This window comes from Lynx rufus, unplaced genomic scaffold (assembly GCF_022079265.1).
Source record: "Lynx rufus isolate CCGP_SWC_20201006 ecotype Redwood Valley unplaced genomic scaffold, mLynRuf1.p SCAF_6, whole genome shotgun sequence".
Taxonomy (NCBI): domain Eukaryota; kingdom Metazoa; phylum Chordata; class Mammalia; order Carnivora; family Felidae; genus Lynx; species Lynx rufus.
In genome coordinates this window covers 99,361,890-99,433,978 of record NW_025814878.1, presented here as the reverse complement: position 1 = coordinate 99,433,978, position 72,089 = coordinate 99,361,890, and positions in this window count along the sequence as shown.

Genomic DNA, 72,089 nt, shown 5'->3' with positions numbered 1-72,089 from the left:
CATACCCACTGTATTTCCACCCCTCTTCTCAGACACCATGATTAGCGTTTTCATCTTTACCCTTCTCTGGAAATATACTGCCTTCTCTCTGGGAATAAATATGCCTGTAGGTATACATATATAATTATAAAAAATGAATTCACAAAGTGACTATAATGTCCTGTGATCTGCTTTTCCCACTTAACAGGGGAACTACTTTTGAGGTAAATGTCACAATTACGTTAAACTCATTGGAAGTCATGTGACAGTGTGGCTAGGACCAGTTAGGACGGATCTACCACCTTTTTGCCCTGTAACCAACCTCCCGCCTCCTGATTTGTGTCTGTTGGGGCAAATTCACTGTAGATTTCCAAGCACTGCTTTTGCCAGATTTCAAGCCCTGCCACTGCTCTCCACAGCCGCTGACTGACAAATTTTCTTCCTAAAATGCTGAATATGACTCTTGACATCTGCTCTGCTGCTGTGTCCCTGCCAGAAGAGTAAAATGAAGGGCAAATGCTCTTTTTTTTTTCTTTTTCTTTCTTTGTCTTTTCCACTGCAGCACTTAAACATGGGCGAAAAAAGACAATGTGATCTCCTTCGGTACGGGAAAAAATTCCACTAATCTTCTCCTACTAAGTCTGAAATCATGCAGACAGAGATACTCCGATTTTTTTAACCTTTTAAAGTCTGTGAATAAAAAGGGTTTAGAGGGAAAGTCACCAACGCAAACAGGACTATAAAAGGCCAGTTTTATTCCCTTATAAAGAAAATAGTTTTAGATTCTTTACATATTTCATTTATACAAAATTAATATTCTAATTATAATCTGTCATGTAATTTTATAAAATCAGGTATCTACTTGATGCCACTTTTTAACATGAACCAATGGCTTAAAAATCTGAGTTCAGACTTCAACTCCTCCCTCATTTCCATACACACACATGCGCGCTCGCGCTGAAACAAGTCGCTTACATTCTTTGAGCCTTAACTTCTCCATTAAGAGAAAAAATAATTTTAACTGAACAAGATATTGGATATATTAAATTATAATATATTTAATAATGTTTTAAAATTTTCTTGTATTAGTTTAATTAAGTTCCAGTAGAAATCTCTGAAATTGTGACAACAAAACGTGCTCAGATATTTATATTTATAGGCAAATACTCCCTGTTTGAGGTCCACTCTACTAACCCATGCACAGGACCTGCATGAGAAGCCATACTTAAGCTTTCTGGGATCAGAGATACCAGGAAAATGGTACCTCCGTGAAGACCTCATAGATTAAGCAATCATACATTTCTGCAGCCCACTCTGAATCAGAAACCACTGAAAGCAAATATAGAGAGCCATTGTAAAGTTTGGCCTTCATTCTGCCTCTTCCTCGATTAATCAGCTGCCCTGGAACTATTCCTGCCTTAATTTGTCTATGATACATTCAGGAAAGTAGAGCTGTTTCATGTTGAGAAAGATACTTATTAAGAAGAAATACTAGAGAAACACATATAACTGTATTGCCAAAAATAAATATAACTTTACTCATTCTTTCTAATGGCAAAATTCCTCCTAAATGGAGAGTACAACTAGTTGTACACTTAAGATTAACACAATATTGTATGTCAATCATTCTTAAAAAAAAAAAAAAGGAAGGTACATCTGAATTGCATAAAACTATAAGTCAGCTATAGTATACCATGTTTGTGTCGATTAACTAGTTAAGAACACTAGTAAGGACTTCCACTTGTATAAAGCTTCACAAGTTTAGATAAATAAGCCTTACTAGACAAATATCATATACTTTACTGTCTTTACAGAACTTTCACTTTCCTGTTTGTTGTTTCCCATAATCAAGAACGTAGCTGACCTCTTACTATCATACCTTCTAGGTTTGATTCAGCTGGTGCTTATTTTACATGTTCACTTACAATTTAGAGAGAAACTGGATAGGCTTGTATAATGTTAGAGTTACGGTCAGGAAAGAGTCTTGCTAGTATTAAAAGATGAGTACTGACTAACCAAAATTATATTCCAAACACTATTGTTCTGTCCTCTTCCATATTCTTTTATCTCCTACTAATTTTATAAAGCTGCCTACAAAATACTCTTCCTGAGCCAAAGCATAAGAGACTCTTAAAAACTGAGAATAAACTGAGGGTTGATGGGGGGTGGGAGGGAGAGGAGGGTGGGTGATGGGTATTGAGGAGGGCACCTTTTGGGATAAGCACTGGGTGTTGTATGGAAACCAATTTGACAATAAACTTCATATATAAAAAAAATACTCTTCCTGACCACAATGTTTACATTCAAATTCTATTATTTGCATTGTCAAATACAATTTTTCATTAATTATGTGAGCATGGCACCTAGTGAGGGATCCTGCTTCCTCCATTTCTATCCACTCTGTTTTGGAATTCAGTTATTTGCTATCATCTGGCTGATAAAGGATTGTTCCAGATTATCAGGTTTTTGACTTAGAAGGTTTATTTGAATCTTGATCTGGCTGTTTGACTCCTTTCCCAATTCCCTCCTTTATGCAAAAAAATCTACAAATATAAATATATAATTATATTACAATTCTTAAAGATATTCTATTTCAGGGGTTAGGTGACCTCCTAACCAAAACTGGCCATCTAAGGGAATATTTTATAGTAGTACCATTTAGGTAGGTTTGAGAGTCAGAAATGTCTTAAAAAGAAAAATTTCTGAAGCCTCTTCAACTTCTCTTCAGAAGACTGAGAATCTAAGTTACCTCAAATTTCACACTGAGATGTTCTGCAAGATTTTTCTCTTACAGCTGGCTACAAAATGAACCTTGTCCATGTTTAGCCACACTTTATCCCTGTTAACATTTGTCTCCATTTTAGATATTTCCATTTGATTATTCAGCATTTGACAATCCAGAACAGAAGCTTCTATTGACTTATACTGTCCACATATGGCAGTGACTTGAGCCTGAAGTTTGATCAAAGTCAGTAGGAGTAGAAATGCTCTTATTTGTTTCCTTAAAAATATATTTATAGCAGATATTGAACAGTAAATTACAAAATATCACTGAAACACCTTGTAAAGTAAATATCTAGCTAGAATAATTCTGAAAACATTAGATTTTAGTTTTGCCATGATCCTATCAGCAGAATGGGAGAAACCTTTTTTATTACATGCTAAATATTAACTTAAAGTCCAATTTCCTTCAGAGTATTTGTGTCAAAAACTCTTCCTAGCCTTTTAGTTTGAGTCCCAATTTGCTTGACAGGTATAGGAATTTTAAAGAAACTTTGTCAGTCCTTATCCTAAAGCATTTCTTAACGGCATTCAACACTGGTGATCACTTATTTTTTTGAAAGGCCCTTTTTTTCCCCCTTAACTTCTATAAGGTGACACTCTCATGATTTTCCTTCTACTTCACTATTTGTTCCTTTTCTCTCTTTGCTTCAGATTCTTCCTTATTTTCTCCAGTGTTAACTACAAGTTACTCAAGGCTGAGTCCTAGGTGCTCTTCTCTTCCCAGGGTATCCTCCCCATACATTCTCATCCACACCCATAACACTGAATATTTCTCTACGCATAGGTCCTATAATAGGTATTTCTCCCTTACAGCCCCCATTTCAGCTCCAAACCCAGATTGATGTTTTCTCCTATACAGCTCAAAGACACCTCCATTCATGTGTTCCAAAGAAGACCCACAATTGATTATTCACAATCTTACCATCCTCTCTTTTGCTATCACAATAAACAGCCAACCCATTAATCTAGTTCCACCAGCCTCAAAAATAGAATAGTCAAGTGATTTTATTCTATCCTTGCTTCCATGTCAGATTCATCAAATCTGTCTTGTCAGTTTTACCTCTTGTCTCTTGAATCCGTTTACTTGTCATCTCCATCACCACTTCCAAACTCCAAGCTAGCATAACCTGAACCACTGAACTAGCCCTAGGAAGGCAAGGAGTGAGTCTCAGGCAGAAGCACACCTTTTCCTTCCCAATGACATACACGACAATTTTTGTTGTATGGCTCCCTCTCAGCACCATACTCCTTCAATTCCATCTTTCCATAGTAACTGGTCCACTTCAACAGTTTTTCATCTCTTGTAGTCTTTGTGTAACTGTCTAGAATTTTGTGTTTGTACATGCTATTATGTTTGCCTAGAACTTTTTTGCCTCTTTTAGAAAAATTCTACTTTTCCAAAAGATCTCAGTTGATATCACATTTCTTCTGGAAGCATTCCTTAACCTCTGCAGCTGGGTTAAAATCCACTATTAGGATTTGTCACAGAATCAAGAACCTCTCCATCTAGCTTACTCACAATAATTAATTTGCATAGTTGTTTGATTGACTCTGTCTCTCTCACCTTACTGGCATTAGGAGGGCAAGGTCTGTGTCCAGAATTTACCTGGCACACAATATATGCTCAGGAAATATTTGTTGAATAAATGAATGAAACCATGAGCCACTATTAGCATTTAATCTTTTTTGACACATTATCTTTTATCTCACCAAATTGAAATGTAGGTATAGTAAAAAATTAAAGTAATTAAAATTTAGAGTAATTAAAATTATGATGAAGAGCACAAATATATGCTTATTCTATAAAAGTTGAAATTCATGGTAATAATTACCCATAATCATCCCATCTCTCATATTCAGTAATTAACATCTGTCGAATTTAATTTCGTATGTTACTTAATAGTGGTGATTTTACATAACACACTGATTTTATATGTAGCTGACAAAGGAAAACCTACACTTACTCAATGATGCATGTATTTCCATTTAGTTAATAATTTTGTATTCAATTATAATTAACATACAGTGTTATATTAGTTTTAGGTGTACAATTTGATGATTCAACATTTCTCAGTGTTCATCAAGATAAATGTAATCTTAATCTCTTTTATCTGTTTTACCCATTTCCCCCACCCCTCCCCCCTCTGGCAACCACCAGTTTGTTCTCTGTATTCAGGAGTCTGGTTTTTTTGTCTCTTTATTTGTTCATTTGTTTCTTAAATTCCACATATGAGTGAAGTTATGGAACATTATGCATTAGGTCCATCCATGTTGCTGCAAATGGCAATATTTCATTATTTTTTTATGCCTAATATTCCAGTGCATGCATGTATGTGTATACATCACAGCTTTATCCATTCATATATTAATGGATGCTTGGGTTGCTTCCTTATCTTGGGTATTATAAATAATGCTGGAGCAAACATAAGGGTATGTATATCTCTTTGAATTAATGTTTTTGTATTTTGGGAATTAAATGCCCAGTACTGTGATTCTTGGATGGTAGGATAGTTCTATGTTTAATTTTCTGAGAAATCTCCATACTGTTTTTCCACAGTGGCTGTACCAACTTGCATTCCACCAACAAGGGCTCCTTTTTTCTCCACATCCTCACCAACACTTGTTATTTCTTGTGTTTTTGATCTTAGTCATTCTGACAGGTGTAAAGTGATATCTCATGATGGTTTTAATTTGCATTTTCTTGATGATTAGTGATGTTGATCATCTTTTCATGAGTCTTTCTTTTCTAATGTGTATGGCATAGATTGTTGTGTCAGTCATTGGAAAGGAAACATGTATATTTCTTGCTTGTGCTAAGTTATACATTTATAATATTTCAAGAAACCTGGAAATCACTGTTAGATATAATAAATTATTTTTCCTTTCTTGTTTTCATACCTTAGCACTTAAAACAGAAGACACTAATACAATTAAATGAGACAACTTAGTCAACATATAAAAAGAAAGATTTTAATAGATGGTAATAACTTATTTCAACAGTTATACTTAATTCAAAATTGCAAAACATTATTTTTTATATTATTAGTGCTACAACATTTTTTCAAGATTCTATTTGCTAATACCTACTCTATGAAGGCATGTACACAAAATATGTTAATTGTGATGTTTCATAAGTGAATTTACCTGCCTCCCCATTTATCTTCAAAAGAAGAAATGTGTTAATTTATAAGATCAGTCTATATCTCACACTTAATCTCACAATTAATTGCTATTTAGGATTGATCCGATACATAAAGAAGTAGATTTATTAATAAATCTTTATTTAATAAAGTAGTAGATTTATTAATCTGAATCAATGTTTTCCAAATGATTATTTGTGGAAGATCAATTATATGTATCAAAAGCACTCTGAGTGAACTTAAATAAACATTTGAAAAAAATAAATAAATAAAAGCATTCTGAGCTTACCAATTGTTGAGAAAGACTGGTGATGTGCTTCTTCCTATGAGACACAGAGCCAATCATGAGAACAAATGTTCTGAGTAGTCCTGCAATGAAACAGTCTGTTAAACTTTGTCAAAACCAGTGTTTTCCAGAAGTATTACTTCTTCTGACCCCATTTAATGTACCATAATGGATATTACACTACCTGACATATTGCATATAATTTTATATAACATATCAATGGTTGGGAAATTACAACTTTGCTTTGGAACTGAAGCTCTTTGGTCTGTAAACAGTTGAATTATGTATAACTTTCCTCACACCTTGATGAACCTGGTTGTTTCAACAAGTCTAACCTGTGTCTGTAGGGCTGAGTGTAAGCAGTTTCACAGCATGGCCATCTGTTCCAAATTCCTGATATAAAAATATCCATTAATCTAACTCAGAAGCATTTTCCGTACAGCAAATTAACAGACTGGAAACTCATGCTGAGTGAATTCAGGGTCATTGTGTTCCACAGAACAGCTTTCTTTCCAGGGACACAGAGAGGGCTGTATTCCATTGTCCCCTGGTCATCACTACCTGAACTCCTGAACAGAGATGTCTGGAGGTCAATTGTTAGTAGTGTTGCTAGCAGTTACAAACAGTCCTAAAAACTGTTTTTTGATCCCCAAAAATCTTCTTCTGCACAGTTCACAAACTAGCACTGAAACAAAAAACTTGAGAAAAATATAACTTATCCTTTTATGTTTCATAGAACTAGTAATAATTCTTCAACCTTAGCTGCGTATTTGGTCTATAACCTGTATTTTAACATACTTCAAAAAATTAAAAATGTAACAGTATTTTCATCTAAAATTCATTTGAATTTTTCTGTACCTGCAAATACTCAATAAAATATTTTAGTTATTTAAAGTGTAATGTTAAAAGTAAAGCATTTAATTTTTTTTAATGTTTATTCATTTTTTGAGAAAGAGAGATGGAGTTAGAGCGTGATTGGCGGAGGGGCAGACAGAGAAGGAGACACAGAATCTGAAGCAGGCTCCAGGCTCTGAGCTATCAGCACAGAGCTAGATGGGGAGCTCGAACCCACAAACTGCGAGATCATGACCTGAGCCAAAGTCGGGTGCTTAACCTACTGAGCCACCGAGGCAACCCAAAAGTAAAACATTTAAAATCAGCGCTACTAATTTATCCTAAGGTATTTTACCATCCAAAACTGTAATTGCACATTTTGTTTTTCAAAAGACAGTACCAACCTTCTGAATTTCGTGACAGTCTCTTGTTAATTTTCCTTCCAGTGTATTTCTGGCCCATGACCATCCCCTTATAAATAAACATAGTCAATTTTCCATGGCCTCCACATATTGGCTTTTCCTTAATCTCCATATCAGATTATTTTATTTGAAGTTTGATTTAATATGCATACACTAAGCTAACAGTTGCTGAAAACCTCTTGATAAGCCTTTTGGCAGCAAATTTTGCTAAGGTGTCCTCATAGAAGTAGGGTGGTAACTTCTTTCATACAGGAGAAAATGTCAGAAAAGATGGTGAGAATATTCCTTTTCTAATAATTAAGGAAGCCAGAATTAAAATGTTGAGAGAATTAGATTATAAATTTCTCTGCTAGATTATGACCTACCCAAAGGCCTCATTATATACCCAATTGTGTATCACAATGTCTAACATTTTCTAAGTGGTCAATTAATGTGTGTCAAATGAATGAATGAAGTACATTATGTGGAAAGATCCATCACCCTTTGGAATTGTAGGAAATACCTTCAAGATAATTAAGCACAAAGAGGTACCTTGGAGCCCAGGACTAAGAATTAGGAACAGATAGCATAGTCCAAGCCTAAATGTAAAAGCCTAAAGTCCAAGCCTCTGAGTTAGAAACTCAAAGCTGTTGTAAAACCTCAAAAAAGTACAGTTAGGGTCAGAATTAGTATATGTGGATGCCAGCTTCTATTTCTTCCATCATGCCTCTTCCACTAATGCCACCCAAGAAAGAAAATCAGCCTCCTTTCTATGGACTAATGCAATTTTTCCACTTTGTTTTCTTCCAAAAGTTTTTATTTAAATTCCAGTTAGTTAACATACAGTATAATTTTAGTTTCACAAGTAAGATTTAGTGATTCATCACTTACAGACAAGAGCTACTGCTCATCACAAGTGCCCTCTATATCAGGATCACTCATATTATCTCTCAAATATATTAGTTTTGTAATCTTAATAACTATAATCATGTATCATTCTCTAATTTATATGGGCTAACCTCTTCCAGTGAATCTAGCAGCCAAAGATCATGATTTTTAAGGTTTCCTGACCCATAAACACTTCAAACAATCCTTGGATGATATACTCTCTCAGTACATGTATTTTTTTAATATAATTTATTAATAAATTGGTTTACATACAACACCCAGTGCTCATCCCAACAAATGCCCTCCTCCATGCCCATCACCCACTTTCCTCCCTCCCCAACCCCCATCAACCCTTAGTTTGTTCTCAGTATCCAAGAGTCTCTTATGGTTTGCCTTCCCCCCTTCTCTGTAACTTTTTTTCCCCTTCCCCTCCCCCACGGTCTTCTGTTAAATTTCTTAAGATCCACCTATGAATGAAAACATATGGTATCTGTCTTTCTCTGACTGACTTATTTCACTCAGGATAATACCTTCCAGTTCCATCCAGAATCAGATTGTAAACTGAGAAAAAGTCATATGGAAAAATATTCACAGTAGTCCTCAAATGCTTGATATTATCATCAACAATCAGTAACCAGTTTCTTCAAGAAAATATTGTCAGTAGGTAATAATTTTTCTTATAAAGTATTTAAAAAGGAAAAAAATAGAGGACTCCTCAAATATTAAAAGGAGCAATGTAAATCAAAACATAGGGACACTGGCCAATGTTGAGTAGCAAGGGTCCTCCAGCTGTTTCTTCCTTGGTAGGAGAGCTGTCCCCTGGGAATTGGTGACATTCACTTGGGAGCAGTGGGAGTTAAGCATAGTATTCTACCCTCAGAGACTCAAGTGTCCATACCTGCCAGTGTTCTACTGGCGTATTTTAATTGGTATGCAAATTAATATTAGGACAAATTATACTATTTTCCTGAAATGGTAAATCAAACAAAAATAAAGAGTAATAAGTTAGCTGTAAGAGTTAAACTCTGTCAAATTATGCACGAAACCATACTCAAATCTAGAAAAACATAATTAAAAGGATTAAAAGTAAAGTACATAAAAGACAAAGTAAAATCTTGAAATAAATAGCAGTTACAGAGAGGAAACTGAAAGAACAAGTCAGAAGAGTTTGCGCTGAGGAAGACGACAACTTTTGGAATTAAATTGAATTAGGGTTTAGTAAATAAGATATTAGACTAGATTGAGACCCATAACTATAGTTTGAAGTGGTTCTTCACTGTTCTTTCCTCCTAGGGAGTAAAAATACATAAGATATGGTAACTCCAAGTGGCCTAAATGATTTTTTTAATGTAAAACTTATATTAACTGAAAAACCTTCATCAGAGAGATAAATGAATAAATTAGTAAAGGCATATGCATATGTTCTTGTGGGGAAGAAGGATAAGAAAGAAGTTAAAGTTCCTACTCAGGCATGATGGTGGGGTGCAATTTTTCCACTGCACTGTGTTTGGCTGGAATGGGTGGATATTGCCAAAAAGACTTTTTGGTTTTGGGCCATTATTCTCCTGATTCTTTGACTGAGGGGACAGGTTTTTCTTGGGGTCTCTGAGACTTTTTTTCTAGTGTCTATTGGCAATTTCAAGCTGGAGGTTCTACATTGACTTGTCTAGGTTATATGGGAGCAATAAGAAAACCAGTGAACTTTCTACCATCTCAGGCTTCAAGTCTTAAGGTCCTGAACTGTCTGACTTTCTACCTTTTCAAATCATCCAATACTTGTTAATGTGTGATGTCCATGGTTACTTGTTGTAAGAGGTATTTGTCTATTTGTCTATTTCTCCTTAGTAGATTTAGATACTATTAGAAATAGTATTTTTCTATTTGTCTATTTCTTCTTAGTAGATTTAGATACTATTAGAAATCTTTTAAAATTTTATCAGAGAACCCTTAAAATGAGAAGTATGTTTATGGCACAAAATATAGACTCAAAACTTATAGGGCAAATTTGTTTTTATTTTTATGTTTCAAATAAAACATAAAAATGTTTTATTTGAAAACATCAAATAGTTAACGTGCAGCATATTAGTTTCAGGAGTAGAATTTAGTATTTCATCACTTCCATGTAACACCCAGTGCTCATCACAAGTACCCTCCCTAATGCCCATCACCCATCACCCATCTTCCCTCCAGCAACCCTCAGTTTGTGTTTTATATTTAAGAGTCTCTTATAGTGTGCCTCCCTCTTCTTTTTTCCTTCCCCTCTGTTCATCTGTTTCTTAAATTCCACATATGAGTGAAGTCATATGGTATTTGTCTTTCTGTAACTTATTTCACTTAGCATAATACACTCTAGCTCCATCCATGTCCTTGCAAATGCAAAGATTTCGTTCTTTTTTGATGGCTAATATTCCATTGTGTATATATTCCACATCATTTTTATCCATTCACAAGTCAATGGACATTTGGGATCTTTGCATAATTTGTCCATTGTTGATAATGTGGCTATAAACATCAGGGTGAACATACCCCTTCAAATAAGTATTTTTGTACCTTTTGGGTAAATACCTGGTAGGGCAATTGTTGGGTCATAGGGTATTTCTACTTTTAGTTTTTTGAGGAAACTCAATACTGTTTTCCAGAGTAGCTATACCTGTTTGCATTCCCATCAACAGTGTAAAAGTGCTCCCCTTTATCCACATCCTTGCCAACACTCGTTTCTTGTGTTGTTAATTTTAGCCTATCTGACAGATATGAAGTGGTATCTCATTGTGATTTTGATTTGTATTTCTCTGGGACTTTTAGGCATCTACATGTCTTGTTTGGAAAAGTGTCTATTCATGTCCTCTTCCCACTTCTTAAATGGATTATGTATTTTTGGGGTGTTGCGTTTGATAAGTTCTTTATAGATTTTAGATAGTAACCTTTTATAAGATATGTCATTTGAAAATATATTTCCCCATTCCAAAGGTTGTCTTCAAGTTTTGTTGACTGTTTCCTTTGTTGTGCAGAAGATTTTATCTTGAAATCCCAATAGTTCATGTCTACTTTTGTTTCCCTTGCCTCCAGAGACACATCTAGTAAGAAGTTGCTACAGCTGAGGTTAAAGAGGCTGCTGCCTGTGTTCTCTTCTAGGATTTTGATGGTTTCCTAAATCACATTTAGGTCTTTCATCCATTTTGAATTTATTTTTGTGTTTGGTGTAAGAAAGTGGTTCAGTTCCACTCTTCTGCATGTTGCTGTCAAGTTTTCCCAACACCATTTGTTGCAGAGACTTTCTTCCATTGGTTATTCTCTCATTCTTTGTTGAAGATCATATAGTTGTGAGACAATTTCTGGGTTTTGTATTCTGTTCCATTGATCTATGGGACTGTGTTTGTGCCAGCACCATACTGTCTTGATGACTACAGCTTTGTAATATAGCTTGAAGTCCAGAATTGTGATGCTTCCAGCTTTTTCCTCAAGATTGTTTTGACTATTCTGTGTCTTTTGTTGTTCCATATAAATTTTAGGATTGTTTGTTCTAGCTTTTTGAAAAATGCTGGTGTTATTTTGGTACGGATTGCACTGAATGTTTGGATTGCTTTGGGTAGGGTAGTGTAGACATTTTAACCGCATTTGCTGTTCCAATTAGCATGGAATGCTTCCATTTCTTTGTGTCCTCTTCAATCTCTTTCATAAATGTTCTATAGTTTTCAGCATAAATATCTTTTATCTCTTTGGTTAAGTTTATTCCTAGGTATCTTGGTTTTTGGTGCAAATGTAAATGGTATCGATTCCTTGATTTCTCTTTCTGCTGCTTCATTATTGGTGTATAGAAATTCAACTCATTTCTGTACATTGATTTTTTTTATCCTGTGACTTTGCTGAATTCATGTATCAGTTCTAGCAGTTTTGGGGTGGAGTCTTTCAGGTTTTTCACACAGAAAGCCTACTTTGTTGAGGGTTTTTGTCAAGAATGGATGCTGTACTTTGTCAAATGCTTTTTGTGCATCTATTGACAGGAACATATTCTTATCATTTCCTTTATTCAAGAGGCATATCACATTTTTATTTATTTTTGAATATCAAATTACCCTTGTAACTCATGAATAAATCCCACTTGATTGTGGTGAATTAACCTTTTAATGTACTGTTGGATATGATCTGCTAGTATTTCGTTGAGAATTTTTGTGTCCATGTTCATCAGGGATATTGGCCTGTAATTTTCCTTTTTAGTGATGTCTTTTTTCTGGTTTTGGAATCAAGGTGATGCTGGCCTCAGAATAAGTATGGATGTTTTCCTTCCATTTCTATTTTTGGAACAGTTTGAGAAGAATAGGTATTAACTCTTCCTTCAATGTTTTGTAGAATTCTTATAGCGGCAAATTTGAAAAAATGTTCAATCCAAGACACAAGAAAATAAGAAGTAGTAAAGTCTGTGACAAACTAAAGAACGCGTAGGATGTCTCAGGGAATTTAGATTCAAACTTTGTAAAATCACCAGGCTGGTCAGACAAAATTTAACCTGGCCTGAGAACCCTAAGTTTTAATTTTAAAGGAAGGTGAAGTTCTTGAGTCAAGTTTCTATTTTCTTCCCCCTCCCTCAATTATACTTTGATTCTAAAGAGACGTAAAGAGACATAGAAAATAATTCACTTACTAAAGGTGTAAGTTATTTCATCATGATATCAGTCAGGGTCAGGATAACAGAAAAAATATCGGACAAAAAGTATCATATGGTTTCTATTTTCATGGATAATATGTTTGTTTCAGTATTTAGAAAGGAAAAGACATTTTTCTTCTTCAAATAAACTAGACCCCAGCCTCTTTTCGGATCTCTTCTAATTTTTAATTATTTTCCTCAGAAAAGAAAAAAAATGATTAGGTAGTACAGATTTAAACTTTGCAGATATTTCATTATGTAAGTTAAGCATTAATGTTTGCCTTATGAGTGGAATAAATTCATAAATTTGAGTTTTGTCCTAAATTTACAGAACATTTAAAAGAAAACATTCTTCCTGCAAAAATATTCTCCTGGACTGAAAAATTTCTCCTCAGTCCTTTCTAAACCCACTAAGGGTAGTAAGTAGTGATAGGGAAGAGCACAGTTGTGAGCCTGATGAAGAAACCTGGCCTAATTACAAATTACAATGAAAACTCTTTCTGAACTTCAGCGAATGTTTAGATTCTTGTTGCATCTAATATGTGTCCATCTTGGTCTCTACTCAAGAAGCTGATAAGTATGGACTACATTATAGTCTGCTGCTTTGCCTTCTGATTCCTTTTAGCTTCAGCCATTGAGAGGCTTCTGGCAGAAATCAAAGGTGAAGAGAAGAGTAGGGTCAGAGTATTAATTCCTCAAGCTCCTCTCTTAGTAGGACATGGGTTGATAGTGGTTATACTCCCTTATCAAAAGTCAGAACTCCCGTTAGATGATTTTCTTATAGAATTCTCTCTGGAATATGGTCCCTTTACCTAGTTGGTCATGGAGGTGTTAACTCCTCCTCTACTATATCAGAGGTGCTTCTTCATCCCTTAAAAAAAATGTTTAAGTCTACTAAAACCTTTATTTATAATTAGATACTCCATTTGAGTGTGTCATCTTTCCTGAAAGACCCTTTTCTGATACGCTTTTATTCCCTAAATGCATATCTTCTATGTCAGGACATTTCCACATCTCACAAAATTAAGACTGTCCAAATTTAGCTATTAACAAGCACTGTAGACTAACAGCATTTTCTTAGAACTGGAGTCAAGTAAACCCCAAAGTTATAAAGTAAGCAGAGTTGGACAGGAGTGCCATCTGGGGTGTCAGCACCAGCTTTGAGTCAGAAAACTGTTGTCGGAATTATATCCTCAGCATGTATTAAATAATGTATAAATGGCTAAATAATGAACAATCAACCTAACCTAGCTGAGCCTCAGTTTCCCAATCTTTAGAATGGTAACAACCAAACTTACCTCACTGGCTTGTTGTGTTGATTGCATCAAACACAATACCACCATATTCTTTCTTAGTAAATACCATTAGCTTGAAGAAAGAATTCATTAATTACCTTCCTCATCTTCCCTCACCTAGGCATAATTCAGAGATTATTCTATTATTGTAAGTAGCTAGGTATGCATTCCCCTTCCTTTCCTCACCCCCTTCTGAAATTAGATAAAACCATTCTTTTGCATAATAATTTAGGGAAAATATACTCTAGCACCCTTATATTTCTTCTTGGATTTGAGTCCGATAACAAAAGAATATGCTTGATTTTTTATTCATTATCTGCATACCTTTTATGAGTTCATCGAAAGTAGGAAAGAAAATTATCTAGCTGGACATAGGTTCTCAATTTCTTCATTTTTAAAATTAGAGGAAGAGATGATGGCAACAAACCCTTCCAACTGTAAGGCCCTATGAAATGCTTTAAAATATTTTTTTAATTTAATGTTTATTTATTTTTGAGAGAGAGAGAGAGAGAGAGAGAGAGAGAGAGAATGCAAACGAAGAGGGGCAGAGAGAGAGGGATACATAGATTTTGAGGCAGGCTCCACGCTCTGAGTGTCAGCATAGAGCCCAACATGGGACGTGAACTCACAAAACATGAGATCATGACCTGAGCTGAAGTCAGAAGTCAAACTAACTGAGCCACCCAGGCACCCCTAAAATAGGTTTTTTTAAATAGTGTTAAAATCAAACAGTGATGTCACATACAATGAATTCCTGTTTTCTTCCATGGCTGTTGGATGATCTCCAACCAGTCAGGTGAGCACACCAAAGCTTCCCAGGGTAATATGGATGGGTCACTGCTGTGCTGAGACTTTTGACCCCATTGGTTCCTCAGAGCACACAAGTGATGTGTGATATTTGGTCAGTGACATGGCTATAAATTTCCTCTTCCATTTACTCCAGGGTGTCATTACGTATTATCCCAAGGTATTTTGTTGGTGGTGGTGATGATTAGTGTTAAAAATCCAATTGGAAAATATCTTCTACCTGGTGAGTTTACATTTATATTTATTTTTACTATTGCTATATCTGGACTGTTTCTACCATCTTATTATTGTACTGTCTCACATATCATGCATTTTCAAACATTTTTAAGTTTATAATTCTTTCTTGGTTTTTCTTTTTTGTATTTCAATTGTTTTGAATTCTATTTCTTTTAATGTTTAAGAGAAACTCTTACCATGCAAATGTAACATATTTACATATACATCTTAGCCTTATCCTTAACATTTAACATACACATTATTGATAATCATGGGTTTATATAGACAGTGTTAGATTAAATTTAGCTCAAATATTTACCAATTTCTTTACTCACCATACTCTATTGTAACCTAGGCCCTGATTTGGGGATTTTTTTCCTTTTTCTTGAAAGTACTTCAAGATTAGAATTTTCTTTTTTGAAGATAATTCTCTCAGTTTGTATTATAAACATCTTTATTTTTACATTATACCTTTTTGTTTCTTTGTCAATTTTTTATTTAAGTTCCAGTTAGTTAGTATACAGTGTATTGTCAGCATCGGGTGTAGACCTTAGCAATTCATCAGTTACATACAACACCCAGCATTCATCACAACAAATGCCCTCCTTAATCTCCATCACTTATTTAACCCATCCTCACCCGCCCATCTCCCCTCCAGTAACCCTCAGTTTGATCTCTATAGTTCAAAGTCTGTTTTCTGGTTTGCCTCTCTGTATTTTCCCCTATGCTCATCTACTTTGTTTCTTACATTCATAGTATTTGTCTTTCTCTGACTTATTTCACTTAGCATAATACTATACACACACACACACACACACACACACACACACACACACACCACGTCTTTTTTGTCCATTCATCAGGTGACTGATGGATATGTTTACATTATCATAAAAAATAATTAGCTAAATACACAATTCTCCTTCCCTACTATTTTTGTCTTTAATGCTGTGATTATAAATACAATATATTATTCTATTTCATTTTATCTTTTATGTCTCTGGCTATCTATTTAGTATTTTCCATCTTGTCTGTTTTATTCTGAATTTTGAAAGTTTCTTCAGCACTATATTGCAGTTTACTTAAGTATCTTACAACTTCTGTTGTCTTATCATTGTTGCTTGCAAAGTGACAGTCATTGTGTAATTTTCACTCTCTGACAAATTGTGATATGACCAAAAAAAGCAACAGCAGCAAAACTTATAGGATGGATGTTAGTAAACTAGAAGACAACCCAGTGAAAATATTAGGGCAGCCCCTTAAGAAATACCAGACTAAAATTTTCAAGATTATACTCAGGAGACAATAGTGAAACACTTTAGATGATTAAAAACAAGTATAAAAACCAAAGGCTCTTATTTAAAATGTGATTCAGAAGAATTGAATTCTAAATGGGAATAAGTTTTAGAAAATTGTAAACAAATTTATTTCATCTATATTTTTTATATAAGTTTAATAGTGATAGATGATAAAAAAAAAACCCTAGGTCTAAATACACCTAAAATACTGTGTCAATGAGTATAAAAGTTTATTTCTTAATTGTACAAAGGCAGTTTAGATTTGAAGTATTATGGGTATCAATACCAATAAGAATCAGATAGGATCTTATAGTATTGACAGAATTGCTCACATCCCTCCAGACTAGATACCTTTTATTAGAAAGTGTTGTATGCACTCCATTAGTTTTATTTTCTGACATTCATGTTACCATATCACCTCTTTAAATATGTATTCCTTGTGTTGTGGGTTTGGAAGACACAGTTTGTCTTTCCAACTTTGTGCTGATTCAATCAGTAATATTGTCAGAAACATACAATTGTATTGATCATTGCTACAAACTGAAATCCATTTGAAAGTTGAGGGAGGGCACCTTCATAGTCATTGTGCCAGGAAAACAGGGAGGAAGAGGGAGAGGGTGAAGGAAAGAGAGAAAGAGAAAGAGAGAGGGTGTGTGTTATACTAATGAAGTAACACATTGACCCCAGATGTACACCCAGATATTAATTTACCTAGACCAAGCAAGAAATGATGACGTAAAATTATTGAAAATTCTAGCAATAACAGAACAATGGGATTGTTTATTTTGTGTCTTCTTATTAACAAAAAAATTGCTCCTGAATATGAACCAAGGTTTTCCCAATCCTCATTGTCAATCAGATTTCAAAATATTTTAATAGGTTTATAGAGAATTGACCTAAAGAAAAAAATGGTCCTAATTGCTTAAATTCCTTAGTTGAGTGAGGATAGAAACTTTTGGATCTAGATTTATTTTCTATGAAGATAAACATACCCATGTATTGAGGATTTCAGCTCCCAAGGTATACGAAAAATCTGTTTGGTTACTCATTCAACAATCCGTTTCTATTTATCTATTTACAGTGCGACCCGCAAAGCACTGAGTACTGGACATCTGAATATGAATAATATAAGATATTGCCCTCAAGTATAAAATGACGAAATACTAACAGTTACAATATAGTGCTATCAGATAGTATGTTCAATGGCAAGTATGGAAATAAATTTCAAGAGCTTAAATAAATACAATAAGTTTTCTTTCTTCTCACTAATCAGAAGTAAATATCTTGTACATCTATTCAGTGCTGTTGTCAAAGACTAATTTTTTATTTTGAAGAGAGAGCACGTAAGCAGAGGTGGGGGGATACAGAGAGAAAGAAGAGAGAGAGAGAGAGAGAGCAGGAGAGGGACAGAAGGAAAAAAAGAGATAATCTTAAGCAGGCACCACACTCAGCACAGAGCCAAATGCAAGGCTTGATCCCACAACCCTGGGATCATGACCTGAGCAGAAATTGAGTCAGACGCTCAAGCGACTGAGCCACACAGGCACTGCAACAATGTTCTTTTTTATACTTCAAATACTTAATGTTCTCTTCATGCTTCCATCCTTACAGTAAGAGGATGTTCCTTCCAACCAGAGCCACTTATCCACAAAGGAAAAAGCATGTAGAAGGAAAAAAGGGACTAGCAGGCCCTGAGTCAGAAAGATTTCCTTTCTATCTGTCCACCTATATCTCATTTGGCAAGAATTGAAAGAATTGGATTGGGGCGCCTGGGTGGCTCAGTCGGTTAAGCGGCCAACTTCAGCTCAGGTCATGATCTCGCGGTCCGTGAGTTCGAGTCCAGCGTTGGGCTCTGTGCGGACAGCTCAGAGCCTGGAGCCTGTTTCAGATTCTGTGTCTCCCTCTCTCTGACCCTCCCCCATTCATGCTCTGTCTCTCTCTGTCTCAATAATAAGTAAACGTTAAAAAAAAATTAAAAAAAAAAAGAATTGGATGACCTACCCCCAGGATCGTAAAAGCATCTGATGGAACTAATTATTTGACTGGACATATTGCTACCAGAGACAAACCCTGAGAAATTCTTTAGAAGGAAGTATATGGATGGCATTTAAGGTAAGCACCTGGCAGTGGATGATAAAATGTTAAAGTAACGTTTTTGCTACTGCAAAGCCCCCAGAGATTGAACGTCTCCCAAATATCCTCTAAGAAGCTTATTGTTTTCATGCACCACTTACTATATACATCAATTAAATTTGGAATTGCACGACTGCTACTACCATCCTAGGTACCGATGATTTTAGATGAATCTATTAATTGTAATTTTAATAAAGTTGTTTCAGTGGCTCGAATATAACTATGCCTTTCTATAAATGTCAATCTGGCGTTTGGTTTATTCACTCAAATGTAGACTTCATTGGCAAACTTTCCACCATTTAACAAAGGTGCGTTTAAATAACACTAAAGAGAATTTTTGCACGTACAAGTAAAACCAGTTCATTTCCAACTGTCTGATATATGGAAACTACAAAAAACTCATTTGATTATTTGGTCTGGCATCCTGCCCTGAGCTGCCATTGCATACAGCCAACATTCTCTGAACATGACTACTCAAGCATTTACATCGTTAATGACAGAACAGATTCTCAGAGCAGCTGAGATCCAGATGGTGGCTTAGGTGTGCCTTAGGTACACGAAAGAATTACCTGAAGATGCTGTTTTTGAGGAAAAGGATGGAAAAGAAGTCAGCCATGAATCATTTAAAAATCCTTATCAAAGTGCCCCTTCACCTTTTTGATTCTGTTGCAAATATGCCTCCGGCATCTCCAGGAGGCAGTGACATTTTATGTAACATCATACAACAATTTATTCACTGGAAAATTTATCCTGTAGCACCACATGCCTCCAAACATGGAGAGCACTGAAAAACCCCATTTTAGATGCTGGAGCTCTGCACATAGGGAGGGTTTGCCAACTACCTTATCATAAATCAGACTTCCTAAAACAGTGGTTGAGATCTATACTATCTGTAAAACAAAGATAGAACAAACTGAGGGATGATGGGGGGTGGGAGGGAGGGAGGGGTGAGTGATGGGTATTGAAGAGGGCATCTTTTGGGATGAGCACTGGGTGTTATATGGAAACCAATTTGACAATAAATTTCATATATTAAAAAAATAAAAAATAAAAAAAGATAGTCAGGCATATATGACCATATATGAAGTAGAGCTCTTCAAAGATGAATATTTATAGTTAACTCCCATGTATTTGTTACTATGTTTTCGCAGTAATTTGAATACACCCATATACGTGCATTTCTAGAACTTTTAGCATTTGTTGGAGGAGCTGTTCTTTAATGCATAGACAACATTTCTGTTTATAAACAAATAACATATTCAGAGTTATTTATAACCAATGTATTCAGAATCCACAACATCTCAAAGATGAGTCATTCTAGTTTGTTATATTTTTGTATTTGATGGGTTTATCACATAGCACCAGTGATCCACGGTATTAATTGTAATTTATTTACAATATCTTGACCAAATAAGGATTTATTTTTATATGATAATGTGAAATCCAAAGAATGACCAGCACTAATGAGTAGCTTCCCAGTGTCCTCAATGTCCTACACTCCTTTTGTCTTTCTGTTCCACCACCCTTAGTATAGCGCTGCCATCCCCATGATAATCTCATAGTCACAAAGTACTTGCTCATCATTAGCTCCTGTCTGTATTGCTGGAGGAAGGAGGACAGATTAAGGAGAGCCTAGAGGCCCCTCTGTCAGAGAAGGAATCCCAGCACTGGAATCTTTACTTTGTTTGGATAGGGTAACTGGGAAAAGTAATGTTTGTTTTCACCTGTTTTGTCATAAATTCTGAATAAAAATGGTTCTTTTCATAAGCAAGATAGAATGAATAGTACAAGATCGACTAGCAGAATCTACCAAGATGATTTTCTATTTCTATCTATGTTTCCCTATATTCCTTCCCTAAAATACATATGCCGTTTTGATTAATTTTGTTGATGCACAAAAGTTAATGATACATTTCTAAAGAGGTCATGGCTTTGCATTCAGAAATGGGGTTACTGAATACACATTCTTTTCAGAGACCCATTTTCAAGACAATAGCAATTTTTCAATGAAAGATGTGTCAAAATATTTACCTAACAATTATTCTAAAAAAGTGCAATGTAATCATAGCCAATGTAAGTATAATGACAAGTATGATGTGGTACTAAACACCCTCATATACTTATTTTTGATCATTGCCCACATAAGAGAATTAATTTTTTCTTGGACCAATGAAATCATCTTTCTCATGATTAATTTTAAAATTAGATGCAACGTATCTTATTTTGCATTCTATAAAACTATAATGGGAAAATCCCCAATTTTAATCCCCCTGCAGTTTAATTATCAAAGCGGTATCTGTGACTACATTAACTACAAGATTACTTTTTCTGATTTAATTACTTTCTGAATTACACTGGTAGGCTCTTCCAAAAGCAGAAAGCTGTGGTAGGCAAACTTCTGAGATTCTGAGTTAAACTTTTTGTGAGGCACGTGTACTAATTTCTACATTAGTTCATGGCCATCATTAACATCTCCTTTACTAGAAGGTATATGAAAAAGGTAATTTTTTAGTAAGACAAATATTTAGCAGTCTTAGTCTCAAAGATTAGTTATTGGCTTTTGTTTTTCATAAAAAGAAAGGGGGAATTTATAAGACTTAACAGAAAGATTGCAATATGACACATAATCCAGACAATATTTCCCTGGCCATCATGCTATTAAGGCAAATCTTTTTTTTGATACATCATTCTACATCATACCAAATATATTAAAATGTATCCATGTATTACATATAATACAATTTCCACATGTATACTTTGCATACAATTTTCCAGCTTTTTGAGGCTGATAAAAATTGTATATATTTAAGGTTTACAAGCTGATGATTTGATAATCCTAAATGCCTTCCATTGCCTATGTTTTTGGTTATTTAAATGATTTAAGTTATTAGTAAAGTCTAATACTGGATAAGATCTCGGAGTCTGATTGACCAATCTAACTCTTTATGTTAACTCAGCTTTTCTCTGCATGAGAAAAAGTGAAAACCTGTTTGTACATCCCAACTTAGTGAGGAACAACATACTGAAGAAATGAATGACTCGCCATAAGTTCCTATTCTCTTTATTTCATAACTAAAGCAAAGTTTTCAAATTTTGCATGATTTTAAATGTAAACTTTGGCTCAGCTGCCCTAATTTACTATACATATTATTCAACCACCAAATTGGACCATGATTCTAAAAGCAATTTCCTTCTTAAAACCTCTCTGACTCAGGGAAGACTTGAAGGATATTTCAATATCTTTAACTAGACTTTTAACAATGGCCTCTTGCCATCTGTGTCAGGTGGATGCTTAATTCTTCTAAATGTTAGCTGTGGGCCTCTCAAAATCCATAAGACTTATATGATCGATACGAGTAATTATCATGTACGTGGCCAGTATTGTATAATTTATGATGCTATTGCTCAAGTGAATTTCATTTGAGCAGATGTATTATTTAATAATCTAGAGGTAAAGAAAATAAATGTTTTATCTCAGATTGTAGCATCTTTTATTCATTTACATGTTCAAGAGCTATAGGATCTATATTCTTGATACATTTCAAGGACTGGCAGCAAATCATAGGGCATTTCACAACACCATATAACAATTCTAAATGGATGAGCTTATACGTATGGTACTTCTGACTAAATCAGATGGGATTGCAGTGTGTAGGTCCTACAAAATGCACTTAAAAGTAAGATATAGTAATAAGTCATAGATGATTTCTACATGATGCAGATAACATAGTGTATTTATGCATCTAAAATATACTCTCTTAACAGACTATTCATCTACTATGTTGTAATTTATATAAGAAATGATTCTTATTTCAATATTCATCAAAACAGAGAGAAGAGAATGAATGTAGAGCTCTATGCTCTCAACATCCAGCTTGATATTCTCTACTTATCTATTTATAAAACTTATTTATACAGTAGTAATGGCTTTCTATTTAATAATTTCCAGGGAAATTTCTATTTAATAATAAATAAATAAATAAATAAATAAATAAATTTCTATTTAATAATTTCCAGGGGAAAAAAGGGGGGGCAAAATGAAGTGAGATAGATGTACCTAGTCTAAAGATAAGATAAACTGTTGCAATTTTTCTAATGAGGAAAGATAGGGAGACATCTGTCAATACCTATAACAGCCACTCTTAGGGGTAAAGCAATATGAGCTAGGTACATTATTAATACCCTTTATGAATCAACCATATATTTTATATTAAGTCGAGAGTTAACATGAAAGCAAGCTTCTGCTAAAATGCAATATAACTGTAAAAAAGCTTCTATTTGTAACCGTAGCTAAAACATCATTTTATATTGGAATAAAAAAATCACATATGTTAAATGTTCATTGCAAAAACAACTGTCCTCATTTCTCAAATGCAAACACACACATACACACACTCGAGCCTTGTCATTTAGAGTCACCCTCCTACCCCCAATCTATCCTGAAATTGCTGGCAAAATCAACATGGACTGGATAGAGACAGTTGATGTAATAATTACCATCCATTATGGATCTTAAAAACAATGAGATACCACCTTACACCTGTCAGAATGGCTAACATTAACAACTCAGGCAACAACAGATGTTGGCGAGGATGCAGAGAAAGAGGATCTCTTTTGCATTGTTGGTGGAAATGCAAGCTGGTGCAGCCACTCTGAAAAACTGTATGGAGTTCCTCAAAAAACTAAAAACAGAACTACCCTACGACCTAGCAATTGCACTACTAGGCATTTATCCATGGAATACAGGTGTGCTGTTTTGAAGGGACACATGCACCCCCGTGTTTATAGCAGCACTATCAACAATAGCCAAAGTATGGAAACAGCCCAAATGTCCATCGATTGATGAATGGATAAAGATATGATACACACACACACACACACACACACACACACAATGGAGTATTACTCGGCAATCAAAAAGAATGAAATATTGCCATTTGCAACTACGTGGATGGAACTGGAGGGTATTATGCTAAGTGAAATCAGTCAGTCAGAGAAAGACAAAAATCATATGACTTCACTCATGTGAGGACTTTAAGAGACAAAACAGATGAACATAAGGGAAGGGAAACAAAAATAATATAAAAACAGGGAGGGGGGCAAAACAGAAGAGACTCATAAATATGGAGAACAAACTGAGGGTTACTGGAGGGGTTGTGGGGGGGGGATGGGCTAAATGGGTAAGGGGCACTAAGGAATCTACTCCTGAAATCATTATTTCACTATATGCTAACTAATTTGGATGTAAATTTTAAAAAATTAAAAATTAAAAATTAAATAAATAAATAAATAAATAAATAAATAAATAAATAAATAAAATGTAGTAACGGGAAATTTGAAATGCCCCATCTTAGTGGAAAAGTTACTGATAGAATTCATACCTCCAAAAATATTCCTGGCACAGGAGAAAAACGGTCACTCATTTATACTCTTGTTCAATTACAGTTGTCTAGTTCCATAACATAAGTATATGGCTATTCCCATTATGATGGGATAGATTATTTGGGCTATTTTTATAATACTTCGGCATTTTTATCTTTTTAAGAAAACTTGTCCCCTGTCAACTTGTAGGAAATATTCTTGTCCAAGTATTTCCCCCATTTCTCAAAATGAATGCCTTAAGGGAATCTTCCAGGTATTTAGATTATTAGTAGGTAGAGGTTAAATTATGGTTAAAAGTGTGTAGGGTAGGCAGAGGAATAGAAGAGAAGCTTTAAGTAACCACTTCACTCCTAAAAACTAAGCAATTTTCTCAGAGGAAAGTCATAGTCACTGGACTATGTGACTTAGATGTGGTTAGAATATCTTCCTCTCTTGATATCAGGTGCCTGGAATGGAATATACAGTTATTCTCTCTCTGGTATACTGGCACAAGTACAGAGACAGCAAAGAATTTTGAAAGGATTTTTAAAAATCTCTCTTTCTTAGAAAATAAGTATTCGTCAATAAATTTCATATATATATAAAAAAATAAAAAAAAAGAAAAGCCTAAAAAAAAATAAGTATTCCTTCTTGTTCTAGAAAATATTAACTTTTTAACATACAACTCAAGGCAGAAAACTGTTATGGATGTCATTGCTCCTCCGCGGTACCCAGAACTTGTTTTCTTTAGCTGCATCCTGAGCTTGATATATTTTCATGTTTACGATGGATACATTCAAATAGGAAAAGGCACCAGATGTACATGATGGTATTTAAACAATCTCAAATAATTAAAAATATTGGCTTCCCTTTCCTTTGAATTTACGTTTTATATTAAACCATGTATTTTATATAACTTATCTATTTGCATTCTCTGTATTTCAAGATAGAGCTTTTGATGTTGCAAACTGATAAAATTTAACTTGGTTTTTCATATTATTAAGTTCCCATCAAAATATTTATCACCTTCAGTAATAAGAGATATGTAGATGTTCTAATATGACATTCACCTATGACAAGTGGAAAAAGTCACAAATTGTCATGTGAATACAGGGTTTTAATTTAAACAGTATAATAGTCTTAACAACCTGTTCTGCAAATTCACTGCAATGTTAATGACCTCTCCTTCCAGGCATGGGGATAGGCCCCTTGCATGAAAGATATAATACAGGCTAAAGTAGCAACACTCTTATGTCAGAACTCAGTCATGTAAGAATCCTCTGTAGGATGCTGAATAGAGGACCAGTCAGAATCCTAAGCCTAGGGAACCATTCCAACCTATATAAGCTACTATATAGAATCCCCTAGATTCTGACACCTTATTTATTAGGATTGAGGTTATGTGTACAATATTTTTCAGCCAACAAAACTACTTCTTCATCCATTATGCTAATTAATGAACCTACTGGTGCCTAAAAGAGATAATCATGATTGGCAATTTTGGTTAAAAGCCACCTCTGAATCTTTGAACTTTGAACGGCATCTAACACACCACCCCAGATTTTGTATTCTAAATTAGAGAACATCATGGGTTAATTAACCATTCCTAGGGTACAAGTTAAAATTAGCATATTAAAATATTGAAAAATAATTTCAAACAAGTTAGCAAGAACTTAGAACGCAAATATGTTCATATTATGGAGATTCATGTTTTGAATCAAGAATACTGAATAAACCTCATAATGTTGGATAAATGGCTTTATTAAATAAATTCCTAGGCACATTAATTCATAGCTATGGTTTATGTTCCATATATAAATGATGATTTGTTTTCTTCCATTCTCAGAATTCCTGTAATCTGAGTTCATTTAAAAAAGAAAGGAAGTTGGGGCGCCTGGGTGGCGCAGTCGGTTAAGCGTCCGACTTCAGCCAGGTCACGATCTCGCGGTCCGTGAGTTCGAGCTCCGCGTCGGGCTCTGGGCTGATGGCTCAGAGCCTGGAGCCTGTTTCCGATTCTGTGTCTCCCTCTCTCTCTGCCCCTCCCCCGTTCATGCTCTGTCTCTCTCTGTCCCAAAAATAAATAAATGTTGAAAAAAAAAATAAAGAAAGGAAGAGAAAGAAAATGCTGAAGAGATGATGTTACATGGTTATTGTGAACAAGGCAAGAAAGGGACAAGAAAAAAAAAACTGCCTTAAAGGACAACTTGAAACATCTGTGTTATTTGCCAGACAAAAACTTCATTTGAAATGCATACAAAATCACAGAGCAATCAAGCTATTTCAGTCTGAGTCACTATCTTTGTGTAGCTGGTATCAGGAAAATTAAGTGCCTATAAGTTTTTTATTTTGTTTTTAATGGGAAGCTATAACTATGACATCGGTGATAGAGAAGGAGGAAAAATATTTCAAACCCATACAGTAATTAGTATTTAATAGCATTCCAACCAGTAGATCATGTATGATAAGGGAAAATTGACAACTTCAAATGTGTACCCTGAAGCCTTATTTGGCTAGATCAAGATTTTATTAATGGCTTACTACACTTTGGTTATGTTTTGTCCAATTATGGGATATCTAGGCAGAGAAATATTAATACTTTCTGTACATTCTTTAAAAACAAGACATTTTCCCTTTTAGATGAGGACCTTCTAAAGATTTAGTGGCAGCAACATCTCAGGAATACAAAATTGACCAGGGATGTCATATGCATAACTTAGAAGTAAACCCAGTTTAGATCTCTGTAGATTAGTTTTCATTCAGCATTTAATTAATACCTACTAATACAAATCATCACTAATAGCTCAGTGATCTTTGGTCATTGTCTGTTGACTCCAGATGATTATTGATTAGTTTATCTTAGATATGAAATATTAAATAGAGGTGCCTCAGGCTAAAGGGAAAGCAAAGATGATGTTTTTATTTCTAACTCTGTGTTTCTGCTTAATGCCCACATTAAGCATGAATCTTTCTACTTTTACCTGTTTTATATAATAAAAGAATTCCCCAAAAGTGTTCATGCATTTATCAAGCACTTCTTGAGCCACTACTGTGGTGACATATCATGTCTTCTCCCTTAATTTTGCTCAAAAACCACTGAATATACCATAGTATTCCCAGATAATTTATCTTGTCCTAAGCCATTTTAAAAGTCCTCTCACCATCCATTCATTTGTGCATTTATTTAACATTATTTAACATTATTATGACAGAGTTATCCATTGTTTTTGGTGTTCCATGGGATTTAATTACTTTCTCTCATCCCTATTTTCTCTGATCTATTCTATAATTAGCCTTTTGAGGGCTAGGGATTAGATATTTTCACCACCATTTCTAAGCATCTGTATTGTCCTTTATTTTATTTTTGAATAGTGTTAGTAATAGAAATAAAATTGCAAAAGTAATACAGAGAATTCCTGTATGTTCTGAGCCCACCCTAATGTTAACATCATCTTACAAAATCACAAAATCATACTACAATTTTCAGGAGTAGGAAACTAACGATGACACAGTGTTATTAACTGAACTACAGACCTCAATAGGATTTGAGGCAACATCCTTTTTCTGTTTCAGGACCAATTCAGGATTGTACAATGTATTGAATTATCATACCTGCTTAGTCTCCTTCAAATCATGACAGTTTTCCTGGTCTCTCATAGCCTTGACATATTGAAAAATCACTGATTAGTTATTTTGTAGATTGTTTCTGAATTTGGGTTTGTAAAGGTTGTATCATAATTAGATTGAGGTAATCCATTTTTGGAGGAATAATACAGAAGCAATATTCCCTTCTCTGTGTATTATATTAGGATATATATAATGTCAATATCTTATTACTCCTGATGTTAACCAGATCACTCAGGATGGTTTCTCCACTAAAAGTTACTATTTTTCCTTTTGTAAGTAATAAAATCTCTTGGGGGAGATAATTTGAGACTATGTCATATCCTGTTTCTTTTCAAATGTTTACCACTAATTTAACATCCACTGGAAAATGTCTGCAACAATAATTACTGTGGTGTTTATATACAATTTTTATTTTTATATTTTCTCTCATGTTATTAACTAAAATTTTCCTATAAAGAAGAGTTGTTTCTCTTCCCCATTAATTTCTTCACTTATTTGCTATATCAGTTTTGACTCATGAATATTAAATTCGTTCTCTGGGCTATACTCCAGCATTATCATTGCTTTCTTGACCAAATAGTTGTATCTCTACACATTAGGATCTCTTGTAGGCTGATCCTTTTGACCTGTTCTCATGCTTTTGGAACACCTCTTACTTTCTGAAACCACAATACATCCCAAGCTTATCTTGTGTTTTCTCTGCTCTGACACAAGACTCAACTATTTCTCCAAGGAGAGTTGATTCCTTTAATTGGCGAATAGTGTTTCCAAACAAAAATTGAAGTACTAGTTGTGCTACTAGAATATTATTGTTACTAGACTTTCACAGTAGACAAAGCTAGAAAGTATATCTTTGTGTAATAGCACATGCACACACATAAACATCTATATTTATCTACATATGTGTGATATGTGTGTATATATATGTGTCTATGTATGTATATATGTATGTATGTGTGTGTGTATATATATATATACATATATATATATATGTGTGTGTGTGTGTATGACCATGAGTTCATATTAATATATCTGATCCTAATTCAATACTACATGGACTATTTGGTCTCCTCCTTTTCCTTATTTGCAATTCTTTTCTCTAACATCTTACATTCATTATCATTCATCATCAATGAAACTCTATCATTGTCTACAATATATTTACTTATTTGCATAACTTTATACATAAAGCAGTTTCAGAATTTATAACCCATACCCCTATGAAAAAGAAATTTATTAACTAGATTATATTACTTTCATATAGCTCATTTTGTCTTTAGCCTTAAAGTAACAAGTTAAAATACCATTTTCAAATTTACTTAGTTTTTTTCTTTCCCACCTCTTGAAGTTTTCCAAGCATTTTAATATTCCTACTTTTTCTGCCAGCTTACGTCTGAGCTCTGAACCTATAAGCTTAAGTATAAGGCGATTGCAAAGCCACATTCTTCTTAATTAGGTCCTATCCAATTCTGTTCCCCTCAATTCACCTTCATCGTGGTAGCAACTATTTCTTTTCCTACAGACTTGGACTGACTCTAACCTCAATCAGGAGAAATAAAAAATTTCTAGCTGACTGCTCAGATATCCACCAAGATTACATTGATGTTACACTACTCTGTTAACTATTTTTTTTCTTTCTTCCTTCCCTTCTTTCTTCTTTTTTAGCTCTTTGTTGTTTTTTATGAAATCAAGATTTCAGACAGCAGAACTTGTTCCACTGGATAGTATTTGTTATAAAAATTCAGTATGTGGTATTAGCACAGTGATAAATTAACATGCCAACGCAAAGCACAGGACAGTATACACAAACATTAAAACTTGATTTATGATGAATTTTACTGAAGATCCTTGATGAATTTAAAGTATGACAGGAGGATTCCAAGTTGGAATTCAAGATTCCCAGACCCTGGAGTATATATGTCTTCTTCCAGTCATTCAGTTAAATACTAATCTAGGTGCTGCTGTGAAGGGATTTTTCAAATGTAATTAAGGTTCCAAATCAGTTGACCTTAAGATATGGGTTGGCCTTACCTAACTAAAGGAGCTCTTAAAAAGCAAGGTATGAGGGGCACCTGTGTGGCTCAATCAGTTAAGCATCTGACTTTGGCTTAGGCCATGATCTCGTGGTTCATGGGTTCAAGCCCCATATCAGTCTCTGTGCTGACAGCTCAGGGCCTGAAGCCTGCTTCAGATTTTGTGTCTCCCTCTCTCTCTGTCCCTCCCCTTCTGGCACTCTGTCCATCTCTCTCTCAAAAATAAATAAACATTACAAAAAAAAATTTTTTAAGCAAGGTATTATTTCCAATTGGTCAAACAAACATGAGGAAATCAGCAAGATGTACATTGACCTGGAAGAAAACAAATATCCATTTTCTGAACTGCTTAATGGCACCACATGCCAAGACACTGTGGGTAACCACAAGGAACTGAGATCAGGCCCTCTGATAGTCAGCAAAGAGACAGGAATATCAGTCCTATAACCACAAGGAACTGAATTCTGCCAACAGTTGGAATGGGCTTGGAAGAAGACCACCCCTAAGGGTAAACAATGTGTGTTACTACATGTATGTAATTTTAAGTCACTAAGTTTGTAGTAATTTGTTATGCAAAAATATAAACCTAACAGAGAAGGGCTATTCAATGGTTAATACATAAGAAATTAAGCTGCTATGAAAGAGTCTGTGAAATAGAACCACATGCACAAAGATGGCAGGTATTAGGTTTATCAGATAAAGACTATTATGTGTATGCCATGTTTAAAGAAAATAAGACACTAAAAAAGTAGTAATAAATAAAAATTAATAATAATAAAAAATAAAGAAAATAAGATCTTGAAATTATGGTAAAGGAAGAAAGGTCTGTAATCAGAACAACTTTCATGGGGTGCCTGGGTGGCTCAGTAGGTTAAGCATCCGGATTTGGCTCCGGTCATGCCCTCACGGCTCTTAAGTTCATGCCCTGTGTCAGGCTCTGTGCTGACAGCTTGGATCCTGGAACCTGCTTTGGATTTTGTCTCTCTCTCTCTCTCTCTCTCTCTCTCTCTGCCCACCCCCAGCTTTCACTGTTTCTCTCTCTCTCTCTCTCGAAAATAAACATTAAAAAAAAGAGCAAATTTCAAAAGTAATATAATTTCTAGAAGTGAAAAGGTAATAAATTAAAACTCAGTGGATGAGGGGCACCTGGGTAGCTCAACTGGTTAAGCGTCCAACTTTGGCTCAGGTCATGATTACCTGGTTTGTGAGTTCTAGCCCTGCGTTCAGCTATGTGCTGACAGTTCCAAGCCTGGAGCCTGTTTCCGATTCTGTGTCTCCCTCTCTCTCTGCCTCTCCCCCTCTCATGCTCTGTTTCTCTCTCTCTCTCTCTCTCTCAAAAATAAATAAACATTAAAAAAAAAAACTCAATGTTGATACTGCATGAAAGTTTTATATGGTTCAATTTATTAAAGGAAAATTAATTAATTAATTAGGTTAAGTAAAATAAAATCTTCTCCAAAATGTAGGAGGAAAAAAACCGTTCTTATCTCCATTTTCAGGTTAAGTGAGTAAGGCTCAAGTAAGTAATTTGCAAAAGACCCTGAAGCTAATAAGAGGTCAAGTGAGGATGCAAACCAGGTCAGATTTAGTCTCTTTCTCTCTTAGTTCTTTAAATATGCTTAGTGGATTATATCACACAAAGAAGATATATTTCAATTTATCTATGAAGAAGAATACTCAAAGTTTCCCAGTTTTTATAAAAATAATCAAATTTATATTCAAGAAGAAGTATATGACCTATAGATTTTAACCCTTGTCCAATTCTGTTCCTACAAGTTCTGTAGGCCCTGGTTCTACCCTCACACCTACTGACTGGATCCAATCGGATTTCCTGTTACTCTGCATTTCAAACGTCTGAAATCAGGATCTATCACAGTGGCTGGCCTACTTCCTTTGACTTGGAGCTCCATTCCCCCCTTCTTTTGCATGGAAGCTGAGAAAGGACACAGGGCCCTAGATGGGGAAAAGTGCAGCCCTTGGGTCTTCCTGTGCCATTTAACTTCAATGTGATTTAAGTATCCATGCTACTCTTCCATAGGGATAGGATCAAAGGGGAAGGAGGGGACCTGAGGGAACCTCGCCTGAGGCTTCTGCTGCTGCTCTCACAGCCAGGGCAACTGCCACACTTTGTTTCCTATGGGCAGTAAATTGCCGGTGGTCTTAATAAGAAGAGTCTAAACTTTTTTTTTTACCTTCAAAATATTATTTCACTTGGATTGTTATTGAACCCTGGGACAATCTCTCAAAGGCAGTACCCTTTCTGAGTTGACTTACTGTGAGCTTATCTGGTCTCTACTTAGATGTCAGCTCCTCCCTGAACAACAGTTTTGCCCTAAAACCTATGCATAATGTAGGGGTTTTGAGTGAATATCTGCTAATAACCACAGTGCCACTGAGCAAGTCCGGCCTCCTGGGAAAATCTCCCCATGGTGCAATCTCCCAGCAGCCTGAGCTCAGCGTTACCTAAGTATGTGAATATGCTTGCTGATCACCAGGCCTAATTTCAGCCTCCGTTTTCTTTCTGTTTTGCTTGCATAGGTTTTCCACCTCTTGTGGATTTCCAGACTAGAGCTATCGACAATGAAATGAGAATACTACCCTCCTGCTCACTGGCAGCAACCATTTAAAATGACTGGGAATTGAACCTGATTATATTACTTTCCCATTTTCCTCAACCAAAGTGACATGAAGAAGTGACTTTAATTAGCTGCAACCATAAGCAAAAAATAGAGGGTTGAGAGAAAGTCTGTAGTAACCATGGGGAATCATTGGAGGCTGGGCATCCCTCCATCCCTTGTAGGGAGAGTTGTGAGGCACAGAATGTGTGTTAATAGGAACTTCAAAGGCAGCTGTGCAAGAGAAATCACAATGGTGAGAAAGGTGACCACCCGGTTGAATCAATAAGAGAAACAATCCTAAATGCTCATTGATGAAGCTTTTTTATAAAATGGGACGGTGAATATCACCTCTTCTCCCAACATTTGTTTTTTTCCTCAATTTATTTGTTGTTGCTATTGTTTTTTTTTGGGGGGGTGAGGTTTTGTGTTGTTTGTTTTGTTTTGTTTTTTAATGAGCTCTATGCCTGATGTGGGGCTTGAACTCAGGACCCTGAGATCAAGAATCACATGCTCTACTGACCAAGCCTGCTGCTCCTGAATTTCAGATTGAGTGCCTTAATTCTGGCATGAAAGTAGTAAATTTCCCTCGGATCCCCTATGATCCAAAGAAAATATCTCAATTATAGTGCTTCATGAAAGGTTCTGAGTAGGTAAGAGCCTTGCATAGAGACAGTGTACATTTCACCCGAGCAACGACTCTAGGTTTTTCTGGGTCTTCTGGTCTCCTGAGCCATTACATGAGGGGAGGGGACATCCTCAAGTCTCTGCCTGTGACATAAGAAAAATATATTTGGTTTTCGTCCCCAGTTTCTGGCACAAAGCTGCTAAAAACCTTTTACTCTCCTGAGTGATGGGGTGATGGAAGCATTTTGCACAGAGCTCCAAAATTCCTTGGTATTTCCCAGATGACAGAAGCAACTTTTGTTTTAATGAGGTTGCTCTTGGTGGGCTCCTGGATGGGGCCAGGTGACCAGAAAGACTAAGTATGATTAGAGGTTGGGAACTTTCAGATACATCCCTTATACTCCAGGGAGGGGAGAGGGGCTAAAGATTGAGTTAATTATTGATCATGCCTATGTGATAAAGTCTCCATATAAAATCCCTAAGCTATGGGTTTCAGAGAGCTTCCCAGGGAGTGAACACATCAACATGCCAGGAAAGTAGTGTACCCCAATAGCATAGGTACAGAAGCTCCTACACTTAAGATACTTCCAGACCTTACCCTACATACCTCTTCATTTGGTTGTTCATCTGTATCTTTGATTATATCCTTTGTAATAAACCAGTGAAGGTAAATAAGTATTTCTCTGAGCTCCTATGAGCCATTACGGCAAGTTATCAAACCTGAGAAGTAAATTGTGGGAACTCTTGATTTACAGCTGATTGGCCAGAAGTAAAGATAACAAGTTAGGACTTGCAACAGGAGTCTAAAGCAGACAGCTGTCTTGTGGGACTGAGCTCTTGTCTGTGAGGTTTACACTAACTCTAGATAGTGTCATGATTGAAATGTAGGGCATCCAGGGCCACCTGAGTGACTCAGTTGGTTAAGCATTTGACTCTTGATTTCGGCTCAGGTCATGATCTAGCTGTTCATGAGATCGAGCCCCATGTTGGGTTCTGGGCTGACAGTGTGGAGTCTGCTTGGGATTCTCTCTCACTCTCTCTCTCTCTCTCTCTCAAAATAAATAAACATTTTTTTAAAAAATCTTAAAAACAAAACAAAAGAAATGTAGGACATCAGTTGGTGTCCAGATAGTTGCAAAATTGGTTGGTGTGGGTAAAACCCCTACACATTTGGTGCCCAAAATGTTGTAAGTAGGAAACAAGAGCTTTTTTTTTTCCTTTTATTGCTCTCAGTTCTATTTTCATTTGCCAAATATACATTAATGAATCTAAAAGTTACTCTTTTAATACCAAACTTCAATATCTACACTGTATTGTCAATTCTAAGATACATTTTTCAGATTTTAACACCTCTAAAATCTGGATGAATGTTGAAATCAATGTTATTATTCCTTTTAAGGGGCACAAAAAATAATGATGCATGTCAAAATCAAAGTCACTTTACTTTTAAAGGTGTACGGAAATATATAATATGTTTGCTTGGATGTATAAGGAAAGTCAGACTTTCAAACTGAATCCCCTTTCTGTACCCCCACCCCAGAGAAAGGTACCTCCATTCCTCCAGGTACACAAGCCCTAAATCTGGAAGTCCCCTCCCACATTCTCTATTCCCACCCATCTCCTGTGTCCAGCAACTTCACGTCTTCAATATTTAATGTTGTAATCATTTTCTTTTAAACTGTTGATTTTTAAATCACTGCCTCTTTGTTTTAATCAACCTCCATGAAGTATAATCTACATACACACATCTGTATACAATTTTAAGTATACAATTCACTGAATCTTGACAAATACATAAACTCATGTAACTACCACCGCAATCAAGATATAGAAGTTGCCACCAGAAAATTCTCTCTACCCATCTGTATTTATTTCCCCAATCCACTCCTCTGCCATGGGCAACTACTGATTTCTATAAGCCTGTAAGTTATTTTTATCTCTTCTAGAATTTCATATAAACAGAATCATACGCCATAGACATTTTTGTGCCTGCCTTTTTCTAGACAGCATAATGTTTTTGAGATTCATCCACATTGAGGCATACAATAGCAATTTCTTCCTTTTTATTGATATGTAATATTCTATCATATGCCTCTAGCACAATTTCTGCTTATCATTCACCTGGTAATGGACATTTGCTAGGTTTTCAATTTTTTGCTATTATGAATAAAGCTCATATAAACATTTATGAACAACTCTTTGTACGGTCATAGAATGAAATTTTGAAGACATATTCTAGATACATGTTTAACTTTATAAGAAACTGCCTAACCATTTTCTAAAGTGCTTATACAAAATCATCTCACTCAAAATATATTTTAAGTCATCATTTTTTTTTACTTTTCTTTTTTGTTCCAACATTAAATCATTTAACTCTTCCAGATACTCACTCATCAATGTGTTTTTCCATGGTTAAAGTATTCCAACAACACTTTATGGATTTCATCGTATGGATTCTGTATTTTTTAAACAATGGAAAATTTTACCATCAAGTTAATTGATTTATTTTGTATTACAAATGTTTAAAATATGCATGAAAAATCAGAGGCTGCCTAACAAGTACTTCAACCCAGTAAGTCTACATAATAAAGAGTTTGACTTCATTTTGATATTTGACTACTGACAGGTCTCAAGCTCCCTCCCTCTCACCCCCATCCCTTTTTGCCCCATTCCTGGGCAAATCAGTAAGAAATCCTCCTCTCCTACTTTCTCCCTCTCTCTCTGCCAAGGGAAGCTATTCTCATTTGTGGAAACCCCCACACAGTTACCACCTCGTAGCCACAATTCAAGACGAAACCAATGTACTACTCCTTTTCTTAAAGTCATCTTGGACCAGCTTGTGCAGGTCCTTCTTTCCCTAGAAGATACTTGTGTGAATGATAAACTTCTTTCCAAATGTTCTTGGTGTATGTGATATCATTAGTATCAACATGCCAACCACTAACTGAAGGAGTCTCTGTATCCCTTTATAGGGTAGCCACAAGAGTCCAAGAGCTAGTGTTAAACCCAGAGGGGGTGTTTAAGCACAAAAAAATGCATACCCTGCTCATGATTTTGTGTTATGGTAGCATTTGCTTTCATCACAGCCATACAATTGCATAACTTCAATAATAACAAAGAACCGTATGTCCTTAACTTTCCATTTCACAAGTTTTTTCTATATAAATAAGCCATAATATGAATTTCACAAAAATTCATAAGCATATAGGAATGTCTAGATAATTAAGATCAAAAATCTTCTGAACAAGGAAAGTTTGAATAAGCCAATGCAACATAAAGCATGGTCCCAAGCCCACCATCAACTAGGAATTTGTTAGAAATGCAAACCAATGGATAGCACTGAGTCAAAATCTTGAGAGTGGGGCCCAGAAATTTGTATTTTAACAAGCTCTCCTGATGATTCTGATGCATGTTAATTATTAAGAACTACTGCTTCAAGGGACATGAAAAGCAATTGATGGACCCAGAGTTGCCAAGTGATAAAACTTTTGAAGAGAAGAGGTTTATAAGAAGTCTCCATAGGCATGCTTTCATAATAAGATAGATCTAATAAAAGTTGTCAAAGGAAGTAAATTATGAAAATGAGACATTACTCAGAAGAAAGACTGTCTTCAATAAGAGATATTTATTATCTCTATATTAAGGGTCAGAGGAAGTAAAGAAGGTATGCTAAGGATATTTATGTGCAGTTCCTCTTGGAGTGGAAGTTTTTAAAAGGGGAGTTATGAAAGTGAATAAGGGTGATTATAAAAAAAGAGGAAAGGGGTTTAATAGGCTAATCAGCATGAAAGTAGGATTTTCAAAATTAAATATAACGATTCCAAAAATAACTATCTCAAATGTAACCATTATATATAATATAAAATAAAAACTTCTTACCATAAGCTAGAACCTCCTAGACGACTCAGACTCTGCCTATTTTTCCGATCTTATCTCACATATATCTCTGACCTTCCTCTCTCTCTTATTTTATGCCATCAGTCTATTCCTCCAAAGTTAATGGCCTCTCTCCTAGATTTGCAGGTGGGCCCTGCTCATCAGTTTCAGTGCCACAAAGGAAGAGAAAACTTTCTTGACTACTCAAACTAGTATAATGCCATTCTGTATCCTATTATCATTGTATTTTCTTCATAATACTTATAATTCACACAAATTATTTTATTTATTCCAGTGTTTATTTATTACATTGTACACCATTAGAATGTAAAATCTAGGACAGCTAGGACCATGTGTGCCTGCAAAACTATTTCCTCAATACTTAAATAATAGAACATAGCACATCAAGGCGCCCGTGTGGCTCAGTCGGTTGAGTGTCCGACTTCAGCTCAGATCATGATCTCACAGTCTGAGTTTGAGCCCTGCATCTGGCTCTATGCTGACAACTCAGAGCCTGGAGTCTGCTTCTCATTCTGTGTCTTCTTCTCTCTCTACCCCTCCCCTTCTCCTGCTCAGTCTCTCTCTCTCTCTCAAAAATAAACATTAAAAAAAAAACACATAAAAACTGTTCAATAAATATTTTTTGAAATATGCAAAGTTTAACACTATCCTTTTATTTTATTATCTATATGTCAACATTCTCTACTGTGTTAATAGTTCTTTGAGGATTAAGTTCACATTGCTTTTCTTTGGCAGGCCCCAAAGCTAGAAAAATACATAGACTAAGGTAAAATTCTCAACACATTGATCATCATAGACAAATTTTTTGCACAACCCAATGAGTATTTATTGGTCAATAAAATAAGTTGAAACTATCATCACTTCTGGGATTTTAGAAAATACCATTTATTTAGCCATAAAAGGGGTCTAAAATTTATTATTATCTATTAGATAATATCTAACTTACATTCTTTCCCTTTCAGAATATTTGTGTTAGATGCAATTACTAACCCTTGCCTTTGTAGTATGAAAACAGCTATAGAATAAGAAATATGTGAGGGATTGAGTGTGTGTGCACTAATAAACTTTATTTATGGACACTGAATTTTGAATTTCGTATAATTTCCATGTGTCATTATTCTTACTTTGATTCTTTTCAACCATTTAGAAATGTAAAATCCATTCTTAGCTCTCAGATTGTATACAAACAAGCAGTGGGTGAGATTTGGCCCATAGGCCATATTTTGCCAATCCTGGCGTAAGGAACAGAGGAATAAAAGAAAAGAATAACTTTTAGTAAATAGAGAAGAACAAATAGATCATGAGATTATTGAGATTATTCACTGAAACTTTACTGCATTTTATTTCACTGAGACCATGTAGCCTGCAAAGTTGAAAATGTTTATCATCTGGTCTTCTGAAGAAAAAAAAAATTTCAGAACACTCTTTAGACCACAACTATCACATATATACCAGTCTGCTCTTGCATTTATTCTGATTCTTTGTTCCCTGGCTGCTGACTCATATTTACATTCATAATACCCTGTACTTTCTTAACATAACCCACACAATGTTTTATTAAGAGATTGTGTTGAATTCTATTTTCTGTATTCTCTCTTGGACCATAAGCTCCACAATGGACAGAGTAGATGTTAAAAAGTCTAGTTCATAATTATTTCCAATGAGCTAATATCTGTAGAAAGATTGAATAAAGAATTAATATGGGAACATGTATTTGAAGTACATGGATATATAAAACAGTTTTCTTTACCATTCTAATTTAATACCATGGTAACTTCAACAAGTTTTTACATTCTTATCAAGAAGCAATACTAAAATTTTTTTAAAAAGGGGGGTTGTGCCTGGGTGGCTCAGTCAGTTAAGTATCTGACTTTGGCTCAGGTCATGATCTCAGTTTGTGGGTTCAAGCCCCACGTCGGGCTCTGTGCTGACAGCTCAGAGCCTGGAACCGGCTTCAGATTCTGTGTCTCCCTCTCCCTCTGCCCCTCCCCTGCTCACACTCTGTCTCTCTCTCCCAAAAATAAATAAACATTAAAAATTTAAAGAAAAAAAGAAGCAATACTATCTCGTTATTTAAAAAGTTAAACATTCCCTTTCATTTGTCAGGCATGGTTATTTCATTATAAAATGGAATTCCAAATTCCCTCTACATCAATATAGCTATTACATATGAAACAAAGTGCTGAAAGCCATCAGCTTAATTTCCCCATTAGGAATTCCATTCATATATATGGAATGTTTAATATCACCTTTCTTTAAGCCATTCCTAATTACAAGACACTTGCACACAAGAACTGATTGATAAGTCACTGATTATTCTCAGAGATGGCAAAGAACTGAGAGTTAAATCCCTCCAATAGAAAAATAACCCAGCGAGGATTGCAACCTGCTATTCTGTTACTAGTGTTATTATTCCTCATGGTTAGAGTTGGAAATATAATGAGTTTAGTCAATAATACAATTGAAACATAGCCTTTCCCTATCCAGAGTGGCAATGAATAGTGAGGCATCTTTCAGAAAAAACTAGGGTTCATTTATAAAGGAAGAGGCGAAGTAAATAGTAAATAAATCATCTTAAAATGATTCAAGAAAGAGTCAAAGACTTAGATAAATTTACCAAGGGAAGTGCAGGCCTTTGAGTTTTTTCTGACACTGAGATAAGATGTGGTACTTTACTCAGATATATGTATATATACACATGTGCATCTTGGAAGCTATCTTTTTTTTTTTTTTTTCTGTAGAACATTAGGTCTTTGATTTGACCTTGGGCTCTAGGGGACACTAAGTGAAAGTCTTCATTTTCTGGATAAGATGATAGTCTATATGGACCATTCTGTGGATTGCTAGGTATAATGTAAGAATCTTTTTTTTCCCCCTTGTGCTTTGTTTAGCATTGACATGCTCATATCCTTTGCTGTTCACCAAAATACCTACATTCTCATTGTTGACAGGAATCCCCAGCCCAGATGTATATATAAGCGTAAATAATATGCAAACCTCTTACAATAGTAATTGCTACTTTCATAGAAATTTTACAGATATTTCTTCTTCTTCCTAATGAGATGAATCCTCTTAAGCTCCATGTCTGTTTCCCTAAGTAGGTAAGCTATGCATCAATGATATATATTCAAACATGCCATCATTATACATTTATACTGCTATATTGTGTCAAACAAGATGAATCCAAAAGAGCAGTGCATTTGAATGATCCCCCTAAGAAGCAGAAAGTAGGCTGAAAGAAACCTCACCCCTCCACTCAGTGAAATAGCTCTAAGCTTGTGGATTTGGTCAGAGGCAGGAAGGACTCAGTTTATTAAAACCACAAGAAGCATGGACATATTTTACCTCCAAGAGTCAGATCAGTTTTGTAAACAAGCAGAGTGTAAGCCAGAATTCAGAGATTTACTGTTTTAAATGAACTTCAGGTCACATAACTGTGAAGATTATGTGATGGACTTACTGACTAATTCAGTGTCACTCATCTAATAATTACATGGCTTTGGTTCTACCAAATGATCAATCTGGCATCTGACACTTCACTATTTACAGTTTAGTGAAATAGTTGAGATAAAGGACTATGCACTTAACCATGGTGGGTATGAGCCAGGTTGAAGAGACGAGAAGACTTTCAAAATCTTCCATTCTGACCTGACAACAATTTCAAGAAACATTATATTTGTATCTTTGGCCCACATTCTTTCTTCTGCAGACCAAGACTCTGAATGATAAACTTATAAAAGAGGCTTGGGAATGCTGATGTAGACGCAGACATTAAAAAAAAAAAAATGTTGAATGTAATATGAATGCATAGCTTCCTTCCCAGTTTCCCTGCGGGAAAACTATGTAATTCAGATAAGAGCAACTACCCAACAAACATAGTTTTGTTTTGTTTTAATATCAGTGGAATTCATAAAAAAGGGAAAAGAGAAGATCTAAAAATGGTTATAGGGCTGAATGGATTGGTAGTACTGAAAACATTTCTTCTGACAGTTATTTGAAAAGTTTGGTTGGTTGGTTGATTTTTTGTTTGTTTGTTTGTTTGTTTGTTTTACTATAAAGACAGTGGCCTAATCTTCCTTGGGAAAGATACCTAGAGTCTCATAAACCACCAGATTTCTGACAGATTTCTGTATTTAATCAACACTAGACCTGCCTGTTGGAAATGAATGTTAAATGTATGAACATATTAGCAGTAATCTCACAGAAGCCTGATTTAATTCCTCTACTTTAAAGCCTATGGGGAGAAAATGTTGTTCTCAATGAGTTCCCTTCCTGTAGATATAAAACTTCTGAACATTCTAATTAACTCTACCTTTGCCTATTTAAGAACTATAAAATTCTGTCTCCTCCCCCCCCTTTTTTTTTCCTTTTAACCAAATTCTCTCTAGGGGAAGGCATGAAAACGATAAGTTTTAGGGGCAGATTTACCAAGAGTAAAGTCTAAAGTGTATCAGAAACTTTAGAAAAATGTATTACATTAAAGACCTATTTATTTTTAAACCTTAATCTCCTAGGCCTAACTAGACTCAGATTGTTACATCTCATTTAACAGAAAAAGAAAACTCTGGTAGAAAATTTGGCCAATTGTACAAAGCAACACAACTACTGATAAAACTCAAGTTTCCCAACATGGAGATTGCTAACGATTATTATTACTATTATTAATTGCTAATTACCCATGTACCAGTACAATATTATGTATCATCATTGGACAATATGAAGTCATGCCTGATATTTTTATTGTGTTTTGTAATTTATAGTGGTAATTTAACATAATTTTTTGTTTCAGATTTGTGTAAAAACTGCAGAAGAAAGTAGTTCAAATATATCATTGAATTTAATTTTACAAGAAAGAGGGGAAAAAAGGCCCAAGCAGGTTTGGTGGCCAACACTACATAGTACTTACAAGCTAGAATTATTTCTTCCTGTTTCATTTCAGTGCTGTCAGTTATACGTCTAAAACATTTATTGGATATGTATCTGGTAAGCACCTGTCATACTGGAAGTGGATCTGCTTGTCGTAAATTTTTCAAGAACCACTGTATTCACTCTGTCGTGGATGTTTTCTCCCTGCCCTCCACCTCCATGAAGCTGGGTCACAGAACCAAAGTCCCCACAAAGTCAGGAAAGACGAGCTTGCCTGTTTGTTAAGTCCAGCACTTTCCACCTGACTGAATCTCGAGTTGAGATTGAGATTTTTCTTTTTTGAATACTAATTGTACCTTTTATTTGTTTTAGCTGTTCTGAAGAAAGATCTCTTTATTTTCCTAGTATCATTTAGTAAGCCAAGGCTATCTTTGGAAATGAAGCCTGCTTCTCTTTCTTACTAATTTTAGAATCTTAGACAAGTTACCCACCTTCTTTAAGGCTCATTTGTCTCATCTACAAAATATGTACATGGCTGCCTCAAAAGTTTTATTTTTTACTTTTCTTAAAAGTCTATTTATTTTGAGAGAGAGCAAGGGGAGGAACAGAGAGAGAGGAAGAAAGAGAATCCCAAGCAGGCTCTGTGCTGTCAGTGCAGAGGCTTGAACTCAAGAGTTGTGAGATCATGACCTGAGCCGAAACCAAGAGTCAGATGCTTAACAGAATAAGCCACCCAGGTGCCCCTCAAAAATTTATTTAAATGAGAATATACATGAGAATATCAGTTAGAAGATACTTATAAATATTAAATAAATATATTAATCATGATGATGATAATGGAACCAAAGAAGAAGAATGTATAACAGATAATTAAATATCGGGAATGTATAGAGTATGCATTCTGTTCCTTTTTTCTTGACATCTTTAGATTTGTCTCCTTCAAAGTGAGCTCTAGCTAAAACTGGAATGCCTATGTCTCTAATTTGTATTTGGAAATCAAGAATTAGTTTGGGGGTCAATAGAAGTCGTGTGTGGCATAAAAATTACAGAAAAAAAGATGCAAAAACAAGTATACAAGATAGGAAATATTAACTTCTCACATAATTCACAGCAAACTTATTTATAAATGACTATAATTTCTCAAAAGTTAACAGGATTGTTATTGCCCATTAATTTTTGGCTGATGGTTTTTAAACATCCTTACATCAAATAAAATGAATTGAATTTAAATAGCAGTTAAATTGCTGAGGAAATTTGTTAACTGAGAGTTTTTTAAAAGTTAATTACAGCTGATGGTGTATGTTAAACACTCATTTGTTCTCAATTGAAACAACAGGATTTTTCTCTGCTTCATAATTCAAATATCCTAGAAACATGTTTCTAAACATTCAGAACATAAAAGCCACAATATATTACAATTATAAGGGCTCCAAAATTTGGAGGAGTGAATGAAAAAGAATGAATAAATGAGTCAGTGTGGTAAGATGACCCTTCATGATCTCAACTTCTCACTAGTTGTCTTTCTCTAGTAAATACTGACTAGTTGTCTTTTTACAATGTTTACATAAAAGTAAGTTTAGATTTTTTAAAAGCATTTGTTATATAGTCCTTAGAGTAAAGCTGATTTTGAAATTTTATTTTGGAGAACATAGGATACATTTAACTGTAAAAATAATGAAGGATTAAATTAAAGGACAGATCCCATTTCAGAAACTAAGATGTAATAGACTGAAATAAGAAAGAAAAATGCAAACTTATCTCAGATGAATGGAAAACCAATAACGGGTGGAGGGTTTCTATTCTAGTCTGGTAAATTCCATTATGTTTTCTCTCAAATTTCCTGAAATTCCCCCATACCAAGTGAATTGTAATTTATTTTAAGTTAGCAACTATTCATAAACCACAAAATATGCTTAATGAAACTAAGAACATGGTCACAAAATCAAAATGACATAAATAGGCATTTCTTCTATAAATGACATTTACAGAATGTCTCTGATAGCTAACATACCAATACCTTTCTTATGCATATGCCATATTTTTAAAAAAATCTTCTGAATTATAACTATTAAAAATTCCTCTGTCATACTTTTCCTGGGTTGTCATTAATGAATGAGTGGGTTGCCTGAATGATGAGATTCTTTCTAGTCACATTGTCAATTGAGATTACGATAAGACTGCCATCTAAAAGAGATAGGATTTCAAAACTGCTGAATAACAGAGGAGGAAAAACCTGGCCCAAGAAAGCACAAGATGTAATTTGTCTTAGTTATTAGTCACTTTATGATATGCACTTCACACTGAAGCCATTGCAGATTGATCTAAGGGCACTCTATTCCCAGCAATGCCAGTAGATCAATTAAACTTAAGTCCATAAAAGAATAGGGGCTTTATTAATCAAGTCTATTTAAGACTGTTTTATTTCATTCTCTGCTTTTTAAAGGGTATGACAGATTGTAATCTTGAAAGTTTTCCGATAATGAAAAATATTCATTTACAAAGGAGTTGGTACCCATTGATAAAAAGCAAGGCCTTGAGAGTTAGTAAAGCTGACTTCTTGAAGACTCCAGGCAGTAATCAATAAGACTGAGCAATATTATTAGTGATAAAAATCCATGAAGACTCAGTTCTGTAGTAAAACTCAAGAATATGGCCTTTCCACCTATTGATGGAAAGTTATTTTGGCTATGGTAACTCGTGGAAGAAGAAGGCATGACAGAGATGAAAGAAAGAAATAAATGAGATTTGAGAAATCTATACAGAGATGAGCTTTGATTATGCATTTGGCACATGTAGCCATCAGGAAAGAAATAAATCAAAAGCCAAATTAGTATATCAGGCAATTTTATCAATAGAGAAACCATGCACATGAACTAAATAAAGTTTATGATTGTTGGAGCCTTGAAAAATTCTTATATTCATTAATGTGTTCCAAAGTAGCCTGAGAAGACATAGTTGAGAAAACTGTGCAGCCTACAGGAAGGGCTTCTTCACCTTCAGATACGGACGTGATATCTCAGATATTGATCAACCTCAGATATTGATTTGATGGGGTGGACAGGCTATTTTCTTTATAAATTGTAGCATACAGGCCCATGAAGAAACACCTCCAGGTTAGAGAAAAAGAACTTCACATTCATCAGATGTTGACCCTCAATACAGAATCACAGACTACATGGGAAATTGAAGATAATCTTTCAGAAAAAAAAATGAATGGTCTTTGCCTGGGGAGAAAATAAGTTGGATACCAAAAAGGTGGGCTGAGGAAGAAACTGGCCAGTTAATCACAAAATAATTTCCATTCTCTCCCGGGCACAGCACTAGACCACATTTCTGACTCTTATAGAAGGAGGTACCTGGAATGAGATCTGTCCACTGGAATATGAGCTGAAGTGATGTGTACTATTTCCACATCGGCCTATACAACACCTAGATGTTCCTCCATATTGTCTCTCTTCCTCTCCTACTGGTGGATGCTAATGACCCAGGTGACCAACCTCAAAGGGCAAGTGGGAAAGATGCCCTGAATCAGTTTGTGTCCCTAATAATGGTGTGAACTAGAGTTTCCCCAAACCCTACCCTATCCATTGATTGGACATTATGTGAATGGGAAATTTTATTGTCGTATCTATCACTGACTTTTTTTTTTTCCCTTAGTGAGAACTATTTCACCAGAATTAATACAAAAACAAATCATTTGTGGGTTGGCTCACATAGAAATGTGAGCATTTTGGTAATGTTAATGCCTCTCTCACCAGTATATTACTAATATCCTGGGTAGGTGGTTTGGACTCTGGACCTTATTCTTGAACATAATGTTCTGATGGGTCTCTTTGCTTCATATAATATATCCATTTCAGAATGCCCACTCTCTGGTGCTTTTTAATCTTTCCTCCACCATCTACAAGGCAATTCTGGAAGTTCTGTCATTCACAATGGCTTATCACTTTCTCCAGGCTCCCAAGGGCCTAGGGTGAATTTACACCATCCTAGTGACCTTGTCACAGTATTAAATGTCATACCCTGAGATATTTGTTTAAAATTAAAAATTGCATAATAATGTATAATTAGTTTAAGGGATTTTAATAATGTGTCCAGAGCACTGGAATCCTTTCTGCACTACATATTTGGTTAGGGTACAGGATAGAAGCTGAAGATTAGAATAACTACATAAAAGTGAGTCATATAATGGAATTTGATAAAGTGGAACTTAATCCATAAGGAATTGATGAGACTGCAACAGGAAACCTTTACTATCATATGAAAAAGGCTATGTGCTTGATAATTTGTTTTAACTGAGTGAACATTTAATGGACTCCTTGAAATTAGCTATATTCACTTGCATTCCAGTAAAATTTTAATATACATTTTGTGATAGTTATGACTTTTTGTTAAATCAATAAGTCCAATTAATATTGTTATTCTATATAAACATGATTTTTCTTTTATGCCGTTAATTTTCATTCTACGAACTTGTCTAACTAAAGAAGTTCTCTTAGAATATTGGAATTAGAAGGGAGATGCCAGCCCAGGGCTCAAGATCTAATATTGATAGCTCATATTCTGTTAATAGTGTTGACATCTTTTTTAATTCTTCTTTTTTTTAAGATTTAAAAAAAAAACTCACACTACTGATTAAATTGCCTTATCCTTTCAGAAGCTGTTCTTAATTTATGAAATGTCTAACGAGGTTTTAAAAAGTATTAAACATGTCGCTTCATCAGAGCCTGTTTGTAATGAGACTAAAGCAATTAAGTAATTGGAAAAGCATGTCTGAACATGCTGAATAAGCTTTGCTGAAAGAAATAATTTATTTTAATATTAAAATATGAATATGTGGCTAATTTTGTCAACCTCACTGTTTTCACTTATTTGGCAACATAAACTTGTCTTATAATACCCAAGTAGAAGTTTGGTTCACCATCCCCATATATTTATCTCACTTCAGGTACCCTTTTTTGGTTACTAAGGATACAATGTATCAACAGACATAAGCTCTTGGTGTGAATATTCAATGCTAGTATTTCAAGTCCCTCCTTCCAGGCTTATTACTGTCAAAGCAATCATCAATTCATGATCCTGGGTTTTAGATAGACATAAGGACACCCAGCTTTTAAATATTTGCCATTGTTGAGGGGAAGCAGGAATGAGGAAGAAGTGGAGAACTATCACCAAATCGGAGACAGGAATACTGTTTATGAAGAAAAGGACAGTGAGAATCTATAGAATACAGAAGTGGTTTGTTGTTCTGTTTTGTCTTTTCTGATATCCTGAAGTGGCTCTTGAACCCACATCAGAGACAGTCCTAGAAGCAAGAGTCTAGTTCTTTAATCTTGTCACCTGAACCTATTTAAGTATGATACATTTTTTAAAATACTAGTAATTCATGTTTAAAACATAAAGTCTTAATTTCCAGGAATGACTAGGAATGATACTAAGAAGGGGTATTTCTAAGATAATAAAATGTGAGTTAAGAGCATTTAAATGTAAGACCCCCCAAGGGCACTTGGATGGCTCAGTTGGTTGAGCATCCAACTTCGGCTCAGGTCATGATCTCACAGTATGTGAGTTCGAGCCCTGCATCGTGCTGTGTGCTGACAGCTCGGAGCCTGGAGTCTGCTTCAGATTCTGTGTCTCCCTCTCTCTCTGCCCCTCCCCTTCGTGCACTCTATCTGTCTCCATCAAAAATAAACAAACATTAAAAAAAAATTTTAACCTAAGACCCCCAATAAACACAATTTTCCTGGAACTTCTGTAAATACGAACCTGTGTAGCTCATTTTTAGAGACCACTGAGCTACGCTATAGATCCTAATAAAGAAATATCCAAGCTGGCTAACTTCTGAGGAATGATTAGGAATCCTTGAGATAAATACAAACCATGGGTGCTTCAGGCTGTGGTAGCTGCACCATCTGATGTCCATTCACACCACACAACCCTTAGGCCTGGCAGCACAGTGGGTCTTGAGCCAATTCTCACTGAGGTAGGAATCTTCAGGGTGTCAGCCTTAGCTTCTGATGGGTTTTATATTAAATTATCCACTCAGATCTGGTGCCTGCTGACTGACATGTTCTTTGTCTTAGGCTTTGCTTTCTTCTATCATAAAGGAAAAATAACTTTAGAAAAGACCAAAAAATTCCTGAAAGAAAAACTATTCCCATATTATAACCAGAGTAAGATAGTATTACTTTTAGCCTACTCTATCCTGATCAGACCTCACCCCAAACATTGTGTTAAGGTCATGATGCACCGAGGAATATTCTAAAATTTGATTTTGTTTCTACTTAAATTTGAAAGACCTCCTATGTCTAGAATGTTCTGCGGGCTTCTTGATCCAATTTGAGATTTCTCCCATTTACTAGAAGCCCAGATTCAACTGTATCTTCTGGGATTATAGGATTAGTAAGCAGAACCAGGAATGAAATATCATGGGTTTAAATGCACAATGGGAAGATGTTTACTCATGTGTTAGATCAATATTAAATACCTGTTAGGCGGAAGTCTGCAGAACAATGTTGAGAAGGGACACGCTGTGGTAATGAAATGTGAAGTAAAACTTTTTTACGTAAGACCCTCCATAAACAGATGGCTATCATGATGTGGATATTGGAAAAACAATGAAGCTAGAGTAAAAAGTATGTCTCCTGGTCAATACAGTATCATATTGCACAAGCCATCGATACTGTTTTTCCCTATGTAAAATAGGTAATAACTTGCCCCCTTGAGTTGTTGAGACTAAGATAAGAATATGCATGTGAATCATTTTAGTGATTTAATAAGTAGTAAAGTCACAAAAGAAAGCGAAGGTAAAAATATTTTTATCAATGTCACTGCTCCCTTTGAAAGAAAGTAACTCCTCTGATTAACAATGGCAAGGTTAGAAACTAAAACTTGTTTGAAAGTTTAACAAAGCAGCAGGTACTGAGAAGTTTCCATACTATATTATTTTAATCATTGACTATTTTATACCCAGGAACAATTTTCTATTATATATATATATACATACATATATATATATATGTATATATATACATATGTATATATATACATATATATACATATATATATATACACACACACACACATATATGTATATATGTGTATATATATATTATATTATATTATTTTTTTATTTAAGAGAAGGTCTCACCATAGAAAAAAAAATCTCTATTATTTTCCCCCTTTGGGAATTTTCATTAATCCACAATTTATCCATGGTTACATTTTTTCTATTTTAAAAAATAAGAAGTACATAAATTCCATCAACTTAAGAACTAAATTCAGATTTCAGATATTGTCTTTCCCTAATTCTTTTACTCAAACCATCGATTTTAGAGTGCTTTTGTTTTTAACTGTTGAGCAATTTTTGCAAACATGTTACCAGATCAGTCAATGCATAGCTCAGAGCACAGAGAAGCCTTGTTACAGTAAATGTCAGACCATTCCCTGGCATCCACAGAGGAGCCTGAACAGTCCTCATCAGTCACAGGGGACAATTTCTAAGAAGGGGATGAGTCTCAAAGCAATACCATAAGCAAATGCCAATTGCCTAGCCTCAACAAGGCAGGGTCTTGTCACATTTTGAAAATTGCCTAGAGACGTGGCTTTTACAACAGGCCCAAAAGACAAATCACTTACATCTCCATGTTTATTCCCTAAACTTCTATTATATGACCCAGGTAAGGTATTTGGGGCATGGCATTCAAAAGCTAAATGAAAAAAAAAAAAAAAAAGAAAAAAAAAAACCATAAGAAAATATTCTAACAAATGTCCAGAATAAGAGCTGTCTTCATAGTAAGGTTGTCTATGAACTCAGCCACAAAAACCAAAGGCTTAACAAGAATTTGCAAAGTAGTAAGTTGATTACAGAATATCCTGTCAGCTTATATAGGAAAAAAATAATATCCAGAGAGATTTTAAAAATTTATTCAAAAATCAAAATCTCAAGAGATGTCAATCATTAACCAGTCTTTCCATTTTTTTATGTAAAGATAATTATAAATAATCCAGTAAATTTGTAGTTTAATTTTAACATTCTGAATTCCTTAGGTGAAAATGCTTTTAAATTCTATTTCTAGGATAATGTTTACATGATTTGGACTCACCTGAATATGCCATGCTAAAAAGATCAAATTTGGACCATTGAGACAGAAACTCTAATATTCTACCCCAAAGTCCTTGACACTTAGTTTCAGTTTCCTCGTCCATAAAAATAACATAATAATCCCTATTTTCTGACACAATTTTGAGGCCTGCAATAATATATGTAAAGACATTTTGATCAGTGCTGGATACACTGCAAGTAATGAACAGGTGGTATTTTCCCATTTTTTTTACTCTGATGATATAATCAGAGATTTCTGTCAATAAATTCTATTATAAAGTGTAACACTACTGCAGAGTATTAGAAAAATATAAATGGCCAACAGAAGCCCTGTAAACTAAGAAGAAAATTTAGCAAATGAAATTCAACGTAGAAAATGTTTTTTTCTGGAACTGAGATATGAGTAGCAGGGAATTAAATTTGGTTTTCCCATGTAAGAACTCACACAACATCTCTAAAAGCTTCTTTATCAGTAAAATGGTAATTCTTTATTGGTAATTCATTATTGGTAAAATGCTAATGATAATATCTAATTCTGAGGGCTGTCATCAATCTGAAATGAGAAATATGAAAGTCTTTGTTAGTTGGATATTACTATTGGGTATGATTATGTTAATTTTACCCCCAATGTTTTAAATTGCATAGTAATTGGAATTTAGGTAAAGTAGAATGAACTTCCACATTTTATATATCTGGGCTTCATAGAAATTTTCTTTAATTCACTCCATTTTGGGGAGGTTTTGTAGAACTAGAAGATAAGGGGAATATTAATATGTTTTAGAAGACCATACTTTATTGTATATTCCTGTAGTTCTTTATGAAAAAATATAATTTGAAATAAAGAAAAAAGTAAGTGCACTTGTGTATCTCTGCAATCTATTTCACACTCTTAAGATGTGTAGCAGATGGTCTTTTCCAAAAAAACCCACATTTCCATCTCATATGTTTCTTTACAATGTGACTTTGACCCAGCCCTATCAAAATGGGGAAGTAGGGCCCTATCTTCTTGAATTGGAGCAGTCTTGTAGCTACCTTGAGTAAGGTGGAAATGATAATGTGATTTATGAAACTAGGTCCTAAAAGGAAAGTGGCCTCTTCTTTGTCCACTTTATCTTGGAATCATAACCCCCATGGGCTCTCCAGAGGCTACCATACTGTGAGGAAGCCACATACACGTTTATGAGTGTCCTGGTCAGCATTACTATCCTTTGAGTCATCCTATCCTTACCAGACATGTGAGTGAGCCTTCAGATCATCTTATCATCTAGCTGCTAAATAAGCCCCACCTTCACGTCTCCCAAATGGAGATCCTCACCACTGTAGAGCAGGAATGGGCAAACTTTGGTTTGCTCTGTTTGATTCTTCTTGCCTCAGAATCTGTGAGCCTGACAAAAACAGCTGTCTTAAACTGCTAATTTTTGGTTACTTTGTTATGCAGCAAGAGTAACTGGAACAAGATATTTAAACATCCTAATATTCTCCTAATGAATGTAATACAAATGTACTCCTAAATTTATTAATAGAACACAAATGACTTTTACATCAGTAAGAGCTAGGTTAGGAATACATGATAACTTACTGACTGGGTTATGAGTTGTTAAAACAAATTAGAAAAAGGAATTCTGAAATAATCTAGCAAGACAAATTTGAATAACCAGATTTAAGTGCCCTCTCTGGATACATTCAAGAAATATTTTATTAGTAAAAGAATAAATTCAGTTAGCTCTAATATCCTCTCCCAAGTCTGTATTCCTCTGAGTGCTAGAGGAAGTATGTCACTGATGTGTGATATTCACCAGGAATGGGGTATAACACCAAGTTTCACGGAGTGGATTAAGACCAGAAGTGTAAGATTTCCAAAACTTCCATTTATGCTGTGTCCTCAGGTGTCTCAGCACGTGCCTGCTGGATAATGTATAGAAGGGATTTCTTTAGGTAAGTATTTTATCCTATAGACAGGAATTGAGCTATGATTCAGATATTGCAATAAGGGAGGATCGCAGATAAAAACATCCCACAAACTTCACATGGGAATTGCTAGCTCAATTTTATTTTGAAACTAATGAAATTTGTGTTTCTGATCCACAGCACAGAAGAAAATTGCTTTAGTTGATGTGCATTTATTCTTTTATTCAATACTTATCCTTATTGCTACTTTCTTCCAAAATATAAGTGAAATAGTTTCTTTTATTAAGCCTTTACATTGTTTCTATTTTCACATTATAAGGCATGTTGCAAAAAATAATATTTTAATTATTTATTAGTGTAATTATTGGGAGGGCAATACTGGGTGTAAGCTTAATTTTTTTTAATTCTACCAATTTAAATATTAATTCTCAATGCTGCAAATAAATTCTGATTTATTTTTAGGGTCAAAAGCTAGTTAGAAATAGATCCCTCCGCTCTGTATGCCAATGTCTACCACTTATGCTAGGTCTTGAGAGATTCAGGATTCATAAGTATTTATAGAATATAAACCCAAAGTTCCTACAGTCCAACCCAAAATACTGTGACCCTTCTCCCTTCTCTAATGAATGATTATATAGTGCAAACAAATATGGAATACTCATTTCTATATATTAAATCAAGGCCACAGGAATTCTTTAAGACTCTTCAATTCTATCTAACTGGGTGCTTGAAGCTTTAACTGGAACTTTAATAACTGTTAAATTACATGAGAAAGAATAATTTATATATATTATATATTATACATACTATATATTAGCAAATAAAGCTAAAAATTCAGTGTAAAGATAGATACTTTTATTAACCAAAGTTGTCTATATTAAAAATAAAATAGTACATATTTAAGAAGAAAAAGAAGAAAAGGAGGAAAGTGGGGAGAAGCAGAGAGGAAGAAGAAAAAGGAGGAGGAGAAGGAAGGGGCAGGGAGGGGAATGCTAACAACAGCAATAGCAGCAACTTCTTTTCTTACCATCTGCTAGGAACTTTTCTAATCACCTATTGTTTCTTCTACACAACAGCCCTATGAGTTAAGTGTTGTGACTACCTATGTTTCTCAGAAGAGGAAACTGAGGGGCAGATAAGTTAATTTGTAAAGGTCACCCAGTTAGTAAGTAATGTGGCCTGATTTGATATTCAATAGTCAAATTTGAGACATTACATATCATGTGACACTGCCTCATGGAGGGAAAAAAAATGTAAACTAACGAACCTGGAAAGTTAGTTTAAAAAATGAGTTTGGTATGCAGAAATAGGTTGCATTTTATACACTAATAGTGAAGTAACAGAAAGATAAGTCAAGAAAACAATCCCACTGACAATTGAACCAAAAAGAATAAAATACCTGGGAATAAAGCTAACAAGAAGGTAAAAGATCTGTACTTTGAAAACTATAAAACAATGATGAAAAAAATTGAAGAAAACATGAATAAATGGAAATATATTCCATGCTTATGGATTGGAACAACAAATATTTTTTAAACAGCATACTACCCAAAGCAATCTACCAATTAATGCAGTTTTTAAAAAATTTTTTTAACTTTATTTTTGAGAGAAAGAGACAGAACGTGAGTGGGGGAGGGGCAGAGAGAGGGAGACACAGAACGGGAAGCAGGCTCCAGGCTCTGAGCACAGAGCCCAATGAGGGGCTCGAACTCACTAGCCATGAGATCATGACCTGAGGTGAGGCCGGACGCTTAAACGACTGAACCACCCAGGCGCCTCCCCCAATTAATGCACTCTTTAACAGAATACCAACAACATTTTTCACAGAACAGGAACAAATAATATGAAAACTTTGTATGGAACCACAAAATATCCTGGCTGGCCAAAACAATCCTGAGAAGGAAGAACAAATTGAGGTATGATAATATCAGATTTTAAGATGTACTACAAAGCTATAGTAATAAAAACAGTATGGTGCTGGCACAAATATATATCAATGGAACAGAATAGAAAGTCCAGAAATAAATGCGCATTTATACAGCCAGTTAACTTACAACAAAGGAGACAACAATATACAATGGGCCACAGTCTCTTTGATAAATGGTGCTGGGAAAAGCAGACTGTTAAATGCAAAAGAATAAAACTGGACTACCTTATTAAACCATAAAATAATTTAAAAATGAATTTAAGACCTCAATGTGGACTTAAAACCATAAAACTCCTAGAAGAAAACATAAGCAACAATTTCACTGACATCAACCATAGAATTATTTGTCTAGATATGTCTCCTCAGGCAAGGGAAACAAAAGTAAAATAAACTATTAGGACTATACCAAAATAAAAAGTTTTTGCACAGCAAAGGAAACCATTAATACAAAAAAAAAAAGGTAACCTACTGAGTGGAAAAAATATATTTGCAAATGATCTACCCAATAAGGGGTTAATAACTAATATACATATATTTTTAAAAAGTATACAACTTAATACTACTACTACTACTCATCCAATTTAAAAATGGGCAGAAGACCTGAAAAGATATTTTTTCCAAAGAATACATATAAGAGACCAAACAGATGCTCTTCACTAATCATCAGGGAAATGTAAATCAAAACCATAATGAAATGTCACCTTATACCTGTCAAAATGGCTGGAATCAAAAAGGTAAGGTAAGAAATAAAAAGTGTTGGTGAGAATGCAGAGAAAAAGAAACTCTCATGCACTGTTGGTGGGAAGGCAATCTAGTACAGTCACTGTGAAAAACAGTATGGTGGTTCCTCAAAAAACTAAAAATAGAATTACCACATGGTTCAGTAATTCCACTACTGAGTATTTACCCAAAGAAAACAACAACACTAATTCAAAGGGATACATGCACTGCTATGTTTATAGTAGCATTATTTACAATAGCCAAGATAGGGAAGCAATCCAAGTGTCTATTGATAGAAGAATGGATAAAGAAGGTGTGGTACATATGTCTATTTATATATGTGTATATGTGTGTGCATGTATATACATATATATACCATATTATATTCATTTCAGGTGTACAATACAATGCTTCACATTTCTATATGATACTCAGTGCTCATTACAGTAAGTGTACTTTTAATCCTCTTTATCCATTTCACCCATCCCCCTAGCTACCTCCCATTTGGCAACCACCAATTTGTTTTCTGTATTTAAGTGTCTGGTTGTGTGTATACACAAACACACACACACACACACACAAACACACACACACACACACTGGAATATTACTAAGCCGTAAATAAGAATGAAATATTGGCATTTGCAACCACATATATGGACCTACAATGTATTATGCTAAGTAAAATAAGTCAGACAGAGAAATACAAATACTGTATGATTTCCCTCATACACAGAGTTTAACAAATAGAAAAAAAAAGAAAGAAACAAACAAAAAAAACCAGACTCTTAAATACAGAGAACAAATTGGTGGTTGCCAAAGGGGAGGTGGGTGGGAAGATGGGTGAAATGGATAAAAAGGATTAAGAGTACACTTATTGTAATGAGCATGGAGTAATGTACAGAAATGTTGAAGGATTGTATTATACACCTGAAATGAATATAACATTGTATGTTAATTATACTTCAATAAAAATGTAAAAAAATAACAAAATAGAGGGAAAATCAGTTTAGTTACTCAGTTGGAATTGATATTTATTGAGCAAATTAAATCTTAAAGCCCCAAGGCATTCAATGATGTGATGAATTTAGTTCTATCCATTTAGAATATACTAATTATTTGTCATCTTTATAACAAACCAAGAACATAGTCACTCAAATCACCTTTTGTGTTCTGTGCCTCAAAGAATCCTCATTGCAAAAGATTGCAGGATCTTTTGAATCAGTTTACTGATTTCTCTCTCTCTGTCTCTCAAAATTAACAAACATTTAAAAAATAAAAATAAAAACAAAATTAAAAAAACAGAAATCTTAGGAAGTTCATGGAAGTGTGCAAACCCTTAACTAAATTTATCAAAGGAAAACAGAAGATTCAAATTATTAAAATCAAGAATATAACTCTTGATAATTCAGCAGTCCCACTACATACCCTACAGCCCTATAGTGCGTCTCAAGGTGCTCAAAGGCCCATTCCCATTGGACACATCTAACCCACAAACAATTCAAGCTCTATATTTGTAAAATTAAACTGTTGCCTCCTGATTGTACCATTCTCAAGCACTAATGTAAGTTTTAATACAGCTTAGAAGGGGCACATGTTATACAAATAGCAAGTCAATTTAAAAATTTTCAGTGGAATAGTTAAAAACTGGTGTCAGAGTAGAAGGACCCTAGGCTCACGTTGTCCCACAAATATAACTGGATAACTATCAAATCAACCTAAATACCCAGAAAATGACCTAAAACTGGAAGAACAAATTGCACAACTAAAGGTAGAAAAGAGGCACATCAAAGAAGGTAGGAAGTATAGAGACATGTCTTGGGAGAGAAGTGGATTATGGCCATTGCAGTGGGAAGAAAGGAGTGTTGGTTGGGAGAAGGGTAAGAGACAGATTAACACACAGGGGAGTGCATGCGGAAAATGAATTCCCATAGTAATTGGCTTATAAGTGAGAGGTGCCAAATTTGATGAGTTCTGGCAAATAGCAGGGCTTAAAGCATGTCGTTTTCAAGGTCACTAGGCTTGGCTGAGACAGAGTCCTGAGGGCATCATGCTGCTCTTGTAGAGAAGGCAGAAAAAGATCCCATGGACACACAGCACAGAAAAAGTGATCTGAAGAACACCTGGGGCACACAGTGGGAAGATAATTTGCTCATCTCAGAGTGCATTACAGAGAGGTAACATTCACAGAGAGACTCTTCCAGGAACAGACTGGCATCATTTCTCTCTCCCACTCCTCAGAAAAAGCATAGGGCCTTTGTGGCAACTAGTGTAGCACTGACTAACTTGCTTACGCTAAGCCCTGCCCCCCTCAGCCTCTGGGGGAACTGCCCCTCTGAGTCACAAGTGCCTCAGTACCAGCACAAGAGACTCCCTCCCCCAGAAAACTGACCCAAATTCCTGTTCACACTGCATCTGCTGACACAGGATTTTTGCAGACTCTTGGTTCCAGCAGCAGTGGTGACAGGTCTCATTTCACAAACAGACCAGAGCACACCTAATTAAAACAAGCCACTTTTAGGTCAGGGACCAAACACTGCCCACAATAGGCAACAAGAGCCTCTTCATATTAATGGTCTGAAAGATAAATGGCCAAGACAAAACAGCAGAGCACAAGCAGCACATTGGAGAAACGGATGGAAGCACCAGCACCTGGGAAATAGGGGGATACCATATGGCAGGGCACTACAGGACCTCTTCTTCATAAGGCCATTACCTTCAGGAATAGGAGAGGCAGTTGACTTGTCACACACACACACACACACACACACACACACACACAGGAACAGAGACACACACAAAATTGGAAGACACAGAAATTTATCCCTAATGAAAGAACAGGAAAAGGCCATGGACAGAGACCTAAGTGAAACAAATATAAACAACATGCCTGATAGGGAATTTAAAATGGAGATCATAAAGATACTCACTAGACTTGAGAAAAGAATGGAAGACATGAATGAGACCCTTAACACAGAGATAAGGAATAAGAGCAGAGATAAACAGTATAATATACAAAATGGGAAACATGCTTAATAGAATGAACAGCAGGATAGAAGAAGCATAGGAATGAATTAGTGACCTAAAAGACAGAAATGTAATCAAGCTGAACAAGAGAAAAGAATTATGCAAAAAGAGAATAACCATAGGGAACTCAGTTACTCCATTCAACATAATAACATTCATATTGTAGGAGTCTCTGAAGAAGAAAGAGAAAAAGAGGCAAAAAAAAAAATATTTAAAGAAATAATAGCTGAAAACTTCCCTAAATTGGGAAAGGAAACAGAGATACCCATATCAAGGAAGGCACAGAGAACTCCCATCAAAATCAACAAAAGCAGATACACAGCAAGAAACATTGTAATTAAAATGGCATAACATAGTATTAAAAAATTAAAGCAGGAAGACAAAAGAAGATAGCTACTTACAAGGGAAAACCCATAAGGCTAGGAGGGATTTTTTCAGCAAAAACGTTGCAAGCTAGAGGGGAGTGGCATGATACATTCAAAGTGCTGAATGGCAAAAATCTGCAGCCAAGAATATTCTATCCAGCAAAGTTATCATTCACAATAGAAGGAGAGATAGTTTACCGGGTAAGCAAAACTAAAGGAGTTCATGACCACTAAACCAGCCCTGCAAGACATAGTAAAAGGGACTCTTTAAATGGGAAGAAAAGACTAAAAGTGACAGTATGAAGGCAGTAAAAGCAAAAGAAATAAAAATTAATATTTCTATTAAAAAAATCAGTCAAGGAACTAAGAAAATAAAAGAATGTAAAATAAAACATTTACCTAAAACATGAGAAGGATAAAAGTAAGAATGAGTTCAAACTTAAATGATCATCAACTTCTATTATATGCAGAAGAGGTTATATGCAAATCTAATGGTGACCATATATAAAAAGACACTAATAAATATGCAAGAATAAAGAGAAGGAAATCCAAACATATCACTAAAGAAAACCAGCAAACCATGAAAGAAAGGAAGGATCAGGAAAAATATTCAGAAACAGTCACAAAACAAATAATAAAATGACAATAAATACATATATATCAATAATTACTTTGAAGTAAATGGACTAAATGATCCAATCAAAAGACACAAGGTGATAAGAATAGATTAAAAAAAACAAGATCCGTCTATATGCTGCCTACAAGAGACTCATTTTAGACCTAAAGACACCTGCAGATTGAAAGTGAGGGGACAACAAAACATCTACCATGCAAATGAATGTCAAAAAAAACTTGGAGTAACAATACTTACATTGGACAAAACAGACTTGAAAACAGTGTAACAAGAGACAAAAAAGACATTATATAATAATAAAGGAGACAATCCAACAAGAAGATATAATGATTGTAAATATTTATGCACCCAACATGAGAGCACTCAAATACATAAAGCAACTAGTAATAAACATAATGTAACTAATTGATAGTAATATATTAATAGTAGGTGACTTTAATGCTGTACCTATATCAATAGACAGATCATCTAAATAGATTTTACAAGTAAGCAATAGCTTTGAATTATACACTAGAACAGAGGATTTAACAGATATATTCAGAACATTCCCTTTTAAAACAGCAGAATATACATCCTTTTCAAGTCCACATGGGATATTCTTCGGAATAGATCACACATTAGGCAAAAAAAAACAGCCTCAACAAATTTAAGAAGATCAAAATCATAACATGCATCTTTTCTGACCACAATTCTATGAAACTAGAAGTCAACCACAAGAAAAACTCTGGAGAGACCACAAACACATGGAATTAATTAATATGCTACTAAACATTGAATGGGTTGACCAGGAAATAAAAAAAGATAAAAAGGACACAGAAGCAAATGAAAATGAAAACACAATGGTTCAAAACTCTTGGGATGCAGACAAGGGAGTTCTAAAAGGGAAGTTCATAGCAAAGTAGGCCTGCTTCAATAAGGAAGAAAATTTTCAAATAAATAATCTAAACTTATACTTAAGGATCTAGAAAAAGAACAACAAATGAATACTAAAGCCAATAGAGAGAGAGACAGAGACAGAGACAGAGAAATACTAAATATTAGAGCAGAAATAAGTGATATAGAAACCAAAAACACAATATAACATATCAATTAAAACATTAACTGGTTCTTTGAAAAAATTAATAAAATTGATAAATCTATCCAGACATACGAAAAAAAAACCAAAAACCAGAAAGAACTCAAATAAAATTACAAATGAGACAGGAGAAAAAACACCACAGAAATAAAATTATAAGGGAATATTAAGAAAAACTATGTCCACAAATTGGACAACTTAGAAGAGATGGATAAATTCCTAGAAACATAAACTACCAAAACTAAAATAAGAATAGTAAATTTGAACAGATCAATTATCAGCAAGGAAATTGAATCAGTAAACAAATCAAATAACTCCCAACAAACAAAAGTCAAGTACAATATGGCTTCACTGGTAAATTCTACTAAACATTTAAAGATGAATTGATACCTATTCTCCTCAAACTATTCCTAAAAATAGAAAAAGGAAAACTCCCAAGCTCATTCTACAAAACCAGCATTACCCTGCTACAGAAACCAGATAAAGACACCACTAAAAAAGACAACTATAGGCCAATATGCCTTATGAACACAGATGCAAAAATCTTCAAGAAAATGTTAGCAAACAAAATCCAACAATACGTTAAAAAATGATTCACATAGGAAGATGGCGGCGTAGGAGGACGCTGGGCTCACCGCGCGTCCTGCTGATCACTTAGATTCCACCTACACCTGCCTAAATAACCCAGAAAACCGCCAGAGGATTAGCAGAACGGAGTCACCGGACCCAAGTGCAGACGAGAGGACCAGGGAAGAGGGTAGGAAGGGCGGCGAGGCGGTGCGCGCTCCACGGACTGGCGGGAGGGAGCCGGGGCGGAGGGGCGGCTCGCCGGCCAAGCAGAGCCCCCGAGTCCGGCTTGCAAAAGCGGAGGGGCCTGACGGACTGTGTTCCGACAGCAAGCGCGACTTAGCGTCTGGGAGGTCATAAATTAACAGCTCTGCTCGGAAAGCGGGAAGGCTGGAGGACAAAGGGAGGGTGAGCTGCGGAGCCCCCGGAAGACAGAGCTCAGTTTGGCGGGGAACAAAGGCGCTCGCCAGCGCCATCTCCCCCGCCCATCCCCCAGCCAAAATCCCAAAGGGAACCGGTTCCTGCCAGGGAACTTGCTCGCTCCACGAGAACACCCAACTCTGTGCTTCTGCGGAGCCAAACCTCCGGCAGCGATCTGACTCCCTCCGGCTGCCACAGGGCCCCTCCTGAAGTGGATCACCTAAGGAGAAGCGAGCTAAGCCTGCCCCCCCTGCCGCCGTGCACCTTGCCTTCCCACCCCAGCTAATACGCCAGATCCCCAGCATCACAAGCCTGGCAGTGTGCAAGTAGCCCAGACGGGCCATGCCACCCCACAGTGAATCCCGCCCCTAGGAGAGGGGAAGAGAAGGCACACACCAGTCTGACTGTGGCCCCAGCGGTGGGCTGGGGGCAGACATCAGGTCGGACTGCGGCCCCACCCACCAACTCCAGTTATACACCACAGCACAGGGGAAGTGCCCTGCAGGCCCTCACCACACCAGGGACTATCCAAAATGACCAAGCGGAAGAATTCCCCTCAGAAGAATCTCCAGGAAATAACAACAGCTAATGAGCTGATCAAAAAGGATTTAAATAATATAACAGAAAGTGAATTTAGAATAATAGTCATAAAATTAATCGCTGGGCTGGAAAACAGCATACAGGACAGCAGAGAATCTCTTGCTACAGACATCAGGGGACTAAGGAACAGTCACAAGGAGCTGAAAAACGCTTTAAAGGAAATGGAAAACAAAATGCAAACCACCACTGCTCGGATGGAAGAGGCAGAGGAGAGAATAGGTGAACTAGAAGATAAAGTTATGGAAAAAGAGGAAGCTGAGAAAAAGAGAGATAAAAAAATCCAGGAGTATGAGGGGAAAATTAGAGAACTAAGTGATACACTAAAAAGAAATAATATACGCATAATTGGTATCCCAGAGGAGGAAGAGAGAGGGAAAGGTGCTGAAGGGGTACTTGAAGAAATAATAGCTGAGAACTTCCCTGAACTGGGGAAGGAAAAAGGCATTGAAATCCAAGAGGCACAGAGAACTCCCTCCAGACGTAACTTGAATCGATCTTCTGCACGACATATCATAGTGAAACTGGCAAAATACAAGGATAAAGAGAAAATTCTGAAAGCAGCAAGGGGTAAACGTGCCCTCACATATAAAGGGAGACCTATAAGACTCGTGACTGATCTCTCTTTTGAAACTTGGCAGGCCAGAAAGAATTGGCACGAGATTTTCAGGGTGCTAGACAGCAAAAATATGCAGCCGAGAATCCTTTATCCAGCAAGTCTGTCATTTAGAATAGAAGGAGAGATAAAGGTCTTCCCAAACAAACAAAAACTGAAGGAATTTGTCACCACTAAACCAGCCCTACAAGAGATCCTAAGGGGGACCCTGTGAGATAAAGTACCAGAGACATCACTACAAGCATAAAACAGACAGACATCACAATGACTCTAAACCCGTATCTTTCTATAATAACACTGAATGTAAATGGATTAAATGCGCCAACCAAAAGACATAGGGTATCAGAATGGATAAAAAAACAAGACCCATCTATTTGCTGTCTACAACAGACTCATTTTAGACCTGAGGACACCTTTAGATTCAGAGTGAGGGGATGGAGAACTATTTATCATGCTACTGGAAGCCAGAAGAAAGCTGGAGTAGCCATACTTATATCAGACAAACTAGACTTTAAATTAAAGGCTGTAACAAGAGATGAAGAAGGACATTATATAATAGTTACAGGGTCTATCCATCAGGAAGAGCTAACAATTATAAATGTCTATGCGCCGAATACCGGAGCCCCCAAATATATAAAACAATTACTCATAAACAGAAGCAACCTTATTGATAAGAATGTGGTAATTGCTGGGGACTTTAACACCCCACTTACAGAAATGGATAGATCATCTAGACACACGGTCAATAAAGAAACAAGGGCCCTGAATGAGACACTGGATCAGATGGACTTGACAGATATATTTAGAACTCTGCATCCCAAAGCAACAGAATATACTTTCTTCTCGAGTGCACATGGAACATTCTCCAAGATAGATCATATACTGGGTCACAAAACAGCCCTTCATAAGTTTACAAGAATTGAAATTATACCATGCATACTTTCAGACCACAATGCTATGAAGCTTGAAATCAACCACAGGAAAAAGTCTGGAAAACCTCCAAAAGCATGGAGGTTAAAGAACACCCTACTAACGAATGAGTGGGTCAACCAGGCAATTAGAGAAGAACTCAAAAAATATATGGAAACAAACGAAAATGAAAATACAACAATCCAAACGCTTTGGGACGCAGCAAAGGCAGTCCTGAGAGGAAAATACATTGCAATCCAGGCCTATCTCAAGAAACAAGAAAAATCCCAAATACAAAATCTAACAGCACACCTAAAGGAAATAGAAGCAGAACAGCAAAGGCAGCCTAAACCCAGCAGAAGAAGAGAAATAATAAAGATCAGAGCAGAAATAAACAATATAGAATCTAAAAAAACTGTAGAGCAGATCAACGAAACCAAGAGTTGGTTTTTTGAAAAAATAAACAAAATTGACAAACCTCTAGCCAGGCTTCTCAAAAAGAAAAGGGAGATGACCCAAATAGATAAAATCATGAATGAAAATGGAATGATTACAACCAATCCCTCAGAGATACAAACAATTATCAGGGAATATTATGAAAAATTATATGCCAACAAATTGGACAACCTGGAAGAAATGGACAAATTCCTGAATACCCACACTCTTCCAAAACTCAATCAGGAGGAAATAGAAAGCTTGAACAGACCCATAACCAGCGAAGAAATTGAATCGGTTATCAAAAATCTCCCAACAAATAAGAGTCCAGGACCAGATGGCTTCCCAGGGGAGTTCTACCAGACGTTTAAAGCAGAGATAATACCTATCCTTCTCAAGCTATTCCAAGAAATAGAAAGGGAAGGAAAACTTCCAGACTCATTCTATGAAGCCAGTATTACTTTGATTCCTAAACCAGACAGAGACCCAGTAAAAAAAGAGAACTACAGGCCAATATCCCTGATGAATATGGATGCAAAAATTCTCAATAAGATACTAGCAAATCGAATTCAACAGCATATAAAAAGAATTATTCACCATGATCAAGTGGGATTCATTCCTGGGATGCAGGGCTGGTTCAACATTCGCAAATCAATCAACGTGATACATCACATTAACAAAAAAAAAAAAGAGAAGAACCATATGATCCTGTCAATCGATGCAGAAAAGGCCTTTGACAAAATCCAGCAGCCTTTCTTAATAAAAACGCTTGAGAAAGTCGGGATAGAAGGAACATACTTAAAGATCATAAAAGCCATTTATGAAAAGCCCACAGGTAACATCATCCTCAATGGGGAAAAACTGAGAGCTTTTGCCCTGAGATCAGGAACACGACAGGGATGCCCACTCTCACCGTTGTTGTTTAACATAGTGCTGGAAGTTCTAGCATCAGCAATCAGACAACAAAAGGAAATCAAAGGCATCAAAATTGGCAAAGATGAAGTCAAGCTTTCGCTTTTTGCAGATGACATGATATTGTACATGGAAAATCCGATAGACTCCACCAAAAGTCTGCTAGAACTGATACATGAATTCAGCAAAGTTGCAGGATACAAAATCAATGTACAGAAATCAGTTGCATTCTTATACACTACAATGAAGCAACAGAAAGACAAATAAAGAAACTGATCCCATTCACAATTGCACCAAGAAGCATAAAATACCTAGGAATAAATCTAACCAAAGATGTAAAGGATCTGTATGCTGAAAACTATAGAAAGCTTATGAAGGTAATTGAAGAAGATTTAAAGAAATGGAAAGACATTCCCTGCTCATGGATTGGAAGAATAAATATTGTCAAAATGTCAATACTACCCAAAGCCATCTACACATTCAATGCAATCCCAATCAAAATTGCACCAGCATTCTTCTCGAAACTAGAACAAGCAATCCTAAAATTCATATGGAACCACAAAAGGCCCCGAATAGCCAAAGGAATTCTGAAGAAGAAGACCAAAGCAGGAGGCATCACAATCCCAGACTTCAGCCTCTACTACAAAGCTGTAATCATCAAGACAGCATGGTATTGGCACAAAAACAGACACACAGACCAATGGAATAGAATAGAAACCCCAGAACTAGACCCACAAACGTATGGCCAACTCATCTTTGACAAAGCAGGAAAGAACATCCAATGGAAAAAAGACAGCCTCTTTAACAAATGGTGCTGGGAGAACTGGACAGCAACATGCAGAAGGTTGAAACTAGACCACTTTCTCACACCATCTACAAAAATAAACTCAAAATGGATAAAGGACCTAAATGTGAGACAGGAAACCATCAAAACCTTAGAGGAGAAAGCAGGAAAAGACCTCTCTGACCTCAGCCGTAGCAATCTCTTACTCGACACATCCCCAAAGGCAAGGGAATTAAAAGCAAAAGTGAATTACTGGGACCTTATGAAGATAAAAAGCTTCTGCACAGCAAAGGAAACAACCAACAAAACGAAAAGGCAACCAACGGAATGGGAAAAGATATTTGCAAATGACCTATCGGACAAAGGGCTAGTATCCAAAATCTATAAAGAGCTCACCAAACTCCACACCCGAAAAACAAATAACCCAGTGAAGAATGGGCAGAAAACATGAATAGACACTTCTCTAAAGAAGACATCCAGATGGCCAACAGGCACATGAAAAGATGTTCAGCGTCGCTCCTTATCAGGGAAATACAAATCAAAACCACACTCAGGTATCACCTCACGCCAGTCAGAGTGGCCAAAATGAACAAATCAGGAGACTATAGATGCTAGAGAGGATGTGGAGAAACGGGAACCCTCTTGCACTGTTGGTGGGAATGCAAATTGGTGCAGCCGCTCTGGAAAGCAGTGTGGAGGTTCCTCAGAAAATTAAAAATAGACCTACCCTATGACCCAGCAATAGCACTGCTAGGAATTTACCCAAGGGATACAGGAGTACTGATGCATAGGGGCACTTGTACCCCAATGTTCATAGCAGCACTCTCAACAATAGCCAAATTATGGAAAGAGCCTAAATGTCCATCAACTGATGAATGGATAAAAAAATTGTGGTTCATATACACAATGGAGTACTACGTGGCAATGAGAAACAATGAAATATGGTCCTTTGTAGCAACGTGGATGGAACTGGAGAGTGTGATGCTAAGTGATATAAGCCATACAGAGAAAGACAGATACCATATGGTTTCACTCTTATGTGGATCCTGAGAAACTTAACAGAAACCCATGGGGGAGGGGAAGGAAAAAAAAAAAAAAGAGGAAGAGAGCCAAAGCATAAGAGACTCTTAAAAACTGAGAACAAACTGAGGGTTGATGGGGGGTGGGAGGGAGGGGAGGGTGGGTGATGGGTACTGAGGAGGGCACCTTTTAGGATGAGCACTGGGTGTTGTATGGAAACCAATTTGACAATAAACTTCATATATTGAAAAAAAAAATTTGAAGGAGTGATAAAGAGTTTTCCCAACAAACAAAAGATTAAAAAAATTATATCACCACAAAACCTTACAAGAAATTTAAAGGGGCTTCTTTAAGTAGAAAAGAAATGGCCATAATTAGACATAAGAAAAATATGAATAAGAAGATGTAAAACATGACAACATATACATAAAATGTGGAGAAGGGAGTTGTAAGGGAAGTAGAGGATAAAAAAGATTTTTTTTCTTTTTTGTGGTTTTAATTATTTTTATTCTTTTGTTTTGTTTTGTTTCAGAATGTGTTTGAACTTAAATGACCATCACATTAACATGTACTGCTATTTACTTAGGATGTTATATATGAAACTCAATGTAACCACAAACACAAAATCTATGATAGCTATAGAAAAAATAAACAGAAAGAAAGCCAACCATACAACAGTATAAATACACATTGATCACAAAGAAAGAAAGCAAGGGAAGAAAGGAACAAAAAATAACTACAAAACAAGAAACAAATTTTAGAAATGGCAATACTATCAATAATTACTTTAAATGTAAATACCCTCAATGCTCCAATCAAAAGACACAGAGTAGAAGAATGAATAAAAAAACAAGACCCAACTATATGTTGCCTACAACATAGAGATGGAAAGTGAAGAGATGGAAAAACATTCACCATGCAAATGGAAGCTAAAAACAACAATAACAACAACTTGGGTAGCTATAATTATGTGAGACAAAATAGACTTTAAAACAAAGACTGTAAGAAGAGACAAACAAGGACAATACATAATGGTAAAAGGATCAATCCAACAGAGTATATCAATTGAAATATCTCTATACCCAGCAATGGAACACCTACATATGTAAAGAAAATATTAACAGACATAAAGAGAGAAAGTGTCAGTAATACAATAATAGTAGGTGACTTAACACTCCACTTACATCAACAGATAGATCATCCAGACAGAAATCGATAAGGAAACAATATCTTTGAATGACACATTGAGCCAGATAGGCATAACAGATATATAGAGAACATTACATCGAAAAATAATAGAGTACACCTTCTTTTCAAGTGTACATAAAACATTCCCAGAACAGATCACATATTATTAGGGCATAAAACAATCCTCAATACATTTAAGAATATCAAAATAATACATCTTTCCTGACCACAATGGTATGAAACAAGAAATAAATCAAAAGAAAAAACAAAAACAGAAAAAAAAAGTGGAGAATAAACATGATACTAAATAACCTATAGCTCAATGAAGCAAAGAAAAAAATACATGAGACAAATGAAAATGAAAACACAATGGTCCAAAATGTGTGGGACACCAAAAAGTAATCAAAGAAGGAAGTATATAGCAATACAGGTTTACCTCAAGAAATAAGAAAAAAACTCAAACAATCTAACTTTACACCTAGAGGAATTAGGAAAAGAAGAATAAACAAAGCCCAAGGTGAGTGGAAGAAAGTAAAAAGATAAAGGTCAGAGAAGAGAAAAAAAAAAAAGATGTAGAAACGGAAAAACTAAAGAAAATCAATTAAACCAGGAAACCAAGAGCTGGTTCTTTGATAAAATAAACCAAATTAACATACCCTTAGTTAGACCCATAAAAAAAAAAAAAAAGAGAGAGAGAGAGAGAGAAAGACCCAAATAAATAAAATCAGAAACAAGAGAGAAGTAACAACTAATACCACAGAAATACCAACAGTTATAGAATACTATGAAAAGTGATATGCCAAAGCAAAAAACAAAAACAAAAAACAAAAAAAAAATGGACCATCTAGAAGAAATGTATAAATTCCTAGAAACATACAGCCTTCCAAAGCTGAACCAAAAAGAAATAGAAAATACAAAGCAGACCAATTACAAGTAACAAAATTGAATCCGTAATCTAAAAGCTACAAAAAAACAAAAGATCTGGACCAGATGGATTCACAAGTGAATTTTACCAGACATTTAAAGAAGAGTTAATACCTATTCTCCCTAAACCATTTCAAAAACAAAGAAGAGGAAGGAAAGCTTCCAAATACATTTTATAAGGCCAATGTTATTCTGATACCAAAACCAGACAAAGATACCATGAAAAAAATAAAACTACAGGACAATATCCCTGATGATATACATGCAAATTCCTCAACAAAATATTAGCAAACCACATACGAAGATACATTAAAAAGATCACACCATGATCAGGTGAGATTTATTCCCAGGATGCAAGAATGGTTCAATATTTGCAAATCAATCAACATCATACACCATATCAACCAATGAAGGATTAAAACCATACTATTATCTCAACAGAGGTAGAAAAAAAGCATTTGACAAAATTCAACATCCATTCATGACAAAAACTGTCAACAAAATGGGGATATAGCTCAACATAATTAGAGGAAATATACCTCAACATAATAAAGATCATATATGAAAATCTTACTACTATCATCATCCTCAATGGTGCAAAATTGAGAGCTTTCCCTGTAAGGTCGGGAATAAGACAAGGATGTCCACTCTCACCACTAGGTGAGAGGAAGTCCTAGCCACAGCAATCAGAAAACAAAGTAAGAGGCATCCATATTGGTAAAGAACAAGTTAAATTGTCATCATTTACAGATGACATGATACTACACATAGAAAAAAACTACTAGAAGTAATAAATTCATTAAAGAGGTAGGATACAAAATTAATACTTAGAAATTGATAGCATTTTTATACACTAACAATGAGGTCACACATAGAGAAATTTAAAAAACACAATTCACAGTTCACAATTGCATCAAAAAAGAATACAATACCTAGGAATAAACTCAACCAAAGAAATAAAAGACCTTTCCTCTGAAAACTATAACACTGATAAAAGAGATTGAAGATGACTATATGGAATATGGGGAAAGATATTTCATTCTCATGGATTTGAAGAATTAGTATTTCAAAATGTCCATATTACCCAAAGGATTCTACAGATTCAATACAATCCCCATCAAAATACCAACAGTATTTTTCACAAGACTAGAACAAATAATACTAAAATTTTTATGGAATCAGCAAAAACCGCAAATATCCAAAGCACTGCTGAGAAAGAGGAACAAAGCTGGAAGTATCACAATCCTAGACTTCAAGATATACTATAAGTTTGCAGTAATCCAAACAGTATAGCACTAGCACAAAAATAGACAGATCAGTGAAACAGAATAGATGCTCCAGAAACAAACTCACATTTACATGGTTATTTAATCTATGATAAAAGAGGTAAGAATATACAACAGGGAAAAGATGGTCTTTTCAATAAATGGTGTTGGGAAAACTAGGTAGCTACATGTGAAAGATCACTTTCTAACACCACCAACAAAAATAAATTCAAAATGGATTAAAATGGATTAAAAGTGTGAGAATGCTGAAACCATAAAAATCCTAGATGAGAATACAGTCTTTGTCTGACATCTGCCATAGCAAAATTATTCTAGATATATCTCCAAAGGCAAGACAAAGAAAAAAAAAACAAAAAACAAACAAACAAACCACCACCACCACCACCACCACCACCACCACCACCACCACCAACAACAACAACAACACTATTGGGACTACATTAAAATAAAAAGCTTCTACACAGCAAAGGAAAAAAATAGCAAAACTAAAAGACAACCTCCTGAATGGGAGAAGGTATTTACAAACAATATATCCAATAAGGGGCTGATATACAAAATATATAAAGAACTTTTACAACTCAGCACAAAACAAACAAACAAGCAAGCAATCCATTAAAAATAATGGGCAGAAGACTTGAATAGACATTTTTCCAAAGAAGACATATAGATGGGCAACAGACACATGAAAAGATACTCAACCTCACTAATCATTAGGGAAATGCAAGTCAAAACCACAATGAGATATCACCTCACACCTGTCAGAATGGCTAAAATCAAGAAAACAAGAAACAATAAATGTGGAGAAAAAGGAAACTTCATATACTGTTGGTGAGAATGTAAATTGATACAGCCATAGTGGAAAAAAATCATGGAGGCTCCTCAAAAATTGAAAATAGAAATACTGTATAATCCAATAATTCCACTGTTAGGTATTTACCCAGAGAAACTGAAAACACTAACTCAAAAAGATACATGCACCCCTAAGTTTATTGCAGCATTATTTATAATAGCCAAGACATGGAAGCAACCTAAGTGTCCTTCAACACATGAATGGACAAGTTGTGACATATATTTATCACACATATATATGGTATATGATACAAGATCACCTATATATATAGATAGATCACATATGTATATGATATATAGATAGGTAGATACATAGATTATATATATATATATATATATATATATATATATATATATATTGCAGCATTATTTACAATAGCCAAAATATGGAAGCAACCTAAGTGTCCTCCAATAGACGAATGGACAAGAAGGTTGTTATATACATACATACATATATATATATATATATATATATATATATATATATACAGAATACTACACAGCCAGAAAAAGGGATGAGATTATGCATTTAAGACAAGATGTATGGACCTAGAGGGTATTATGCTAAGTGAGATAAGTCAGACTGAGAAAGACAAATGCCATATGATTCTATTCATATGTGGAATCAAAAAAAAATGAGCAAACAAACAATAAGCTGAATCATAACTAAGAATACAGAGAACAAACTGATGGTTGCCAGAGGCTGGGGGAGTAGAAGGTTGGGCAAAATGGGTAAAAGGAAGAGGGAAATACAGCCCTCCAGTTATGGAATAAGTAAGTCACGGGAATAAAAAGCAGAGCATAAGAAATACAGTCAGTGACACTATAATAGTGATTTAATGGAACAGATGGTATCTACACTTGTGGTGAACATAGCATAAGGTATAAACTTGTCAAATCACTAAGTTGTATACTTGAAACTAATGTAGCATTGTGTGTTAACTATACTCAAAAAAATTGAGAATAAAACATTAGATAAAAATCACAAGTTAAAGTAAATGACAATCTGTGAAATTCAATCTTACCACAGAAAATAATAATTGTCCTTAATATATAAATAACTTCTAAACTTATAGAAAAGTTAACAACTCAATAGGACATTTCAATGAAAAAGGCAAAATTCCAATTGAGTTATGAATAGATTAAGTTTACAGTAGTTCTCTCCCTTTTAGTATTGCTTAATTAGCTTTCAACTTTCTAAAGCAATAATTTCTTCCTTTTCTTTGAAATATATTATTTTTACATTTCTTTTTTTTTCTTTTTAAAGTTTATTTACTTATTTTTTTTTTGAGACAGAGAGAGACAGAGCATGAGCGGGGGAGGGTCAGAGAGAGAGGGAGACACAGAATCTGAAACAGGCTCCAAGCTCTGAGCTGTCAGTCCACAGCCCAACGCAGGGCTCAAACTCACTGAGCTGTGAGATCATACCTGAGCCAAAGTCGGACACTCAACCGACTGAGCCACCCAGGCACCTCTATTTTTACGTTTCTAATTTCTGTTATATAGTTTTGATGAAATTAGCAGCAGTTGGCCCGACTATGCTCTATTTTTGCACATCATTCACTGATGTATCTAAAACCTCATTTTAGAATGGGGACATAAGGTCCTCAACTTTGGAACTTTGGGGATTTAGCTCAAATTTCCAAATAGAAAATGCCCCAGAGTGCATCAAATTATATACACTTATATCAGAGGATAAACAGAGGATTCTGACACCAACCTCCTATTCTTCCCCTAAAAATCTCCTGAAAATCTTTAGTCAGTATGATTAAGAAAACAGAATTTCTGTTGCTTTGTTTTTTACCCTTGAATTCCTAACAATAACTAAGGACATTACTATTTAATTACTTCAGGTCAAATATTATTTGGCTTATATTTATTGACTACAGAGTACAGAAAAATTTTTAAACGTCAAACAAAATATCAACAGTACACCTCTGCTCTAACTATGCTTAAGTATAAACAAGGCTGAAGTATCACAAGACAATAGGCGTATCAACAAGTGCCATACTTTTGCTTCTAGGCTCCAATGCAAATTTATGCTCCAATTTTGACTGGTCAGTTCACTGTGCCCTCCCTTTCTCTTCTGTGATGGA